Genomic DNA, 60,616 nt, shown 5'->3' with positions numbered 1-60,616 from the left:
AATTCATACCGCAAAACCAAAATAGCAATGAAAAGCTTGTAATGCGTTAAATCTTTGTTAAAGAGTAACTAAATGATAATGACAACTTAAAGGGAAAAAAGTTGCGACCCCAACATAAATGATGCGTCTAGGGCACAGGTACGTGGGGAAATGAAAACACATTTTATAACCAATTTTTGCTTTCACTCATAATAAAACAAACATACCTTAAGAAAATATACGAATCTATGAATGAATTAATTTAATTTAATTTGAGCCACAAAAGTCTCAACAGGGGGGAAAATAAATTAATGGTTAACATACACCATTAAAATAAATTTTAAGTCCCTCTAACTATCCTTTTTTCCCAACTATAGCTTTCCCTAGATATTCATTTATGCTTTTCTCATCCATACAGGAGATAGTGACCCCTGCTGACCAGATGACATAGTTCTGTCAGCCCGTTAACCTTCAAACTCAACTTTTCTTCACCAGGGCAGCGGTCAGGACTCTCGCCATCAGCTGTGTCTCCTACACACGTCCGCCACGAGGCAAGAGGCCGTTGTCATCTCAGGGAAGAAGTTAGCTTGCCAGATCCGAAAAGAGGTGCAGTCCAATGTGGACAATTGGATGGTGTCACCTCATCTACAAGCAACACATCATCACACCAGGAGGCGTGGGGGTGCCTAACGGTGGCCATGCTCATGAAAAACGGCATCAAAAGCCGCCAATGATGTCCTAATCTATTCTCCCGAAAGAATAGGTATCGCACTCCACAATGATATCTAGAAAACTGGTGGTAGTAAAAGTACCAAAATAAGACTCCTAAAAAACAGTGGGAAGAGAGGAGTTTAGGTTCAATTTCTGCTATTGTTTTGTTGAAAACTTTGGACTTTGCGGACTGCTTTGTTACATTGGTATCAGTTGCCACACATTACACAATTTACATGGACTTAGACAGCGTTGTCTAAAAGGACTTATCCCTACCAGCTAAAGAGAAAACCCCCCCATTGCACACACGAAGATCCGAAGATCGTCGTCGGCAGGCGACCTATGAGGTCACCCAGGCTCTGATTAGGCCTTGTGGAGACCAACACGCAGGCAGGGTTCTTTTTTTTTGTATTTATTTTTGTTTTTTGTTCGTTTTATCTGTGATTCTTATAGTTAACCATCGCTCATTACTACTACGTTTTCTAGTATAAAAATACACTCTCGACCTTGTGTCCCGACGGATCACCACCTTATCGTGGTGGGGCACTTTGCGTGTCTCCATGACCCCTAGAGCTATGTCGGCGGGAGTCTCGTACTCCTGGTAGGGTTACCCAAGCCGAACAGGTCGAAGGGTAGAGTCCAGACTAAGAGTGATCCCAAAAGCTGGTGGCGGCACGCTTTGAGGCGGTTTCCTACAGACCTGGATCCCGTTAGCCGCCTGCAGTTGTAGAAAGATGCCGGTCGTCTAGGGTCTCCCTTGCCACTGGAACCATCTTCTTTACAATCAAGATAGTGGCGTTGGGGAAAGCGCACCCCTTACGCCACTTTAAAAACCGTCATTGCGCAGGTATCCTCTTTTACCTGAGTCTCCGACCACAATCCAGGATCAGACTGTTCAAACATCAGCAGACTCACAAATAAAAGAAGATGGTCATCATCGAATCGATGGACAACCCCAACAACAACAACAACACTCTCGACCTCATGGAAACGAGGTGGGAGGAGGGGAATTTTTCCTTTACGAAGGTTTTTCGCCCCTCCACGAAGCTACCAACCTGTTGGATTTCTTAATGATGTACAAACTCGAAACCTCCAGTATTGTTTTCTTCGAAATTAATAACAGGGGGGAATGGTAGGTTGGTCATTTTGGTTGTAACATTTCTCAGAATTCACTGTGAATATAACTTGTTTTTATAGGAATATAAAAACAATCTTTCACACACACATGAAGTAACGTTTCAATAATCAGTCTAATTACATCTTTTGAACGTTTATTAGTCTTGTACTCTTTTATTTTGAAGTCGCATTTCCGGTGTATTTTTCTGTTTCCTGTGTGAATAAAGTTAACTAGACACACGGGGGTGGGCAGTGCTGCCGGGGCACTCGCCCAAGGTGGTGGCCCCGATGGGCCACCGGACAGTGCTATTAAATTTATTTACCTTAATGCTTGTTTTTTTTTTTTTGAGTAATTCTGCCAACGTAGAGGTTACATAAGTTTTAATGGTCAATCATATGCCTAAATAGTAAACTGATTCAACACCAAATAATAACTTTGGAGCAAATATACATTCCTGCATCATCGTTTCCTGGAATGAATGCAAAACCCACAAAAATAGAAACAAACTAATTTTTGTTCAAGCTCAGCTGTTTGTCAAAACTATTTTCAATGCATGTTGGTGATTAAAAACAATTTAAACCTCTTACAATAATAATAAAACAGCATACATCTGATTTTGACATAATGAGTACAGCCTAAAGAATGGAGCGGCTCTGAAAAAAAAATGACAATGTAAATAATAATGACACATTCAAGTTATTGATTTTGGCCAAATATGCCATATTTGACTGCAAAACATAAAAAGGAACACATTGTGTTCAGGCACTTACAGCAATTATAAAAGTTCTAAAAATCAACACAAACAAAAAAAATGGTCACTTTTTTGCGAATGCCGAGTAAAAACTAAGAATAAAACGATGGGCATTTCAGTGCAACCCGGTGGACCAAGATGCTCAATGAAGCATAAATGTTGATACTGGAGATGCAAAAAACCTACAAAGAAAATAGTTTAACATAAACTTTTAATGGATTTTTTTAACAGGGCAAATCGCAGTTGCATCTTACCTTTGTTTTTATTTGGGGATTCCTGCAACAACCTCAGACTCAATGCCGCAGTGATTTGATCCACGCAAAATTTTAAAGAATCCTTAAAAAAAATGCAAGCAAACAAAACAATGGAGTTAATTGATATGCTTGTAGAAGCTTAGTATTTGACACAAGTCTCTTTTTACTTGCAAAGTCCATGCATAAGTTCAGTGTGTCCTTGTTTATAGAAAGCATCGTTTAGTTATTGTTATGTATTACAAATGCAAAAACAAGCACCAAAGTGAAAGTTCTGCTTGAAATGCACCCTTTCACAAAAAGCAGTTTTTCCTCAGAAGTTCTCTTGTAAATAAGAATTTTCAAGAAACTTAACAATATTCAACCGTTTATTACTAAACTATGGTAAAAGTTAGGAACACACTTTTTACTAATGAAGGATGAAGCTTTCCTTTGATATGTCCTATGCTTAGTGTGGGGAATAACAGTTACCAATAACTCCGCTATGTGACTTATTTTTTTACGTAACGGTGTAATCCAATTCATTTTTTCCCTGCCGTTACAGTTATTGACAGTCAAATGAGGTGCGTTACCTTTAATAAATTAAGACAAGGGGTGTTGGCGTGGAAGGGTGTTTACTTTTGTGTCACTCCCAAGTTAAACATATAACCGTAAACACATTAGGGTACACACTGCGCATGTTTCGTAAAAATGTGGCATGGGTAATGTGGTTCTTATGTTATTAAGACCATCACATCACATGAAAAGAAGAATTGAATAGTCACTTTATGTTGTTTGACTGTTGACTTTTGTTGTGAACAAAATATTTTAAGTGCAGTTGCCCATTTCTACTTGACCTGTGTTTCAGGTTGTGAGAGTTGGATTTATTAATTTTACATTGCAGTGTTAAACACACTTTATTGTTAAACCGTTTACTTTTGCTGTGAAGAACAGCACACATCTACTTCAGTTGTATGACTAGAGATTGTGATTTATTCTATAGGGTATAACTCACTTTATTCTGCTTCATAGTTGACTTTTGTTGTAAACAAAATACTTGAAGTACAATAGCATACGTCTACTTGACCAGTTGTCTCAGTTTGTGAGTTAGATTTCATTTATTAAACTCACTTTATACTGTTGACTGCTGATTGATATTGTTTACGGTTCATTATTGTTGCACTTAAAGTGTAGGATAAAACTGTTGCTAGGTGCAATGAATATTACATGGTTTTATAACACAACTACCTGTCTGTTTTATTCTATTCAGCAGACTCAAATATGGCTCGGAAATTTTCAAATTCTTTTGACATAAAAGTTTTTTAGAGGAACAGAAATAGTCACTTTTCCTGGTAAATAGTTACTTTACACAGAGCATTTCAGTTACTGACTCAGTTACTTTTTGAAGCAAGTAGTGCATAACTATAGCTTATTCATTTTTCCAAATAACATGCACGATTAAATGCCTGCAAAAGAGTGTAGCATGGGCATCTTAGCTGGAAAACCGGTGAGCCAATAGTTTGAAGCCGTTCCTGGTACCTTCCCAAATTTGATCAAAATCTGAAATACTAAACATTTTTTCTTCACAAGCGGCCATTTAAGACTACCAGTTTACAACGACCAAACGTTTCCAAATGTGTATTTTACTTTGGCCAATATTGTGTGAAAGAGTTGAAACGTCTGAAATCTCTTTCCGCATCTATCACTAGTGTGCACACTTGTGTGTAAAAATTGATCACTAGTGGCATTACGCACACTTATTTCAGGGTCTAATTTGAATGCAATAGGGACATGTTCATATCGATTTAGTCAGAATTTAATTGGCTAAGCAATGTGTCAATCATCATTTGAATTGGTCACAACTGTCTCAAGTCATTCTTGTTTTTATGAATAAATGTCCATAGGCTAATGCAGGCAGTGGACCGTGAAACAAAGCCTGCAATTGGACGAAAAAGATATCTTAAGTTCAGAGGTTTACGACATGTAGAAAATAAGTTTGTTTATTTGTAAATAGGAATTAATGGGGCTAAACAGAGCTAGCAATGAGGAATGGCCATCAATGCAGAGATGCTTTTAGGCAGATATTTTTGATCTGTCGAAATTATCAAGTGTTTTGGAGCAAATATTTTGGACAGTTGGATTCACTAGACTCTCGCAGATGTATGGAGGCCTGGTTTGGTGACCTATGCCGGAATAAAAGTTTTCAGTTATCTTGTTTCAGACTGATGAGGATGTTACTGTGATGAGTACACTTTTAAATGGTCAGCATATATTGAGTCCCAAGAGTTTAAGCTTTCCAAGGGTATGTGGCATGACATATTTTAGTGACTGGTGACATCGTGGACACATCTACTTCGGACCAGTCCGATGGTAAGAGGTAATACATCAATAAAAAGTTTTCAATTTGTGGGTTTTGTTACCCTTTTGGAACATGACTGATGATAATAAAAACGAGGGATTACTGTACATAGCCAACATTTTTCTTAACCATTTTCACCTTCATCTATTTTGACAGTAGCCTCCCCCAGAAAGACTATGAATTTGCGTGATGAAAATGTATAATCTCTCACCATTGTCACCCCAGTCGGTGTTCCAAGAATTAGCACAGAGCCAGTATGGGACACCATCTTCCTCACCCCAGCCAAGGATCTTGATGGCGTGACCACCCAGCATAGAACCTGACACATGCTGGTACACACCTGCGTCCAAGTGTAAGAGGCAAAAGCATCACTCGTAGCCAGTGTTGGGCACGTTACTTTAAAAAAGTAGTTATTTTTACTCACTACTTCTTCCAAAAAGAAGTAACGGAATTACTTTATAATAAAAGTAAAGTTACCAGTGAAAGTAACCATTTCTGTTACTTTAAAAAAAAAAGCTCTATGTCAAAGAATTTGACATTTTCTGAGCAGATACAAAACACCATAGTGACCTCTTTAATTGGAGTTAACTTGTAGTGATGGGAATTCCTACTATTTTTGGATACCCATTTTTTTAGGTTCACTAAAAGGAGGCAGCTCTTTTTAGTGAGCCTAAAAAAAATTTTAACGGCTCTTCAAGGTTGTCGCCTCAAGGATGATAGTTTGAGCCCCATGGCCAGATACGAAATTTAAAGGGAAAAGAGAAAGTGCTGGATGTTACTGTATTATGCAGTGCCACGAAAACGCACAACGGAGGATAAAATACAGACACTAAAATTGACCAAAACACACTTTAATGAAGAAAAATTAGACAATAAAAAAAGGAAAATAAAAATAGCATTTTTCTTCATTTTTAATTGCTTATTTTATTTTCTCCATTTTCATTCCTTTACTTTATTTTCCCTACTTTTCTTTGTATTCCTATTCCCCTCTGCCCTTTTCTTATTTTTTCCACCCTAATGTAATTCCTTAAAAAAAAAAGAAAATAAAAAAAAAATCCCATATTTTTGTCTTTCTTTGAAAAAGGATGGGTAAAATTGGAAAAAAAGGCTTTTTTTGTTCACTTTCAGTCTCTAGTTTATAGTCTTCCTTGTTTTTTGGTTGAACAAAAGATTACAGTGATATCTATTGGACAAATATAAAACACTGCAATAGGAACAGCAAAATGTTTTCATCAGCACCGACTTTGTGGAAAAGCTCATTTTAAACAACGTCACCAGGATCCTGGTTTCAGTGGGCCCCAAACTCAAATGAGCTGCAGCTTTAATCCCCAAGTTACAGATAAAAATAATCAGGTGTGCAGGGACATGGCACCTTGAGTTCTGCAGCTTTTGAGCATCAGTAATATTAACGGCGTAAAAAAAAAAAAAAAAAAAGTTAGATTAACCTGTTACTGGAAAAAAGTCCCAACACTGAGGTGCCTGCTGACCTGTTCTGAAAATTGTGCTGGGTCAATGTGATTTTTTAGTAAAATTATTTTGTTGGTTGACCAAGTCTGTTTAACCCTTATTTTCAATAATTAGCCCGGTAATACTCTTGTAACAATATAGTAATAACATGAGAAGCTGTTATTTTAGGAAGTTAAATACATTCCAGTTCAGGCTTCATGGACAAAAAAAAAAATGTTATTCGAGTAGTGATAATTTTAAAAAACTTAATTTATCTAACAGGAAATAAGTCAAGTTATGTTTATTCGTATAGCCCTTAATCTCAAAGAGTCACAAAGGGCTGCACAGACCACAGATTATTGCAAACCACAGACTATTATGACACTATCACCTGATCTAAAACCTACATGAGGGCAAATAATACACAGATACACAGTTCTAGTTTGCTTTTGACATTATTTTTCTTGCATGCTATCAGGGTAACTATTTACCATTTTTGCTAATCATCAAGCTAAATTTTGGGCTCCTTTATATCTAGCTATCTAGCTTTGCTTTAAGCTTTCTATCCGACTATTCAGATGCTTTTTAGGCTTTTAATTAGCTATCTAACTCCCTTTATTTTGGTCAATTTCATAGGCTTGAAGCATTATTGCTGTCATGCACATTCAACATTTTTTTCATCTTAGATAGATAGATAGATAGATACTTTATTCATCCCCGAAGGGAAATTCACTTTTCCAGCAGCATCCCTAAGCTGAGAACAATCGAAAATAACTGAGAACAATCGAAAATAACACGGGAGCTGCTGGAGTCTTGCGTATGTTTTTCTTTTTGATGTTCACTAGGGTTTGTGTATCATTACCCAATGCAAAATTGTATTGCACCCTGGTCATTCTGGATGGGAGATTACCACTTGATAGGCCTGTTCTCAAGGTTTGTCATTTCCACATATTGAGGTTTTTAAGTTTTTCCATGACCGCTTGTTGGTTTAAGACCAGTGGATGATGCAATCCTTTGACACATTTTTTCATTAAGTGCTAAACAAATAAATGTGACTTGACTTTTAGTGTCTTACCTGTTTACCTTTCTGGCTAACTGTCAAGCTACCTATTCAGCTATTTAGCAAGCCTTCTAGCAAGGTTAATATTCTAGAAAGTCATATAAAACTGGGAGTACTTTTGCGTTGACTAGTAACAAAAAGTAGCTCTCAATTTAAAAAAGGTTTAGAGACCCCTGGTCCAGAGCGTTTAAACGCACTATTCACTTACCGGACTTGTATAGAACAAAGTCTGCATACACAGAGAAAGCGCCCTCTACCGGACCGTTCTTGTATATTTCCATTTGAATCTGCTCAACATCGGACAAAATACTGTAAGCTGTTTTACCTGAAAAAAATGGGGGAAAAAACAACCGTGAGTGGAACAAATCACAATTGTGATCTGAAAAGGTTTTTACCAAAATGCTTGTCTTGCTTGTAACCAGGCGAGTAGCCAGGTTCGCACTTCAACGCGCACTTGGGTGTTTCTCCACCTTCTCCACTGCAGGGCGGTCGGCTACCGTTGACATGGTGTTCGCACGGTGCAATGGTGTAAGGCCGACAGCCTACAGGAAAACGCTGCTAACTTTGAGCGGCTGAAGTCTTTTGCTTCGTTTGCATGCGCCACTCACCAATATGTGAGTTAAACAGCCCTCCAGAGACGAGTCCCTCACTGGTCCAAAATTCCCAGGCTGCTGAAGGGTACCCGCCATTACATCTAAAAGATAGACGTTTTCATGCTTATGAATGGATGAAAATATATTCATCTTTGAAGGTGGGGGCATTTAATGTCAAAACACAAGAGTATAAGCAGGGATTGGAAGAACAAATCAGAGCCGAAAATAAACATGCACAACACAATTCGTGATTTATTTTTCACGCACCATTATTACGCGCAAGTGTGCACAATCATTGATTGAAAGAGAAGTCAAACATTTACAACTATTTCATAATGTCTAAAAATAGCTAGAGTGAAATACACATTTGCAAAAGGTTTTAGTGTTGTAAACTGGTAGTCTCCAAATGGCCGCCTTTGGAAATGCCTTAACCTACTCTTGGAGATATCTGTAAAATACAATGTTTTGGTCTTTAGATTGTGGACAAATTTGACAAGGTACCAGTAAAGGCTCAACAATATTGTCTCACCAGTCTCCAGCCAAGATGTCTGTGCTACATTCCTCTGCAGGTATTTGATCACAAAAGAAAAAAAAAAAATCAGGCAAGAACAATGTTCCCTCTAAGCTGCGCGCGTGCGCAATTGCGCACTGTTTGCACATTCTCAGCGCACAGGAAAATCTAGCCAGCGCACAAAAATGAGGGCTCAAAATTACTAATTAAGAAGAGACTTACGTCAAAGTTACAGTGCATGAAGGTAAAAATACACGGGTTCCCCTGACGTTGTGTCCTAAGTGCGGTATTTTGAAGTCGAGTCGAAGTAGAACGAAGTTGAGTAAAGTTAGTAGAGTTTGTCGAGAACCGGCTTCTTCGGCTCGGCTCACTAAAAGGAATCGGCTGTTTAGGTTGATTTTGCTTCTTTAATGCCAACATGACCAAATATTATGTAAAATTATGCACAAAATGACTTAAAGGAATGGGGGAATAGAACAAAAAAGAAAAAAATACCAAAATAAAAAAGTAGCGAAAAGCTGAGAAAAAAAGAAAAAAAAGGAAGAGAAAAATAGAAGGAAAAACTTAAGAAAAAAAGCCAGAAAAAAGAAATGTAGGAAAAAAAGGAAGGAGAGAACAAAAAGAAAAAAGTAACAGCTCCATAAAAATAAACACAATGAGATTTTTTTAAAGAATTTTTTTAAAAAGTAGAAAAAAACCCACAGAAAAAAGAAGAAAAAGTTTGTGTTGCATTCAAATAATTTCCATTTCATTTCATTGGTAAATAGAATCTTCATTTTGGGGGAAGAAGCCTGAACTTTAATGCATAGTGGTGCCTGAATTGCAAGCATAATGTTCTGTTGCATAGTCTTATATTGGTTTTCTTTATTTAATGCTTGTCAACAGTTATAACTTTGTGACAAATGTAACCTATATGTGGTGCATTTGTCATTAAGTAGACGTACAGAGATGGGCTTTTCTGTAATGGAAGCCCATCCAATCATAATTGGAAATTATTTGAATAATAAGTGAATCTTGTTGCCAACATTGTACTTCCACTAAAAATGTGATTAAGTACAGTTCTGTATCTTACAACAGACTAAATAAGCCCCCCAAAATGTTAATATTATGCGACAAAATATGTCAGGAAATAAAAAGAAATGGATATCTTGTGAAAGAATTGTAAGAACAAACGACGTTTGTAGGCCGTACAACGTTTGCAATAGTACATGAGTCAATTCATTCAAAAGACAAAAATAATTTAGCATTGCCGGAAACTCAGCAAAATGTAACTTGATGTCAAGTTTTGGACATGTTTGATAATTAATTATCTTGCCACACCTGGGATTAGGTTGCTCACTGTTGTTTCAAACGTTGCTCACCAACTTTGTGTGAACGCTCAGACCCGTGGAAAATTAGAGGGAACATTGGGCAAGAATAAAACCCTTTTATTTATGTGTGTTCCAACTCAGATTACTCGATTTCAGTAGCACTCATAGCGATTATTTCAATTTCGGACAAAACTTCAAAACATCCATATTCCTTGAACGGTTCAAGAACAGCATTCAATTTACTTTGGGTACATCTTGGATTGGGATTTTAGGCCATTTTTACAGGAAAGTTAAGTGATTCATTGTAGAATAAAAGTAAATTATAATGCATATTTTAAGTATGAACGTAAATTATGTGCTATCGAGCACACCTGACTATAAACCGCAACCACCACTAATTATATGAATTAGCACTTTTTTACCAATTCAAGCAGGACCCATGTAAAAGCCACAGGCGCCTGCAGTATAACCTGTGACACAATCACAAGTTTGACCTGAGCCAAGTTATAAATTCTGCAATAGTGGGGTTTTGGGGTTTTTAAGGGTTATTGATCTATCTTCGTTATTCAATATCCATTATCTGTTATCGGTCAGTTCATAATACACTACAAAGCCTAGGAACCAGGACACTTACTCTCAGCCAAAAGGCCAAGCTAAGGTCCCAGCCCTAAAGCCTTGCTGCGATCATTGCGAATGCACCGTTCCCGGAGGTACTGCAATACCGGGCCGATGCATGGAGTTTTTTGTTTTGGTTTGAACAAATTTATTGACACTAAAAACAGAAAACAATCATGACAATCTCAACAGCAATTAAGCACATTCACAATATTATATTCCAATATTACGTTTTTAACAGCAAACACAAAGTGAGGTTTGAACAAACCTTCTCGAAAATCAAACATATTCACAATTTCATTATATAACATCTTTGTTATTGTCAATAGATTCGATGCATGGAGTGGGGTTTTTGGGGTTTTTAAGGGTTATTGATCTATCTTCGTTATTCATTATCCATTATCCGTTATCGGTCAGTTGGACAGAGCAAGCTAACACAAATTCAAATCTGCAGTTGATATTTCAAAGAGCAAATGATACCCGTAATTAAGGTATGATGCAGACTTCTAAAGTCGGGGTCCCGTTGAAAGTAATCCAAGGAAACAAAATGTATATTTCCAAAGTTAAGGGTGGGAAAAATATATATCCACTGTTGTCCGCTGCGACAACTGACAGATCTACCGGTTACTCAGCTTTACCACATTTCCCATCAGGCCGCGTTTTCTCCGCCCCTTATTTTTGATTTGTCCGTAGAACACATAACATAATAAATCTCTAAAATAAATAAATTACAAAAATATACAGTTGCAAATACATATTATACATGGTTACACATATTTATGAAGAAATATCATCCCAAACCGTGCCTTTGAAAGGTACCAACACGCTAGTAGGATCATGCTCGCAATGTATCGAACATACCAGTGAAAAGAGGCACCCCGTAAATGTGTAATTCACAATGAATCGTCTTGAATTTCCTTCTAACAACTATCGTCATCAAGGGCATCTTCCTCAATATCGGAATGTACCTTGACATTACATTAAATATATGCTAAAACCTAGAGTTTGCAGTCTTTCTTGGCGCACATGTTCAACTGGTCTTAATCTTACCTTTTAAATTCCTGCGCCATTGGTGGCCATTAGAAAAATTCCATAAATAAGCCGCTTCACTGAATAAGTCGCATGGCTGAACATTTGGAAAAAAAAAGTAGCGGCTTGTAGTCCGGAATTTACGGTACTTTAGTTTTTAATTCAAAAAATAAGTACATTTATAAATAAGACAGTACTAAACAATAGTACTAAAACTGTTCAAGAAGAATTACACCCCCAAAAAACCACCCAACCCTTTCAGTTGATAGTTACTTTGGCTTGTTTTAGGTATGTTTTTCTCTTCAAGTTTCTAAAATACAATTTAAAAAATTGAAATAGTGTTAGATAAAGTTGCACATTTTAAGCATGTTTCACATTTTTAATAATAGTCCAAATAAAGTAAAATTAGAAAAAAAGTGTATATATATATATATATATATATATATATATTTTTTTTTTTTTTAAACTCAGGCTGAAATATATCCCGATTTGAGAATGTAAATGTTAAAAAGGGGGTTTTTAAGGGTTATTGTTCTATCTTCGTTATTCATTATCCATTATCCGTTATCGGTCAGTTCATTATACGCTACAAAGCCTAGGAGCCGGGACACTTACTCTCAGCCAAAAGGCTAAGCTAAGGTCCTAGCCCTAAAGCCTTGTTGCGATCATTGCGAATGCACCGTTCCCGGAGGTACTGCAATACCGGGCCGATGCGTGGAGTGGACAGCGCAAGCTCTTATTCCATCTCCGGAATGCAAAAATCAAAAGGCCAAAAGGCCAAGCTAAGGACCTAGCATCAAAGCCTAAATTCCGGACTATAGAGCGCACCTGATTATAAGCCACTACACTTGATCTTAGCCAAAAGGCCGAGAAGCGAATGTTATCATAAATAAGTGTCCCATCACTCAAACAAGGTTGTAACAATGCTATAGAAGCTCCAATGATCTTTCATGTTCATGTTTCCAAGATGGTGGTCTCGTTAATGAATGAATGGCCTTTGTCATTATACAAGTATAACAAAACTGGAGAACCTCGTTTGCTGTAAGTAAAATCACATTTTAAAAAAAAGGTAAAAATGTGCAAAAGTATAAAGAAAATAAAAGAACAAAACAATATCTTATATTATATATCTTATATTCAGTGGGAGTTAAAGTCCTTCAACCTCTAAGTTGTCATAACTTCCCCTGTTTCAATTTTTTTTCCCCCACTTTCCCATCATCTTACCCCATGCCACAACCATCGCAGCAGGTCAGCAGGTCTTCTGCAGATACCTCAATGCTGACCTTGGCATTGCTGTGAATGCACACACGGTCTGACATGGCCTCTGCAGCACCAAATGCCTGAAAACAAAACAAAAGTTAAGTGACAGTCATACATTTTTCTTTAAAAATCAACATTGTAAATCAGGGGTAGGGAACCTTTTTGACCCTAAGAGCCATATAGAAAAATATTTTTGCATTTTGAGGTAGCCATAACATGTATTTTAAGAAGAATTTCAGCAATTTTCCTAACCCACTCTCCGGACATTATCCAATTTTTCAGCACATTTTATTCCACTGTCTGACCTTGGTTTTGATCAAATTGATAAAATAAGAATAATGCCACAGCCTGTGTCCCATATCAACAAATATACCAATTGTTGTAAACCCCTCTTGAAAATCATAAGATCAGGTTTTGGTGTCTTACCCAGCATGACCCACAAGAACCCTGGTCTCTGATCTCTTTCAGTGTTGGGCACTCAGGCCACTGTTCCCTAGAGTCAAAGTTCTTAGGCAAACGGAGACTGTCAACATACTGGAGCCTATAGATGAAGAGATACCTCAGTTCAATTTATTGGAAAAAGGACAAACTCATTGATATGTGAAACTCACATGACAGGCATTTTGGGTCCCTTGAGAAAGGTTCCGCACAATTGCTTAACGTGACTGTAGTCTACATTATGGAAGTTGTGACCAGCCTGCAGGAGAGGAACGCACAGTGGCACCCATCGGTTAAAAGAAGGAATAGAAGTAGCAAGAATGGAAACTAAAAAAATAAATGAATAAATAAAACTTACCTTCCAGGTAGTGTTGATCTTGTTGATGTAGTCAACCATCTCGTTGGACAACGGGTGGAGGTGGGGTTTAGCCAAGGTCAGAGATAAGATGGCACCCAATAAAAGGAGGCTTGTACCCCACATATCGCCTTAATATAACAAAACAAAAAACATGCATGTAATCCGTTTGATTCATATTATACCTAGTGAACAGTAAGATGGTGATAATTGAATTACAGTTGACTTTCCTTATCCTACTTCCAACACCAAGATTGGCTGACTTGCGCCGTAAAACCCATTAGAATGATTTCATTTCCTTAAGGACTGTCTGGATTTAAAGAAATGTCTCCAATTTGCCAGAAATGAATCGATCACTTCCTCATGAAAGCCATTTTCCGATAGCTTGAAAATAGAATGAAAAAAATTGGGGGGCAAGGGTAGTTGGAGAATACCTTAGCATCCTTGGCAAGTAAGTCAAGAATGAAAATACAATCAGTGGTAGGAATAACTATCGCCACAAAATGAAAACAAATTACCAATACTATTAATACAGATGTTTCCCTACTTACGAACATTCGAGATACGAACATTTTTTTTCGGGATTTCCCCAAAAATACTTGGACATTGCTGTAAGTTCGATTTTGTATTGTGTACCTTATTCAGAGTACAAGACAGTACTGTAGTGCTTCTTTCCGCCGCTACCGGCGTGTGGTGCTGTGAGAGCTCACCCAGCATCGACCCAAAGAAGAAATCCGGCTTCCTTTTCCTAGTTCGTGTGTAAACATGCTATACTGTATCTACAGCGCGCTAAGAACTTTGACATTTTTATTGTTAAAATCTCGTACGACCGGACCTGAGGCGCAAAGAAGAATATAAACTATGGAGATTGAAAGTGACCGAAAACACATTTTGCGTCCAATTTCTTTGCCCAGGCTTTCACAAAGTTTTTGGTTTTCAAGGTACCCATGTAGCATGATGTCGGATGAAGTTATCAGCTCCATCTAGTTCAGACTCACGTTATGTAAAATACATTTCTCGGCCTAGGAGTATTTTAAAAAATGCACATTCATCTGATGGTTCATGTATTTTTGCTTACTATTTAAATTGATCTTTTTTTATTTAAAATGGATGAAGTTTGTTTTCATAAGAGGTGCTAAATGAAACACTGTCCCATTAAAAACATTTATTTTGGGGAGTTTTTGCAATCTCAAAATGAAGGCAAACTTGTATGTTTTATGCAAAGCAACTCGGCAGTTAGGCAACTTATCACCAAAGTTTTACAAAAACTGAGCCTTGCTTGATTTGGTTAAATCAAAAAACAAAATAAACAATGGATGAATACATTTCAAATTTGTTTTCGCAACACACTTACTCTTCACCCTTGCATCTCCTGTCATGTCTGACAAAGTCCCCTTGAGTGGTCAAGCATATTGTCTCAACACACTCAAGCATGGCTCTACTGGATTTAATGAATTTATTTTGTGTATAAACTGCAAGCTCTGTGGCCTGGCTGTCGTTTTAACTCCAAGTGCTGAACAAATGAATTTCCTCCAGTGCAGTCCGGAGGGCACTTCAGTTTGTACTGAAGCTTAGAAACAAGCGCTAAGAACTTTGACATAGCTTTAGAGATGTGAAGGACTTGAAGACAGTCTTGTGTGTTGGTTTTAAAGGCTTCTCAAGTTCATTAGAAAAACACACACAAAAATTTAATAAGGATTTTAGATTCAAGCTTTACCCACAATTTATCTTTATAACCCATGCCTGGAAAAGAAAGTTTAAAAAAATAACAGCAGTGGGAACCTTTTTTGACCCTAAGAGCAATAAAAGGAAACTTACTGTATTTTTTTTTGACAGACCAAGCTACAGCATATATTTTAAGACAAAATTCAACAAAACACGTTTTGCAGAAAAAAAGCTAGTACTTCACCACGTTTATTTTCACTGTGTTTTTGATGATTTGATAAAATCTATATTAAGAAAAAAATAATCTGTAATCTCTGTATCCCCTATCATTATAGATATACTACTCAAAATTCACATTCCTCCTTCAGTTACTCAAGTGTTGAGGCTCATTTTTGTCCAAAGTTCTTTTGTAAAAATGTCACCAAAAACTGTAAATGAGGATAAACGTATTTAACTTCAGTGCAAACAGCGCTGGGTGAAGTGGAATGCGCGTGCCCTTTCCCACCGCTCACCTCATCAAATTGTTCTTGGTGCTGTGCTAGGGATTTGGAGAGTTTAAAGTTTGTTCTGTGGCTTTTCATCATAAAGTGTCTCAACAATGACCGTAGATCGTTCAATAAGCTTGTGTATAAAAGGAATATTTAGCGATTTACTGCCAAAACGGGGTATTGCTGTGACACCCTAACTGTAAAATGTAGTTAAAATTGTGTCCTAAATATAGGGGACCCAAACTCTTTTCAAAAATTTGAAATGTTTTTGCTTTTATGGGGCTTTGGGCCAAAAATGTTACCAACTCCTGCCTCATAGGATTCCATCCAATAACAAAAAGGCCCCATTCTGGATCACATTAATCGTGACTATTCTTTGCCTCCTTCCATTTTCACTTATCTGATGACTTCTAAATAGGTTGCTTTAGAGTAGAGGTTGAGTGTATTTGAATAAATACAACAATCATGGTGAAAGAGACATAACTTTTTGAAAGTGGTACTGGGCAAGGCCAACAGAAGAGCCATATAAATATATGCAGATTCTGCAGGCTCCATCTTGCCCCGACAAGACAACTCGCCGAACTAATTTGAAAGGAATCAATTTCTCATTCCTCAATAGCTGGCTGGGCACTTGATTACCCAAACACACCGACTAATCAAGGTATTGTTGCATTTCGGGAAAAAAAAAATCAATTTGGATTGTTTGATCGTCTGGCTTTCTGCGTTGGTTGGATGTCTGCATCAGAATGTGACGTGTCTTTCAAAAGAAAGAAATTATTATTATTGCGAAATAATTAATTAATCACATACAAATAAAGAGCAAACAACTATTTGAAAACACTCGGAGGTAGAAAATAAATTGATGGGGTTTTTATCAAACCAAAATGCGTATCAGCAGTCTTGTCCAATTTGTGGTTGAAGTGTGACTTGCTAAATTTAGCTAAATTAACTAGCGGCGTACTTAATCTTTGTCTCACTAGTTTAGTTGTTTGCGTAATGTAAGCTTAAAAGGATGGTTTAACAATGAACTAAATATTTACCTGCAGATAGTAGGTTGCCTGATGAGTTGAAGCTTGTTCTAATGGCCCAGTGTCAATGATAGTGACAAAACTCAGCCGCTATGTTTATGTGTCAATTCACGTGACCAGTCACATGAACGCTGCTCATGTGATCCTGACGCACATTAAAGGTACATGACGTACGTGTAGCAAGTTAAAATATGGACCACTTTTGAGACTGCATAAAACAACAAATGCACATTTTAGTTGATAAATACGAGACGCTGAAATGACGTAAAACCATTTCATACTGCTTTATATGGTTTATACTTTAGCATCAATGCAGTGTCCCAGGATAAGCACCCTATCAGTATAAAACAGGGGTGTCAAACTCATTTTAACTCGGGGGCCACACGATGGAACAAACATTCTGTCAGGGGTCGGACTAGTAGATTAAAGAGAAAGAAAAAGAGAGATAAAGAAATAAGAGAAAGGTGGAGGGAAAAGGAGAGAGGGCGGGACAAAGAAATAAAAAGAGAGAGAGGAAGAGAGTGTGAGAAACAAAAGATAAAAAGTCGAGAGGGAGGGGGGAAAGAAAGGGGGAGGAAGAAAGAAATCCAAAGAGAAATAGAAAGAAAGGAGAGGAAAAAAACGTGCAAAGGGTATGAAGAGATTAAGAGAAAAGGAAAAAAGGATGTTAGAGCAAAATAGGTTAAAAGACACAGAGAGAGAAAGAGCAACAAAGGAAGAGAAAAAGAGAGACACAGAGAGTGAAAGAGACAGAGACATATTGGGAGAAAAGGGGTGGAAAATAGAGAAAGAGAGAGAAAGAGAGAAATAAATACAAGTACAGTGTCTTTGTGAGAGGCAGCTGGTTTTGGCAACATCAAGTTATAACGAGAGCATATTTCAACCTGCAGCTTGTTTTTCTCTTGCGCTTCTCTGAGTGTTGCCTCGCGGGCTGGATTCAATCCCTTGGCGGGCCTGGTCTGGCCCCCGGGCCACCTGTTTTATAAACCGTGTAAGACCATGTGGACACATTCGTGGGCCTGAGAGGGATAGGTGCTACCAGGCTCTACTAGCCCAAATGGTGTCCCTATGGTATATATATATATATATATATATATATATATATATATATATATATATATATATATATATATATATATATATATATATAGGTGCAATATAGGTGCAGGGGGTAGCGCGTGAGACAGGGCATGAGATCGAACCTCCTGTGTGGAGTTTGCATGTTCTCCCCGTGCTTGTGTGTGGGTTTCCTCTGGGCACTCCAGTTTCCTCCTTTATTCCAAAAACATTCATGTAAGGTTAATTGGACGGTCTGAATTGTCCCTAGGCATGAATGAGTGAACAAATTGTCTGTCCCTGTGTGCCCTTCGACTGGCTGGCAACCAATTCAGGGTGTCCCCTGCCCACTGCCCGAAGATAGCTGGGATGGGCACCAGCACCCCGGCGACCCTACCGAGGAGGATAAACGGTGTAGCTAATGAGATGAGTATATATATATATATATATATATATATATATATATATATATATATATATATATATATATATATATATATATGATGCTACAATTAATCTTATTTACTAACAGCTTTTGTAGAATTCAGCAATCAAAAAATTGTACTTCTGTGATGCCAAACATCATTGATACTTTTTGCTTGTCTGCTTCCTAAATACAACCACAAAGTATATGACGATTCTTTTCATTTCCTCTCTAACTTTAAAAATGATGACTTATATAAAATATGTCTGCTGTGGTTTTTACCAGACATGTTAAGAAAGAACAATGCAAGACTAGCCTTTTATCAACTTGTTATAAAGCATCTTGCAGAACAATTTTCCATTGAAAGTTAATGACTTTATTTTTTGACAACAAAAGCACTACCAATAGTGTCGCAGCTCAGTCAACAGCAGCAGCAGTGGAAATCTCAGCAAAGATGAAGTGACACAGGAAATGTCTACTGATGATGACAAGAGGCAATCATATTGCAACATTTACACTACCGTCAAAAGTTTGGGATCACCAAAACAGATTTGCGTTTTCCATAAAAAGGTCACTCTTTTATTTATCACATAAGTTGTCCAATGACTTTATTCTTTTGCCCATGTTATGATCTTCTGTTTTTTGGCCAGGTATGGATTTTCTTTGTCAATCTGCCTTGAAGGCCAGCATCTCGTACTCACCTCATCACTGTAGATCAGGGGTTGGGAATCTATGGCTCGTGAGCCATATGGCTCGCAGATAAAATAAAACTTGTGCAATAACATAATGTAGAGTTACCAGCAGAGTCACTTGTCAGACGTATGAAATTGAGACATTACTGAAAGCTTCTTCTCAGCTTAGGTCCAGTATATATAGGACACGGTTTTCACTACAGTTTACAGTCAAGGTGTCACACCAACAAACCTTGTTTTGGCTGTAAATCGCTAAATAATCCTGTATATGGAAGCTCACTAAGTATTCTATGTTATTGTCGAGACACTTTATGATGAAGCAATTACACCAATTCTATTGGGTGAGCGGTGGGAATGGGCAGAGCTATAGACAGGGGTACATACATTCTTCCGGCCCAGTGCTGTCTGAAATGAAGGTAAAAACGTTGGCATCCTTATTTGCAGTATTTTGCACAATTTTTACAAAAGAACTGCCAGCACCTAGTTTTGAAACCATTATTTATGACAATAAATGACGGTCAAAATTAGCCTCAAGTGCAGGGGGAAGACACATTTCAAGGTTTCATCAAATGGCACTCAGTGAAATAAAACGTGCGGAAGAATTAGCTTTTGTCTGGAAAGCTGGGTTGACTGTTTTGTTGAATTGTTTATTCAAATGTATATTGTGGCTCTCTCAATGTTTGCTTCTTTTTTCGAAATATAATTTTGCTTTTATAGCTCTGAGGATCAAAAGGGTTCCCAACCCTTGCTGTAAAAGTTGTCACTGATGTAATGTAAATACTATTCAACCAAAGTGCTAGTTGAGGACCTTTAAATGAGAGAACGTAAAGTACTTATCCTCTTGCCATCACTTTGCAGTTATCTGAAGGGAGTACTACACACCGTTCAAGAATATCTGTTTCTTGGATATTTCTCCCATGGAGTAGCCTTCATTTGTTAAAAGAAGAATAGACTGTTAAGTTGTTTAATGGTATCCTTATTGGAAAAAACAGAGCAACCCTAAACTTCTTAAATGTAGTGTATGTCCACAAATCTAAATGTGTCCACAAATTAAAGTAGTGGTAGGCAATGCAAACACAAACTTCCAAAAACAATCACAGTAGTGGAAAAGCACCAATTCATGAAAATTGGGCTATGCAGTCTACAGCACATATATTTTTTGCATAAGGTTACATGACATTTATTGCCTTTGCTTCGGTTTTTGCATTTAAGCATGTGCAATGGCTACTACGGGATGTGCAGTAGTTGCTTGTTGTCCTCATGCAGCTTTTCTTTATAAAAAAGACTCTTTCTTTATATTTGACTAATTCAGCTACAATTTAATTATGACATCTTTTAAACGTGTGCAGATGATGAAAATAACTAGCGCTTATTCAAATATTTTTAGCAGGACTTCAATTTTTTTCTGTATGTTCAACATAGGGGAGCACGGCGGCGCAGTGGTTAAGCGCGTGTGCGGCGCAGTTCTGAGGTCATGAGAACGAAAACTTCTGTGTGGAGTTCGCATGTTCTCCCCGTGCTTGCGTGGGTTTCCTCTGGGCACTTCGGTTTCCTCCCATTTTCCCAAAACATGCATGTCAGGTTAATTGGCCGGTCTAAATTCTACCTAGGTGTGAATGAGCGAGCGAGTTGTCTGTCTCTGTGTGCCCTGCGACTGGCTGGCAAGCAGTTCAGGGTGTCCCCTGCCCACTGCTTGAAGATATCTGGAATGGGCACCAGCACCCCGCGACCCTACTGAGGATAAGCGGTGCAGCTAATGGATGGGTGGATGGATGTTCAACATATTCATATCTCAACATTATGCAACCTTGTGGTAGGCAAACATGTAGTAGCTTGAGAAAAGTAAAGAACATTTTTAGTGTTGCTAAGATAACTACTGTTTGGTTTGACTGTCATTTAACCGCATTCTCAGTGAATATTAACCTCCCTATTGATTGTTGTATTTAATGTCCAGTGTTGTAGATGGTTCTGTGGTCAAACTGGATCTAGTTTTAGTTTCTATTTAAAGGGAAATTCTGCGTAAAATAAAGAACTAAGGCCACCCACCACTATTTTTCAGTTCTCTCACAGGAGGCTAACTGGGTTCTGCTTAGGAAAAAGTGTTGTTTTGCAACTACTACTCCATTGACTAAAAATAACCTGTAACAATTAAAAGTTACAGTTGATAAGTTTATAATTTTACGAAGGTGATTTGTAAAAGTAGAAATTTACAAGAAAGAACCCAAAAGGTTAGAAAAGAGGCTGCACCATGAAAGACTGCATTTAATGTCAACTGATTCCTGGCTTTGTCAACAACAAAAAATCTTCTCAAAGATTTACATAAATCAAATTCTATTTTTCATTTAGAACATGGTTGAATATATTATTACTTCATGCCCAAAAGGGAGCTCTATCTTTTTTTACTTTTTCTGTGGAATAGCAATTGTTGGGGTCAGATTTTCCTTTTCAATATGAAACATACAGGTTGGGTGTTAATAAAGTTTTAAAAACAATATTTAAGCATATGCATTAAATAAGAATGAGTTAACCAGTTCAAATGTAATATTCAAGTGTCTATTTTTTATTACTACTCTACATATGTAATAAATATTGAGAAATACATTGACTAAATGAACTAAAAAGTATTTGGATTAACCACAGTATCAACGTCCAAGTCTATTTCAATTTTGTGGAGCTCGCCATAGTCGGTTATTTGTTGTTGTACTTTGATTTTAATCAAGTATGTTTTGGCCACCTCTGTTTAAGAATCATGCTAAGTGCCAAATAAGAATGAACAAAACAAATGAAGATTTCTTCAAATTTTTTCAAGGAATGGGCCGGTAATGTTATCAGGTATTGAATCGTCGCAGATAAGTTTCTTATGTATAAGTACTCATGAAAGAGGCCAATACCAGTATAGCAGCTGCTTATTTTAGAATTAGAAATTTTAAAAAAATGATGTTACTTTATTGTGTGGTTCAACTGAAAATGTTTGCAACAAAGCACAATAAAGAATACAAACTACGGAGACTTATAGTGACCTACCGTACAGTTTGTTTCACAGAAAAAATGTTGCCCGACATTTCACAAGGCCCTTAGCAGCAAGATGGTGAGAGATCATGTGGGCTCCATATAGATGAACATTAAACTTCGAATATTTTAAAAAATGCTTGTTCATATGATCTCATCTCATCTCATTAGCCATACCGCTTATCCTCATTAAGGTCGCGGGGGGGCTGGAGCCCATCCCAGCCATCTCCGGGCAGTGGGCAGGGGACACCCTGAACTGGTTGCCAGCCAATCGCAGGGCACACAGGGCCAGACAACTCATTCGCTCATTCACACCTAGGGACAATTTGGACCGGCCAATTCACCTGAAATGCATGTTTTTGGAACGTGGGAGGAAACCGGAGTGCCCGGAGGAAACCCACGCAAGCACGGGGAGAACATACAAACTCCGCATAGGAAGTCTGGAGCTGGATTTGAACCCACGACAGGTTCCCATGACATGAACTGTGCCGCACAAGCGCTAACCACTGCCCCGCCGTGCTGCCCTGTTGATATGATAGTTCCTGTATTTTTGCTTATTATTCAAATATTTTTTTCTTTTTTTTTAAGAAACAATCTTTTGTTATATCAGTAAGAGGAGCTAAAGGTGTGCTATGAGCCATTTTTTAAAATGTGGGGGCGGGGTATTTCATGTAATTATCGTATTATTGTTTTGTATTGTATCAATGTAAGCTTGGAAATGTTTTTTTATTTAATATTCCCAATCGCCTAACCACACCTTGTAATTGGGATAGTGACGAAATTATGACTTTAAAAAATATATATATTTTAATGTTGGATATATTCTTTGGAGTTGGCCCCTAATTTTGAGGTCATTGATCGATGTTGCTTTTAAGCATTCCTTAGACGGCCATCTCCCTGCTATCCACAAACTGGATTATCTGTTTGCGCGCGTGAGAGATGACTGGGGTGAGTGGAATTATCGGGGTGCTGGGTGTAGTGGCACTGGCAGGGGTCGTAGCACCAGGAGTGGAGGCTGTTGGTGTGGAAGCCGCAGGGGTAACGGAACTGGGGGTCCCACCTGGGGTCGCGCGTGGAGTCGTCCCTGGCGTAGCTGGAATGACAACAACAGGAGCTGAACCAGGACTCTCCGCCCCGGCTCTGGATTCTGGACGCTGGAGAGGCGTGATGAAACGAGCCTCCCTAATACGGTAGGGGCTTCTATAGGTAGAGATGGGTGACAGCTCGGACCCCCAGCCAAGGTAGCTCCCACTGGAGGGTGAAGGTGAGTCTACACTGAAATATAAGGCTGTGTTAGGATCCAAGGGTGTAGCTGTTTTCTTCTCTGGCGAGCTAATCAGGAGAGGGGAGCGACGTTCGGGAGACCAGCCGGGAGTCTTGATGTCCAAAGAAGCTGCTGAGGACGACTTCTCAGTCAAGGTGGCTGGATTACTGTCTACGTGGCGCAGGCTTCCCGGTTGGGCGGGTGAGGAAAGTGTAGGCGAGCCATAAATCGCACTCTGAAAATCTTCATCACCTTTGAAAAAGGACACATATTTACATATGGTGCAAGGATATAGGCACAACAGACTATAACATGAAAGTATTTTAAAACCGCAGCACTAACTGTAAGCAGAGAGCTGACAGTTAGTCACAGTTGATGTTAACATTTGCAACAATAGCATAAATGGTTCAGGTTGGGCAGCTAACAAGCGGTTACATGAGGCTGATTGAATAGTAGCTTGTGTGGCACACCAACCCATGTACGTTTAGCATTGGCGACCAGGGTTGGGAGTAACGTGTAAGAAGCTCAGCTATTCATTAAAAACAGTGCTCAATCTTTAATACTATATGATCGGCACCTGCTCCCCCCTCGCTTAGGACGGGTTATGAACCCTAAATCCACCGGCATCACACCGTTATACATGTTGTCAAGGCAGAGTCAGAATGTTTATAAGGCTCTACAAAATACAACTCAATACATTTATTGTGGCACTATCTCAAGCACACAGTACAATATTTTATCCCTACTGATATTTGCCTAAACATATAAACAAAGAGCCTTCACACTATGCGCTTCGGTTATCGCTGGTTTACTCCTTCGTGGATTTTGAATTGAATTGATTTTGTCATTTTTGTCAAATCATATAATTGTATCATGTGTTGTGGGGGGCAGATTACGGAGGGCGCTTGTTGTTGGGTGTGTGTGACTGTTTGCGCAACTGTGATAGGCTGGTAAATGCTGTCAGTCAAACAGTGGGCAGGCACCGCCTCGATAAACAGTGGCTTGTTACATTGAAAATAATTTCATCAATTAAATTGGACTCTGATAAAAGTCAGAAGTGTGCATAGAAATGGTGATCACCAGCGATAGCTCCATGGTTCCAAAAGCAACTGGGGCGGCGTGGGTGAGAAGGCAAGAGCGGTGCTGCTCGGCCAACTGCTAGCGGCTAGGCTAACAAATCTCCTAAGCCATTACTACGGACCCTGTATCTAGCCATCGACAGGTCCAGTAGTCATGAAACGGATGACCTGTAGCTACCATTCTTGGAAAACTGCTACATTTGCAACTATTTTATTTTAATCATTGCAGAGATATGGCTCAATTTGAGTGAACCGGACACTTGCTAGTGTGCAGTTAGCCGGCCATTCTCTAAATTATTTTCTTACACAGAAAAGAGAAGCCCTCCAGTTTTGTTTTACTTTGTACAACGACAATAAAACCATTCATTCAATTGCAATTATGTTCTGTGTGTTATTATTTGTAGATTTATCATCTTTATTTTGTCACAGTCATATAATTTCAGTCGTTAATAACATCATCTCAAGGTAAGTTTAACCCTGTGGGGGCTTTTATATAGGTGAGAAACTACATCGCGTATTTTTACTTTTCGTGGGTGATTTTGGCCTCCATTTACCGCAAAAACGGAGGGATCTTCGTATTCGCTTCAAAGTTGTGTTTACGACTATATAATAAAATATTGAAATGTGGGGCTCAGCCTAAATGCACAAGTTTGGTTGTATGTCACCAGTAGCACATGGCAGGGAGCATGAGAGGAGGGGCATGGCTTATACAAGAAAAACGTAATAAATGTGGCAAACATGAGAACATCATTTATGCTAAAAGTGTGCTGAATTTCTGGTCTTTTCATTTTCAAAAATTATTCCTGGAACAAACCATGCCTGGGATAATGTAAACCTATTGGTCAGTAGTCAGCAATGGAGAAGGAAATCTTTGAGTGGTTTCGAATAATGTTCAGTAGCAAGATGTCAAGAGTACACAAGAAATATAAAGGCTTCAACGTTTTCACGGGTTGGTATACATGTTTTACTTTTAAGCAGTATTAAATGGTTTGCTTTAATGTGAGTATATACTATAATTTATAACAAGAGATTTACTTTTAGCGTAACACGCTACTTTGGGGTGACAGTAATCCATAGGGTAATGGATTACTTTTTTAATTAAGTAACTAGTAACGGTAATTACTCACTTTTTTCAGTGATGCCCTCAGTACCGCAAAATACACCTTCTTATAAGCTTCATTATGATTATTAACTAAGTATGGTGATAAATGTATTATAGTCCACCATAACATTCCAACTAAAAGTGGGGAAGTTGGATACGTATAAAGGTGATATTTTTATTTTAATCCAAAGGGACATTTATTCAAATCCATGCCAGAATCATCTGTAATTGCATTTCCTCTACAATAGGTGGCAATAGTTCCTGTAAAGTTTTTCCTTGTGTATGGTAATAACATATTATTGAGAAGACTGAGTTAATACAGAAAGTTTTTTTGAGCGCTTGCTGGAACAAATTGCTAACAATAAACAAAAGTATTTAAAACTATTCCTCATGTTAGAGCAGTGGACAATAGATGCATAAAACATATTTCTGTTGTAGTAAACAAACCTCTGTCATCTGTAAGTGGAGGTGAAACGCTCAAGTCCTCTGTTATCTCTTCAAGAATGGCCTCATGGACAGGGATAATCTCTGGAACCAGCCTAATATTGTGAATTGTTGTGGGGGGAGCTTTTCTCACAGGTCTGGCTATGACATTGGTAAGATCTGGTTTGCGTGGCGGCGCCACATCCCTCTCCTGAAAAGGATGCATGCCCATTTTTAATAAAGTCTTATCTTTAGCGCTTCTGTATTCTTGTATTTGACCTTAGAATGAAAGTTCAGATTTACTTGATGAAGAGCTGAGTAAGTGTGAAATATGTAACCAACAATTACCTGTGGAGCTGGGCTTTCCTTGGGTGGAGGAGGCTGTGGAGCGGATTGTAGGACTTGAGCAACCTGTGGAGGGATTCGTGGAGCCTGGTGGTCAAAAAGTAGAGGAAAAAGAGATTGCATTCCAACATAATTTGTTTGTATGTAGATGGATTTTGCCCTTTTCGTATTGTGGCTGGAGGTTGGGTTCCATTGCAACATCCAGCTTTTATCTTGGAAACTACATCACAAAGATGCCTACAAGCTGAATGCCAAAACTACTTACTAATCTTACCTCTTGTGGTTGTTGTATGACCAACAACCAGCCATTGGAATGATGGAAAATTGAAATTGAGATTGTAAAATTGTAAAATACTAAAGTCACTATAAGGTATATCAGTCTATCTTTAAAATTATCTGAGATCCTTCATCTTGCAACAAAATAACTAGGGCTATCTACAGTTGGTATCAGTTGATAATTCTAGAGTTGAATAATTGTAATTGTATTACTCATTTTCAACAAACACAATAAAATGAAAGTGATAAAATTGTAATAAAAGTCAGACAATGAAGGCATTTCATTCTCGAAGAAAAGTAACAATTAGCCAGAGACATCATTTTATAAGACTAAGTCTGGAGGTTGCCAAGAAAAAGACAACAATATTTTAAAAGAAAAAAAGTTATGGCTTGACAAAAGTCCAGTCAGGATATTCCATACCTAAACCCTAAATGTTACAATTAGGAAGTCATACAATTACAAAAAGAGTTATGCAGTAGAAATTAACACATATGCCATTTCAGAAGGAAAAAAGTCACTAATTATCGGATACAAAGTTATTCAATAATAATCAAAAATGTTAGTTGTGCAAAGATTGAAAGAAAATAGATAATGAAATATTTTCTTTGAAGTGAGACGACATGAAAAATATTTCCTTTATACAGACGCTCCCCTACTTATTAACATTCGAGTTACGAACAGCAGTAGATACTAACATTTTTTCGGGATGTTGAAATATCGCCGACATTGCTGTAAGTTAGATTTTGTATTGTGCACCTTTTTCAGGACAGTACTGTAGTCCTTCATTCCGCCGCTACCGGCGTGTGGCGCTGTCAGAGCTCACCCAGCATCCACCAGCTTACTCTTCCCAGATCGTGTGTAAACATACTGAACTGTATTTCCAGCGCGCTAAGAACTTTGATATTTTTATTGTTTAATATCTCGTGCATCCATTCAATATGGTTGGTGTAAAGTGTAGAGAAGAGGCAACCTGTTTCATTTAAAATGAATAAGGAAGCTTGAACTGGTTGAAAGAATGGTTGGATCGCTTATTTTTGGCCACTTTTTACCACAGAGGAGGAAGTAGCCGAACTCTTGAAGCCCATCTTCGAAAAGTAAGTTAACCTTCACTTTATTTACTTTATAGAGCATATTATTTTATCAAATGTTTATTTTTCAGTATAAAACAAAGCAGGTTACTTACACAAGCCTTTAAAATACTTAAATAAACATACATTCCATACAAAATATAGCACTGAGCAATTTACGAACAAATTCAACTTATGAACGATCGTCCGGAACGTATCTTGTTCGTAAGCAGGGGAGCGTCTGTAGTTTTTAACCCCACCTTTTCTGCAAATTCTCATTTTGAGAGTTAATAAAGCCTGAACTGGACTTGAATACTCCATCCAGGCAATAAATTAACAAACCTGTGCCATGCGACGATGTTCATTGCCATAGTGAATCTCTTCACACAGACCCATGAGTCCAGCAAGACCCCCTTCTCCATAGAGCGACCAGATCTTGGGCACGTCTCCTGTCTTCAGAGCCAACCGTATCAGCAGCCAATGATGATGCCTCCATCCCTCCCACTGGAGTGGCAGGTCCATAAGGGTGCCGCCTCCTGATTTGGTTAACAACCATGTTCTTAAAAATCAGGCTGTACAGTCTGTAAACAATTGGTTAATTGGTTAAGAATTCAGGTAAAGCACAGACCTGACAGTGTTGCATGGCGATGGAAAGTGGGTGTGACTTTTTCCTCCAATGACAATATTGATCCACTCTCCATGCAGGCGCCACTGATCCCCCTACGACGAATACTCTGGAAGATCTCAAAAGATTTGGGATGGAGGAAGCGATAGTAGAGCACCAACGAGATCAGGCCTGCAAACGTGGATGTAAAAGATGTGAATTTAACTCATAAAAAAAATAAAAGAAACTTACAGGAACTTACAGTGCCATGAAAATGTATTAGGCCCATTCCTGATTTCTGTCTTTTTTGCAAATTTATCCCGGCGCAACTGTTTTAGATCATCAAACTAATTTTAATATCACATAGAGACAACCCAGGGAAAAAATTAAACGCTGGTTAGAAATGTTGATATATATAGAGGCACAAAAATTTAGGCCTATATGGCTCTATGTGAAAAACAAATAGCCCCCTGAACCTAAGGGAAGTTGGGCCACCTCTGGCAGCGAAAACAGACATATTTTTTGAGCCATTGAGTTTAAGTTTTGTTTATTTTAAAAGGGACAAGTATGCTCCATAAACTCATGTCACATACAATGTAAAGAGCAAGGGCCCAAGAATGGACCCTAGCGGTACTCCTGCTTTTGATTTTAGAAATGTTGATGCTTAATTGCCAATCACCACCCATTGTTTTCTCTCTTGTAAATATGATTTGAACCACTGTAACGTATTGGTTGAAAAATTCAAGCTGGATAGTTTGTGGATCAAGACATCTGGATTTAGTGTATCAAACGCCTTACTTAAGATCAGGAAACACTGCGCCAACTATTTCACCACAATCTACTGCCAGATTGAGTTTTTCCTCCCCAAAAAAACAATTTCCCGTTTTTGTGGAATATTGAGGACAGAAACCACATTGTAAAGGGTCTAAGACGTTATATGACTGTATGAAAGCCATAAGCTGATTCAACACTATTTTTTCCAACACTTTTGAGAACACAGGCAAGATAATGACAGGCGGATGGTTACATGCCTAGTCTGGTGTCCCCGACTTAAAAATTGGCGTAACTCTTGCCCGTTTCCAAAGTGTGGGGAATTGTCCGCTCTGGATTTACAGATTGATTAAGTGTGTCAGAGGTGAACTTGCTGGTGTTTTTTTAAATTGTTGTCCTACTGCATGATCCACGAGCGCTTGAGTTTGAGGGCACGAACTGATGGAGCTTCAGGTAAACACCAGAAGCCATTATTTTGTCAACCACAGCAAGATGACTTGGTACTGAGGCAACAAAGCAGCCCAGTTAAGGTCAGTGATCATGACTCCACTATAAGAAAGACACAGGCTAAAATGGCTTCCATGAAAGAGTTCCCAGGAGAAAATCACTGCCAAGACCAGAACAAATTGCTGTGGTTGACGGAATAATGAATCCTAGTGTTCATCAGAAGATCCTGAAGGAGAATGTACAGCCATCAATTCACACCCTCAAACTTAAGTGCTCTTAAATCATGTAGCAGGACAATAATCTGAAACACACCAACAGGTCCACCTCTAAAAAAATGATGTTCCTGGAATGGCCAAGTCAAAGGCTATGTCAAAAAAAAGGCCAAAATAACTCAACATTGGTGTTAAAGACGCATGACCAATTACCATAAACATTTGATTTCTGTTATAGCTGCCAAAGGTGGCCAAACTCGTTATTAAGTTCAGTGGGCAATTGCTTTTTGCACATAGGCTTTGACTATTTTGTGACTGAAGAAATTAAATCAACATTTTAAAACTTCCTCGGGTTGTCTTTGGGTGATGATACAATGTTTGATGGTCTGAACCCTTTGTGAGGGATAAATATGCGAAAAACACAGAAATCAGAAAGGGGGCAAATATTTTTTCACAGCACTGTAGCTGGGCTTACCAATAAGAAAGCTGCAGATGACAGCTGCTGGGATGGCTACTGTATCCCATGAGACCATGCTGAACAACCAGGATGAGGCCAACAGGAGAAAAATATTCTCTAAAAACATGACCTAAAGTTGAAGATGACCACAAATTGGTCATATTGAACATCTATCCACCATTTCCATGATGAAAATTATTATTATTATTTGCCTTTATAGAACCCATTATTAAGATTTTACTGACAAATCACAAATACTGTAATCCCTCGTTTATCGTTGTTAATGGGGACGAGAGTCTCCCCTACCAATCGCTATGTGAAAATCCACGAACTAGCCCTCCCGCCTGAATTTTTAAGATGCCCTCTGCCTGCCGACACCTGCCTGCACTAATAGTCGACCAAGGATTATGGGTAGCAGGCCAAAAGAAGAAAAAAGCCACCACCCATGACACTAATTTGCTCTCTTTAACCCCTACTCTCAGCAATAGTCAATAGAGATAATGGATCGCGACCAAAACAGAACAGTCCATTTTACGTGGGCCTCAAAGGCACTCTTCAGCAGCCCACACCAAAACTGCGCTCTGCGATTGTTTATCCAGTAAACAGGCTCTGACGGCCCCTGCTCTCAGCAATAGTGTAACAGGGATAACAGGTGCATTGCATGGAATGTAATAAAACAGCATCCACACACAACACAAATTTGCCCTCAAGGCCCCGCTCTCAGGGGACATTGGATTCATGCCACACAGTGCTGTTCATTTTACCTGGGGCACAATGGCATGCTTAAGCAGCGTGAGCTGGAAAAGAAAAAATCACTTTGCAATTTTGCATCGAGTACACATGCAAAAAGGCTTGATTTTGAATATTATTCTAATATTTTTGACATTTTGAAAGAATATTTTTCAACCAATATGCATTGATGCCGTGAAGTACAAAGAGTGAAGTAGCGAGGGATTACATTATTAACACTTGTATACACGAAGCAATGAGTCACATACCACATAGAAGCCAGCCATGCGGAAGCGTGATGGACCGTACTTGACGTTGAGGAAGAAAAAGATGTGAATGGCTCCAAGAATCAGATTGAAAACCCTCCATCGACTAGTTGAACGTATGATGTCGATCTGCTGAGAAACCATCCAAAATGTTGCCCCTAGCCAATGCACACCTAGAAACATTTTTGAATAAAGTTAAAGGGATTACAAAAGTCCATTTTCTTTTCGATTAGTCACAGAACTCACGCGCCATGGATCTTTAGAAATTATTTTTCAAAGTAGACAGTTTGACCTCATATCTCCTAGAGCTGTGACATCAGCAGATGACAAAGAGAACTCAAAACATCCTTTTAAGTATGTGATTGCGACTTTTTCTTTCGTGGTTTTAGCTGCATGTCTTGAAATTAATATAATATTATCCACATAGCTCCACATTAGCGTGTGGGCTCCAGAAGGCTTCCAGTTTTGTTTGCTCTAGGTTAGCCCCGTTAGCAGTCAGATAGCTGGCTTGCCTGTCTTGCTCAGTGTTTTTTTTCTCCCTGCCGGGTTCGTGTTTGTTGCCGTGGTAGTTTTTTGTTGTTGGCTCGTGGTGACTTATGTTTTCCGTTTGCCAACCTCATGTTTTTTTCCGCCTAACGGTCTCAGTTGTCTTTTATTTTCGCAGCCGGCTAGCTGCTGGTCCGGGCTGGGGTTTTTTTCCCAGTTGGCCCCATTATGGCTGCTCGCTATTTAGTGTACCATTGCTGCATCCACCCCTTAAGACACTCAAAACCTTTTTGACTAATTAACATGTAAACCAATATGCTGTCTGGTTTGTGATTGTGCTGGTGTTCTTCACATGACGTCACAGACGAGACAGACTGTGTTTAAATGCATTATCTCAGAAAAAAAATTGTGATATGTAATATGCCGTTGACATATACACACACACACACACACACACACACACACACACACACATATATATATATATATATATATATATATATATATATATATATATATATATATATATATATATATATATATATATATATATATATATGTAACGGGTTTCATAATAATTTTTGTTTTATTGAAATTCCTGGTGAAACATGTGTAGTTTTTGGTAAGTATCCTGCAAGGATGAGTCCAGCAGTGCCACCTGCTGGTATGGGGTGGGGCTTGGTTTTGGCTTCTGACATGTGACCGGGAGGCGGGGTTTGTTGGCAGTTTTCAGAGGGAACTGCTACTGGTAAGACACATCTTTTGGTGCTCCACAAAAGAAGTTAATTTTAAACATTATAAACCCAGCTGACAAATCTCTCAACATGCACAGTAATGTGATTGATATTGTCAAACTGTTTAGATTTATTTTCGTTTTGTTTCTGTTTTACTAAAATGTAATTCCCCTTGTAGAAATCAAGAGATCAAAGCCAGCAGAAAAGCTAATGTTGTGACTCATTCATTTGCAGGTAAATTGTACCAGTTTTTATACTCATTATTGTTCTTATTTCTATTTTCTCATACATATTAAAAAGGATGATGTTGGTTAAAATTCAGACTAAAGAAAAATATGTTGAATTCACTGTAAACGTTAAAAATCTACTATACAATCTCTTGTTAAAAGTATCTTGTTAAAATGGATGTACAAATGTATTGTGATATTCTAAAATGTATTTTATGTAAATTGAAAAGAAAGCTCTTTGATATGCTTTGTTGGGCATTTTTCAGAGGGAACTGCTACTGAGATCAAAGAGATCAAAGCCAGCAGAAAAGCTAATGTTGTGACTCATTCATTTGCAGTACAGTGGAACCTCGGTTCTCGACCATAATCCGTTCCATTTCTTTGTACGAAAACCGAAGCCGTTTTTTCCCATGAAAAGTAATGTAAAATTGTTTTAATCCGTTCCAACACCCTGAATGTTTATCTTGAATATTTACCATAAAGCTAACCCAGGCTAATCGTACGTTCGCGTTAGCGTAATCTTCCGTACGAAAGATTACGCTAACATGAACGTGTAAAAATAAAAAAATCAAGTCATTTACACGTCATTTAGCACCCGGGTCTCCACAACAAGTGGTGAGCGGTTAAAAGATAAAGAAAAGAATTATGAATAGGATTTCTTACCGGTCAGCAGAAGCCATGCTGTATTCCTGAAAGAAGGGAAACTCGCACACCTTATTCATATTTTGCTATTATTTCTTTCTTAAATGCAATAGTTGTATGCACTACTCCTCTTTTTTCACCTGTAGCAACCTTCTTCCGAGGCATAATTAGGGGTTAAAACACTCCTTTCACTGCTTTTGAAAAACGAAAACAGAAAAGGAGTGCGCGTTGCCGTGACAACAGTTCTTCACGAGGGGCGGGGGCAATCTACACTCATACCCGCTCAGCGTCGCCCCTAGCGTACCGGCGTTCGAACTCCGATTTTTTGAACGAAAGGCGAAATTTTTGGTTGAGAACCGATTTGTTCGAACTGATAGGCGTTCGAAAACCGAGGTTTTATATATATATATATATATATATATATATATATATATATATATATATATATATATATATATATATATATATATATATATATATATATATATATATATATATAGCGGCGACAGCCATGCAAGGCGCCTACCTGCTTCTTAAGAACATTAGGGGTTCACTTCGACATTTAACTCGGAGGAACCAGGAATCAAACCTGCGACCTTTCGCTCTACCTCCTGAGCTACTGTTGCCACAAATGTCCATTGTCTCTAGATTTTCATCACATTTCACAAATGTCTTTTTTTGTAACCATGAACCCACATCTGCTTTACTCACCAATAACGCCAAGAATCCACTGTTTGAAGACCCGCGTGAAAAGCATGAGGACGCCAAATCGAGATCCTAACATGCCGACCTGCAGACACACAATCATTCGTAGTACAACGTGCACACAGCTTTGCCAAGTGCTCCTAAAAGTGTTTACCCTCCACAGAAGACGACAGAAGATGGCTGCGGGGGTCATTTGCAGGTGGCCCGGTCGGATGAGATGACATGCTCGGGCATACAGGACCAATGCCCAGGCCAAAGATAACAAACACACCGCAAAACACACCGAGGCTTGGGGGCAAAAGGGACATTAACTTAATATTGTTTGTTGCTCCTGTTTTTGTTAGCAATAAGCACACCTGACACCATTTTCCTGTTGTGCTGTTTTTGGCTCTTCTCCAACTTATCTAGGTCACGTGTCTTCGGATCATGTAAATTCAATATAGCGACTACCGCAGACTCAGATGGCATTTACGAAGACGAGCACTGTATTTGTTGGGAATGATGCAGTTAAGAAAAAGACTGTTTAATATCTTTTAGTAACGGGATAATCTAACTAATTATTTTTTTCTGCAGTTACCATTACTAAAGGTCAAAGGGCTGCCTTTCATTGGCTGCAGAATGCCAACAATGGCGTGCTCCACTTGGTACACCTGACTCTGTTTGCGTATTTTCAGATCACGTCACCCTTAAAAATAGACTACCATAGAGTTAGATAGCCATTACAAATATAGTATTTACCAAAGTGCCCAAAGATAAAGCGAATGAGGGCTGATTCACAAAATACCAGGTGCAAATGTTTTACTGTTCTATTACGTTCCTCAAAAATTATAAAAAGTTTTTTTAGGGGACATTTTACGGCGGGGTGCATTTGAATGAATCCCAACAAAGTGTACCAGCTACAAAGAACAAATACGCATCCAGACTTTTATAAGCTTTTGGATCAGCATTTTGGTATGGGGAACTCCATTTACAATATAATGTACCGATGGTGTGGACTGAAGTCAGGCAGACTGGAGGATCCGGTTGGATGTGTGCATATGTCAGGAGAACAACTGTATAGGTCGGTAGCTAGCATTGCTAATGCTACCTTCAGTTTCTCTAAATAGCGCTCCTTGTGCTTTTCGACAAGGTGAGCTACCCCATTCGACAGCTGCACAATATAAGTTTGACTGGTCATTGCCGATTGCCAATGTTGAATAGTAGAGCTTTTGATGTTGTTGTCTACTGTTTACTGGCCTCGTCCACTGTTTACTATGGATTACTACTGTCCATTGTGGGGTTGTCACATGGTTAGGTCAATACTTTGTGTTCACACCTGTTGTGTGTGAAGTACGCATGCAAACGAAAACTATGCTCCATACGCACTTGGGTAAAGAGAGCGAAAAGTGCAATCCCACTTTAAAAAAATTAGGTCACTTGCAGCCCCTCTAGGATTTTTGGGCCAGGTTTGAGCATAAAAAGTCAATCATTAAGCCGGACCAGGCTACCCTCTGACGTTTTTGTCTGTTTGTTTTTTCTTTGTGGAGGATCTGCACAGCATGCTTACTTTTACACAAATAAGTATTTGGATGATTGCTTTTTACTTCTACTTAAATCACATTATTCTGAAGTAAAGGAACTTTAACTAAAGTAACACACTTTGGCTCTGCACCTTAGCGTGACGCGTACTTCGACGCTGGATTGCGCGCTTCGGGGCCAAAGTCTGCACGTTGGCGCTGCACCTCAGTGCCACGCGTATTTCCCCGCAAAAGTACAAACTTGATTTGAGGGACCGAACCCAAAGTAAACCGAAACTACCTCTGTGCTGCATTTCGGCGCCACTTGTGCTTCAGACGAAAAAGGTAATTCGGTGTCAAAGCGCACACTCTGCACGGAAGTAAGTACAGCACTGAAATGCAGCTTCAGGTTCACTTTCGGCCCGGTTTCTCAGATGAAATTAATTTGTCGGGTTCAAGCTGGTTCAGGCTTTTATACCCAGGGCTGGATCAGGTCAGGTTGGATTTTATAGGCCCGATCTTACCTCTAGTTTAAGTACATTCACGCACTTTGATTACCTGGTGATTTGATGCCTATGTCAGTGCAGATGAGTATGTAAGCGTGCAGCAGTGTTTCAGGGAGGGTGACCACCAAGGCCTCCAGCAGCCGTAACGCCGAAACGTCGGCCTGCTGCATAATTTCCCCGTACACGTCCATATCTGGAAGACGTATGCAGTCCCACAACCTGGAGAGACCCGCAGACACAAAAAAAGCGTTTTGACAATTTTTGCAATGTGTTACTGGCACCTTTTGCTCATAATGTACTTAGCAGAAACAGAGGTCAATGCACCTCTGTTGTAAATGCAGTGAACCCTTGCAATAACGTGGTTCAGTTTTAAGGTATTGTTACTTCACTGATTTGCATCGTGCATTGTCCTCTAGATTTTGATTGGCCAAACAGTCTCTTTCAGTTCACAATTAAAAAAATGGTTATACAGTACTTTTTGTTGAGGTTGTTTTTTGTTTCAGTGTATAATACAAACTTTATGTTTATTCTATCTAATATTTCTGATGCACTTGTGACATAGGCCAGTCTCATGTAAATATTTGCCTATTTAACACTCTTTTTTTAATCTTATTTTTCCATTTTAAGTCTTTTATTAGAAATTCATCCTCATGGATTCACACTTATAATATTGGTTCACAAACAAGCAAACAATGTTCACGACGTTATCAATGACAATAAAGACAGTTCTGTTATATTCTATCCTATTTAATTCTATTCTATTATATTTTGTTCTATTCATTGTAAAATAATTATAAGAAAATCAAAGGTTTCTACTTCATGGATTTTGCCTATCACAGGTCCTTATCGGAATGTAACCTGTGCGATAAAGGAAGATGGACAGTACAATTTTTTTCTCAGGTGGAAGAAAGACAAAAAAAGACAACCTTTTGAAAATACCCAAATGCAGAACATGTGTCCATGTGAGAGATTTCCTGCGGATCCTTCCATCTGACAGGTACCACAGGTAGCTGAGCAACTGTGGACCCCAACCTGGAGCATGGACAGTCCAAAAACTTCAATTGAGAATCATTTATATTTACTGTCTTGTCTCATCTAGTCCGTCTGTCTATCTCACCTGGTAGTAAGAAGAGGGCAGTGAATCCAGCCAGGTAGGCATAGCAGTAGTTATGACCAACCCATAGATAATAGACAAAACAGTAGATAACTAGAGGGGGGAGAGATGTAGTTAATATGCAATGGGCATCCACTGCAAAAACAGTTTATGTCAGTTGAGTTCCTTTATTATGGTGCATTTTCACACAGTAACTGTGTTCACTTTAAGAAAGAAGTCTTTTTTTTATATGCAATTTGTTTTATGTGCCCTGATTTACCAAGCTCACCGGCTAAAAATGTTAGGCTTTAGCTAAACTGTTGCCCTTCATGGTTAGCATGCAGTAAAGAATATAGACGGATGTTAAAAAAAATGTACATTTGATGCCAAAGAGCCATTAGAGCAAAAAATAATTTGCCTTTTTCTATTTTGAGAGAGAGCCACACCATATACATTAACACAAAATTTAACAAAACTGCCAAATCTGCTCTCCAGACAAAAGCCAATTCTTCAGCACATTTTATTTTATTATGTGACGTTTGATGGTTTCTCAAAATCTATAAAATAATAACGCCAAACCCTGTGTCCCATATCAATATAACTATACCAATCAAAATGTGTCTCTCTTCCGCAGTTACTTAAAGGTGGGGTTCATCTTTAAAAACTTAAGTCTGTGATCATGACTTTTGGCCAGGAGATGGCAGCAGTGTACCAAATGTTTTGCCTTTATTTCTTAGAGACACTCGAATAAACTCCCTAGCACCTACAGCTCACCCAATCAAATTGCTCAAGGTGCTTGGTTAGAGATTCTGGGTATTATATTTGTTTTGGGTATAAGATTGTTCTGTGTGTATTCATAATAAAATGTTCCAACTGTGAGCCTTGATTGTTTAAAGCGCTTCCATATAGCAATTTACAGCCAAAACAGGGTCTGCAGGTGTGACACTCTGTGACTGTAAACTGGAGTTTAAATTGTGTCCTATGTATACTGGACTGAACCACTTAAATAGCAAGCGTTGTCCTGGCTGAAAGTCAGTTTGTCTTGAAGTTTACCAAGGAAAATAGCGATTTACAGCCAAAACAGGATTTGCAGCTGACACCCTGACTGTAAACTGTGGTTAAAATTTTGATCTATATATACTTATCCTAGCTTTGCATGTCTGACAGTCAGTTTATCATAAGTGACTATCAAGGATAAATGCAGAGCACCTTTTCACCTCCTACCCTATCTTAAAAAAAGAGCCATTGTGGCTTGTGAGCCATAGCTTCTTAAGCCTGATGTCAGCATTTCTATTGTTGGCATTCTGATACATAGTGTCTGAAACGTTTGGGTCAGATGAGAAAATATTTCATTTGGTTTGACTCCGTAGGATTACAATTCCATTAGATGCGACATTTTTCTAATTATTTTTGTCATGTTACAAAATTTTCATCTGAATGGATTCACCAATACTGGAAATGTGCTATTGCTCTCTGAAATCTTGTTTTCAAGTAAAATAACATTTGATATGTATATGATATGGATATATTGCTAAGTGAAAATATTTGATTTGTGCCAATTTTATGTATTTGCCTCTTTTGATATATAAAAGAAAGTCAAGAGTATGGAATGGCTGTCTAAAAGCTGTCCAGAGTTGCATCCAATGATGACTGCATACCTGTAAACTTATACATTTCCCCACATGTCCTACGTTTTTCTGTCATTTAAATTGTGTTGGTCGAATAACATTTTTTGTAAATGATTATTATTATTAATCTTTTTTCACACGTTTTTTTTTAAATATATTCTTTTTTTCTTTTCTTTTGTTTATTTTCCCCAAGTTTTTTGCTTATTCGTTCCGCTTTTTTTCATCTTTTGTTCTTTGTTTTTCCTTTATCTTTGTTTTCCTCTGGTTACTGTATTAATCCAGAGTCTTTTTAGCTACACAAGTTAAAATAAAAAAAATGCATTTGGGCAAGAGAGCATTTTTTTAATGAAAGAGATTTACAATGTTCAGCTCTGCCATCCACACTCTAATGCTGACAATGGCAGAGTTTTCAGCCATGTGAGGAAAGCACATATAGAGTATAGGACGACAATGTGTACTGATATTCTGACATATTTGTTGCAAATCAAACCTAATTGTGACAGTTTCAGTAAAGTGTCTGTACAACAGAAGGAGTCTGTGAAATCCTGCGCTGCTACATATAACAAGCAACACAAAATTTACAAGCAAGAGGGGAAAGAACTAAGAAAGATGCTGGAAGAAGTGTTTTTGTTGTTCATTTGGTAAATAAAATAAACGTGCATACATGAATTATTGGGTTAATTCTATTTAAGCCTACATAGTCCGTCTTGCTGGGAGACAATAGGTGCTTCGTTGTGTTTGTAAGGTTTATTATTGCTTCATACGGGGAATTGAAACCATGAAGGAGCTGAACAGAAATTTGAACTTTGTTACTCTTTGTCACCACCCCCTTGCTTAGGTCATCATTGCAGCCTCAGTCAGCTTGTTCATGATGTGCGTGAAAGTGTGTGCATTTCTTAGACTCTTCCGAATGAACCCCTCGTTTTTTATCTTTTTGGGGGTTTTAAGGTTGGGTTGGGACTTCTGTAAGCTGGTCTTTTTTACTTTTACTTTCACCATTTTTATGCTGCACTAACAAATAAAAAACAACGCCCCTGGTGGGCCTAGTGTCCATAGTTGGCCACTGCCGCCTCTGCATCACTCGAATACCCACACAATGCCCCCCCCCCCCAAATAATAATAATAATAATCGGGTGATCTTGTCGCTGCAGTCTCAATGTTATTGTTAAAGTCCTTTTGCGACAGTGCAGAAGGAATTCGACGATAGCATGAGGCATGAATCAGCACTTTTGCTCTGATGGCAAGCATGCGTGCAGGGTGTAGCATCATGCACTGCTGCAGTCCGTGACGTCACAGAAAAAAATGCCTAACTTTCACTAATACTGTAGTTGAACCATTACTTGCATGTCCTGGTCTGACATAATTTGTCGTGGTTGGTCCAGATTGTGTTTCTGCAGGTGAGCGCAAACGCATCATGCATGGATACATATCTGTGTGTATGTGTGTGTTGTCCCAGGTAGGACTCACGCGCCGTTCTCTCTGCGACAATGAGGACTGCAGTGAAGAAGAAGACACAAACTTGGCAGCATGCCATGCAGGATCCTTCGTGGCGCGTCGGAGCCGAGTAGTCCCTCATGGCAGAGCCCTAGGATGCGCAAAAACTCGTCTCTAGAACAGCCAGAACCAGGTAGCGGGTTGACGACCCGGCCCGTTCTGGTCCTGGAGAAGAGAGAGAGAAAGAGAGAAAAAGAGAGAAAGAGAGAGAGAGGAATGGATGGAGGGAGGGAGGAAGGTAGGCAGGGTTGTGCTGGCTGGGATAGATGCAGCAGAACCTGCGTTCACTGCCTGCTTACACATGCCCTGTTAAAAGAGGCTGCAGCCATTCAAATGACAAGTTCACTATTTTGTTTTAACATATGTTTAAAGGGACAGTGTGGAACATTTAGTGCCTCCTAGTGCTACAGAAAACACATTGATTTGAATACATGAACCAGGGCTGTTTACAGACATAAATATTGAAGGATGGGGGTGTGACAGGGTCTTGGTGTTGTGGTGGGGGCGGGCATTTCAAATGCTTAAGGGGCCAACTTTTAATAGCCCCCACCCCCAATTTTTTTTCGCACCGCACGATCAGCTTTCCTAATGTATTTTGTTGTTTATTTGTTGATGCACTGAAAAATCAATATTTTTAATAGGCATTTTGTTGTCATTCAGGGTTTCCAGTTTTAAGTTGCTTAATATAAAAGTCAAGTCAAGTCATGTTTATTTGTATAGCCCTTAATCACAAAGAGTATCAAAGGGCTGCACAGATCAAAGACTATTGCAAACTATTATGACGCCATCAAAATGTTTAAATGAGTTAAAAGTTCAAGGCAGAGCTCTATTATGATTTAGTAGGGTTATAGATGTTTAAAAAACACTTTTGTCTTTATTTCTTAGAGACGCTCGAATAAATTCTTAATTGCCTATTGCTCACCCAAACAAATTTGCTCTAGGTGCTTGGTTAGGGCTTCTGGGGATTACATTTGTTTTGGGTTTAGGATTATTCTGTGTTTTTTCATTATAAAATGTCTCGACAGCGAAACTTGATTGTTAAATGAACTTGAATATAAAGGACTATTTGGCAATTTACAGCCAAAACAGGGTCTTCAGGTGTGACAGTCTGTGACTGTAAACTGTAGTTTAAATTGTGTTCTATATATACTGGACTGAACAATTTGAACAGTAAGCGTTGTCCTGGCTGACAGTCAGTTCTTCCTAAAGTTTACCAAGAAAAATTGCGAAGGAATCTATCTGACCTCCCATCCAAATCTTTTAAATTTATTTTTTGTAGAATATTACGTTGTTATTAGTAATATATTGAACAAGGGCAGCATGGCGGCGCAGTGGTTAGGGCGTGAGGTCCTGAGATCGAACCTCCTGTGTGGAGTTTGGATGTTCTCCTCGTTCTTGCGTGGGTTTCCTCCGGGCACTCCGGTTTCCTCCCACATTCCAAAAACATCTCATCTCAACATATCAGGTTGATTGGCTGGTCCAAATTGCCCTGGCAACCAGTTCAGGATGTCCCTGCCCACTGCCCAAAAATAGCTGGGTTGGGCTCCAGCACCCCCTCGACCCTTCTGAGGACAAGCGGTGCAGATAATGGATGGATGGATGGATATATTGAACAAGGGACCCTCCAAAATATTTTTTCCTGTTTTTAATATTTTTCATTTCTCTTTTCCTTTTTCTTTTCTTCTTTTTTTGTCACGCCCTAGCTTTTTACTCCTTTTTTTCCAGCTTTTTTCTTATTTTTTTCGCTATTTCCTTTTCTATTTTTTGTCTTCTTCATTTGTTTATTTTTTTCTGAGCCTTTCAATTCTTCTTTTATTATTTTTCCATCTCTTTCTAATTTTGTATGTTTTTTTTCTATTTTTCTCTTCTTCCCTTTTCTTTCATTCCTCCATCCGTTATCTGCACGGCTTATGCTCAGTCAGGGGTGCCCAGCTATCATAGGGCAGTGGGCAGGGGACACCCTGAACTGGTTGCCAGTCAGTCGCTGGGCACACAGACACAGTCAACTCACTCGCTCGCTCCTTTACACCTAGATACACCTGCCAATTAACTTGAAATGCATGTTTTTGGAATGTTGGAGGAAACCGGAGTGCCCGGACAAAACCCACGCAAGCACAAGGAGAACATGCAAACTCCACACAGGAAGGCTGGTAGCTGGATTTGAACCCATAACCTCAGAACTCTGTTGCGGGAGCGCTAACCACTTATCTGCCGTGCCACCCCCTTTTTTTCAATTTTGTTTATTTTTTTCCGTAGCATTTCACTTCTTTTATTGCATTATTTTTTTTTCCCACTCCTTTTTTCCCATTTGTTCTTTTGTATCTATTCCTGCAATTTTTTCTATTTTCTTGCATTTTCCCCTTATCCTTATTTTTTTACTACTTCTTTTTATTATTTTCCTTTTTCTCTTATCATTTTGTCTCCCTCCACCGCAGATTTTTGCTTCTTTTTTTCCTGCTTTCTAATTTTCTTCTTATTTTTCTCTCTTTTTTTCCTTTTTTATTTTATTTTTTACTTTTGTTTGTCTCTTTTTCATTTTTCACACTGCCCTCTTCACTACATCCAGTTTTCTTTGGGCAGGCAGAGCGTGTCCATGGGTGGGCACTGTTGGGCCTATTTGTCCTTACAATTTTTATTTTCTTTAAATCTTATTGCTCTCTTTCTCGCGGTTGTTTACATCCCACCACGCGCCGATGCGGAAGTAGCGTGTGACATCATCCATGACCACCTCCACTCGTTCTCACGCCAGAGTACCGCAGCTGTCCCTCCCCCTCTCGACACCAGCATGGAGGAGGACATCCCCCAACTCAAGATCACTGCAGCCCAGTTGTGTTGAGAGCTGAGGAGGCTGCTTCAGCGACAGACTGCTGTCACAGTCTTGTTCCACGGACAAACTGAGGGGATAATTTCTTCCTCATGCCATGGGGCTTTTTAACTCCACCTGGGGGAGTAAAAGCCCACATTAAACCCCACCCTGACATTTGCATATTACCCTATTTTTAATACAGTGTGTATTTTAAGTAGCACTATTTAAATACTCTATATCAGCACGTTATGTTGGGTATTTATGTATTCTATTTCTTTTCTTTTATTATTTTATTTTTCAACACAAGGATACTGCTGGAAGTGTGAATTTCCCTACGGGGATGAATAAAGTATAGATAGATAGATAGATAGATAGATAGATAGATAGATAGATAGATAGATAGATAGATAGATAGATAGATAGATAGATAGATAGATAGATAGATAGATAGATAGATAGATAGATAGATAGATAGATAGAGAGAGAGAGAGAGAGAGAGAGAGAGAGAGAGAGAGAGAGAGAGAGAGAGAGAGAGAGAGATAGATAGATAGATAGATAGATAGATAGATAGATAGATAGATAGATAGATAGATATCTATCTTAATCTATCAAGGGTTAGAAATCACAACAGCAAAAATAGGAAATAGGAAAATGGTGCTTCAAAGCAATTCGGTTAGCTTGACTATAAAAAGGAAAAACCCATGTTCAGCTTGTGAGGTCATTTCGGCACAATTTATGTTACTGAGTTCGGAGGCATGCAATAGCAGTGTTAACCTCATGATGACGCTACAATTTAAAGCATGAGCTCAGAGGGACAACCACATTTCTGGGGGATAATGCTGCCGCCAGTAGTGTACTATATTGCCAGTTATGAAGTTATACAATGCTCAAGTAAACTGTATTCCGGCCTAGGGCTGCTGAACTTTAAAACCCCGTTTTGTTTTCTCCTTAATCAAGATTAATGTGGCTGTGATTTAGGGTAAACAAAAGTTGATTTTACTTGACTTAGAACACACCCATAACTAAAAAGAATGGGCATGCAGGTGACAAACAAATTTTAACTGAGAACACAATAAGATATGCAGGTAATAAGGCAAATGTTAGGTTCAAGCAGTGCTTTATAATTATTTTCTGTCATGCACCCCCCTCAGAAGATGAAATCATCCCACAAGCCCAGCCCCCCAGAAGTCTGTCGCCTTATCCGGCCCAATAATTTTCTTCATGGGGTCTGCTCCACTTCGTATCTACACTTCATACTGAATGCCTATCTCATCTCATCAGCCGTACCGCTTATACTCATTAGGGTCGCGGGGGGGTGGGCCAGAGCCCATCCCAGCCATCTCCCGGCAGTGGGCAGGGAACACCCTGAACTGGTTGCCAGCCAATCGCAGGGCTGTGCGATATGCATGGCATGGAGGTTAAATGTAAACAAAACACTGCCAATGAGAGCGAGACTGCTTCCTAGTGTAGTGGGGGTGCAATTGCACTTGATTCTTTTGAAAGTTTAAATGAAAAGTAAAAAGGTCCCCTTGGTTAAACGCTCCCGCACCCTCCTTGACAGAGCCTCACACGACCCCACTATTTTACAGTGTATAATATTTAGTGCCTCCTAGTGGTAAAGTTAAAAAAACAACAACATTTACATACCAACGCAGATTTTTTTATATTTAGAAAAAAAAAACAGGTCGAGAAGTCTTTATTTATTTTACATAGTTGAAAACGTACATAAAGTCATTGCCATGTTTGTCAGGCATCGTGTATGAAGTATGAAATTTGACCAAGATGACTGAAAAGGCTCCCAAAATGACCAGGAAACGACCAAAAATTACAAAAAACAAACCTAAACAAAAAATAGACCAAAAAACAACAGAAAAAAATGACACATAAAAAAGGGTATGAAACAGTCCAAAAAAAAAGACAGAAAAATGACCCAAACCACGTTTATAATACTACTACTATTACTCATGCTACTACTAATAATAATAATACTAATTTATTTATTAGTTTGTTTTTATTTATAGGTGGAGTGCGTACTTTGGGATGTCATTAAAAATGTAAAAAGTATGTGTTAACAATACCCAACTGATTTCAAAGAGCCTTTATATTTATTTATTTTTTGGTGCCTTATCTGCTTTAATCTTACTTTGAGCATTGATATTCTGGCCACCTAGCGCCCAAAAAAGGTAAAAAAAAAGGAAAGTTTATTCGAGTGCATCTAAGAGAGACACTTAACAGAAGCAGCTTGACAGAGGCTCCAATGATGATTTCAGCTTGAAGATAGCACCAGCAAGTAGAATATTTTGAATTTACATACCCGACCTTCATGACAGGGGCCATGAACTATCATCCCATGGTCTGCAAATACATCGCTGACGTGACTGAAACTAGACAGAGTAATAAATGAACAGCAGCAGTACAAACGACATGTACTGTCTTCACTTCAGGCAGTGTCTGTGAGTTGTATTTTGGCACATGCGCGATTCATTTGAAATCTGAATGCCGAGCGATTAGCATCCCCCTGCTGGGAGGCTCTGCTTCCTTTGTGTGTGCCGTAGGACACCGGAGAGTCCATGTAATGTCAGCTGACATAATGCAATGTTACAGTGGTACTTCTCTTTCGTTCTGGGAGTAGCTTTATAACCTGAAACATTTGCAAGTAGAAATGCCTTTTGAGTGTAAATGCGCTAATCTGTTCCAAGCCCTGCAAAAGTAAGACTTTTTTTTAATAAATAGAAAAAGATCATCAGAACATGCACGACGGCGCAGTGGTTGGCGCGTCCACAGCACAGTTCTAAGGTCATGAGATCAAACCTTCCTGTGTGGAGTTTGCATGTTCTCCCCATGCTTGCGTCGGTTTTCTTCCGGGCACTCTGCTTTCCTCCCATATTCCAAAAACATGCAGGTCAGGTTAATTGGCCGGTCCAAATTGTCCCTAGGTGTAAATGAGTGAGTGAGTTGTCTTTCAGATCTCAACACAACTGGGCTGCAGTGATCTTGAGTTGGGGGATGTCCTCCTCCCTGCGACTGGCTGGAAACTAGTTCAGGGTTTCCCCTGCCCACTGCCCGAAGATGGCTTGGATGGGCTCCAGAACCCCTACAACTCTATCGAAGATAAGCGGTGCAGATAATGGATGGATATCAGAGCATAAAACAAATACGGGTTAAAATTTAATTACCACATACCAAACACAAAACCAGTGTCACTTAATATAATAAAAATATTAATTCATTTTGTGGCACGGTGGATGGGTAGTTAGTGCAGCCCCACGGTGTGACTGGGGCAGCGTCGGAGAAAAGGCAAAAACAGTACCGCTGTTCCGGCCTAATGCTACGGTTAGGCTAGCAACTCCCCTAAGCCACTGCTGTGGACCCTGTTTCTTGCCAACGCCAACCAGGTCCTTTAGCCATGGGTGACCTGGAGATAAAACTAGTGGTAATCCGCTACATTCAGGACAGTCTAGTTTAATGTGAAGAATTGCTTTCTTACACTGAAATGAGAAGCCCTTCAATATTGTTGGACTTTTGTATTGTGACAATAAAAACATCCCTTTAAGTGCAATTTATGTGTTGTGTGTTACTATTCGGAGATCTATAATTTGTATTGGTTGCAGTCATATACTCTCAGTCCATAATGATGTAATCTCGAAGGAAGTGTAACCCTTGGGGGCTTTTATGAAGGTGTGACGCTACTTCGTGGATTTTTATTCTTTGCGGGTGGTTGTGGTCCACAATAACAAAAAAAAGTGAGGGATCTCTGTATCATATATTGAAACCAAATTTCATATATCAGTTGAACAACAGCGAATGTTCTGAATATCTGCTTCAATTCAATCTCGAATAAAAACTGGGTCTGCAATCTCTTTCTTTTTGCATGCACTTTATTTAAACAACTAGGGCTGTAACAACTAATCGATAAAATTAATTTTTAAATCTTATAAAAAGCGTTGGGTACTAGATTATTGAGTTGTTGTATCATGGATTTATGAGCCACTAGGTACGTAAAATGCCAATAAGACCATTCATTCTGTTGGCTCAAAATTTGGGGTTAGAAATACCTTTATCGAAGATGATATTAGCGGATCTTAGCTTAGAGTAATAGATGTTTCTTTTATTTTGATAACTTACGTAGATTGTTTTTTCCGATGTTTTTTCTTTGATCATATAGAAAGCAAAACCATTAAAAAGACAAAATATGTAAAAATACCTCCCAAGTGTTAAAAATTATGCTGACACTGCTTACTATCTGTCCAAAACTTCAATTTTTGAATAAAGAGGAGGAAATAAAAAATGTCTTTTAGAAATCCGATCCATTGATTATTCTAAAAAATAATCGACAATTTATCAATTTTGAAAAAAATTGTCAGTTGGAGCCCCACAAGAAATACATCAAACAACAACAGTAAAAGCACCAGGATTAATCCCATCAATCACACATTTGGTCCCTTGTTTTCATCTTCTATTTTTAGTTTGCAAAACATTGAAAAGATAAAATAAGGGAAACGTGCCCCCCATACACAGAAACACAATCACATTCCTCACATACACAAAAGCACCAATTCAGTTGTGAAACAGTAAAAAATATGTTTTGAGCACATGTGTGGACTTTGACCATTAATGATCACGGGTTATTGCATAATCATTTTCTTTTTCTTCAGATTTCTTCTACTGTCGTCAATAATATCTGTTGAGGCTCTGAGTGACCGTGCTGATGTCTGGCTGTCTGTTCATCCAGATTTCTCTCAGGATCCTTTCCCGTTCTTCAAGCTGCTGGGCCCGATCTAGTTCTGAGCACACACAAACACAAAACTATCAACTAACATTAGCGTCAAATTATCTTTGAACAAAGAATTATTTTTTAGACTGATCCAGTGGCGTCACCAGACAGGAGTCTCAGTGGAGGCATATTGAATGCATGTCAAGTCAAGTCATTAAATTTGTGTAGCCCTTAATCATAAGATGTCTCAAAAGACTGCACTGGTTACGGTTGCACCCTCCCCTGAACTTAAACCAACATGAGGGCAAGGAAAAACTCAAAACCTCGGCACGAGGAAAATAAGACATTTTTCTTAGCCCCCCAAAAACATCTTTGCACAGCAATGATGCATGATAAACATAAGCAACAGACTTTATCATTCAAAACATGCTTTTTTTCCACGTGTGATCGGTCAATATGCATTTTTCATGGATTCTGTGTCATGTCTTGCGCGGTTGCCATGGCGCCCAGTTGGCCCCCCCCATGGACACCGGCTGACTAGCATTGACTAATTGTTTTGTCACAATCACCCGGATCGGGAACACCTGTGTTCAGGATTTGGCGCCAACAGCCAGGACAGCTGATTGGCGCACCCTGTACATTTAAATCCCCAGCTTCCGGTAACACTTTATCCGATTGTACTATGCGATCTGTTGCCATCTGCTCAGAAACCCCGTACCTCCGACTCTTTGCCTGCCTCCTGTTTTTCTACCTGATCTCCATTGCCGACCCGTTTCTGAATTTGCCTATGACCTGCCCTGCCCGCCTGACTCCTGATCTCTCTTCCGAACACAACGACGCCCTTCTTCTCCAGCCCCAACCAACAACACGACGACTACGCCTGTCCGCGACCATTCCCGCCAAGCCTTCACCCGCCTGTCAAGTCTCGAAAATCCGTCAAACAACGGATCGGAGATTCACGTCTTGTCATTCCTTCCTTCCAATAAAAACCAAGAAACGAGTGCAAGTGATCTCAGTTTTCCTTCCGTCCTGCCTGACATGTTTCTGTGGGTCCTTCTAACTGTGCTTAGCTGGAACGTTTGTTATACCTGGTTAAACTCTGTGAGACTTATGTGAGACTTATGTTAAATCCTGTTAAATGCCTAGTTCCGTGAATTTGCCCGTCTTTGATCCTGTTTTGTTTTTGGAAATTCTTATCTTTTGAGTGGATTTCTAATCCACTCCTGCGACCATCGATTCCCGGATCGATTGTGCACCCTCCTCCTCTTCCCCCAATAAATTGTGACTACGTCTACGCGAATGGGTCCTTTTCTGTTTCCTGCTCCTGCTGCGTGACAGAAGGTTCCAGCCAGTTTTGGACCCAGCGGATGCTCACACCAGCGCAAATTGGGGAAAGCTAGACACTCCCTACGCTCTACGGCAATTGAATCGGACGGAGGGCGCTGTCTGGCGATCACCCAGTGATGTCACTGCCCTTCAACTGCAGGTTGAGCAAACTCAACGGAGAATACGACGCCAGATGGAGCAATTAGCTCAGCGGACTGCGTTCATGTTGCGTCAGCTGAGTGAACTCCTGTCGGCATCAGCCCCGCCTCCCGGGGTTTTCTTCTCCGGCCGGGCCGTCACCTTTCCTGCCCATTCGAACCATAGCCCCGCCCGCCGTGGCCATTGCTGTGCCTCGAATGGGGTTTCCGGGAAGCTTTGGCGCCTCAACGCCGCGCCTGTCGGCCTCAACGCTGTGCCTGTTGGCCGACCTTCCATACTCATCTGTCGGTCTGACTTCCCTGCTCGCCTGTCTGACTCTCCTGCTCGCCAGTCCGACTCCGCTGATCGCCAGTCCGACTCCGCTGATCGCCAGTCCGACTCCGCTGATCGCCAGTCCGACTTCGCTGATCGCCAGTCCGACACATAATAATTGGTAATACTGTATTTGTATTAAATCAACAAAAACAATCTGAAGAGTCGCTTAAGAGCCGAAAGAGCCGGCTGTTTTTAGTCAGCCGGGCAAAAATGAACCCCTCCTTAGTTTACCAAAAAGAGGCGCTAAGTCAGAGGCCTCCAACATTTTCAAGCTGAGAGCTACTTTTTGTTACCAATTAGCTGTCATAATTGCCTATTTGGAACACCTGTGGCAGCTTGATTGGCGCCAACAGCCCGGACAGGCTGATTGGTGGCCACACCCTTCTTAAGCCCCCGACTTCAGTTCAAACTTTGTCAGATCGTTGTTAAAACCTGTTTCCTGCCTGATTCCCGTTTTTCGACCCGTTTCCGAACCTGACTACGCCTGTTTTGCCTGCCGCCTGCCTACGACTACTATTACGAACTTGACATTGCCTCTGATCTCCAGCCCTGGTCACTCTCTTTCAATAAAATCTGAGAAACGCATACAATTGAGTCCTGCGTCCGTTCTGGTCTGTGACGTTAGCACAAAAGGGCACTCAGTTTTATATGCATTTCTAAAATAGAACTGTTATTACTATGTTGCTATTTCGTAATTACCAGGTTTGTTAATGGAAGTAAGATTAAACCGACTCAGTCAACCACTAAAATAATAGTTTTTCTATAAAATCATAATGACCCATCACTTGTGGGCTATTTAAAGGACATATCCACCGGCTGTCCTTAGTGGCCCCCCGTTGCAGACCCCTGCGCTAAAAAATGCACAATGGTCCTTCATGGAAAAGTCACGGGTGGAACATGTTTTTGTGAACCAGTAGTATATTAAGATACCTTCGGCTGATGTAAACATGCTAGTGTGCAGTAGCGCCCTCTCAAATCGTTGGCCTCTCCAGGATGACATATCTGCTGTCTCCTCTTCTGATTCGCTATCCCCAGCTGGCCTGGCCGCCATCTCCGTTGGGACAACGGCCATTCGGTCTGGGTTGGCGGGCTGCTGGTAGTGCTGACCGATGTGGCGTTGGCAATGGTGGGGATGTTTGTGGTGATGGCGATGGTGATGGCGATGGCGAGGCTGTTTACTCCTGCCGTAGTGACAGTCGGCGCGACAGTGGATTTGAAAGACGACAGCGCAGAGCGTGACCAGGAGACCGACGGAAACGCCTCCCAGAAACACCAGCGCCGCCCTCTCGGGTTGGTCTAAAAAGAGAGATAAAACAGACAACAGAACTTATACAGGTCCGAGGTCACGGTCAGCAGCGGCCCATCTCAACTATACACAGTGTTGATGGCGTACCACTCCTGTTTAAAGATGAGGATTTTAATAGACAAGCTGTGATGAGCACATAGGTCCAATAATGAAACACCACTTCAGTTTAGATCACGCTGCCATTGCTTACATGAGCATTGAAGTCCCTCAGCAGTACGGGGGGGGGTGCTGGAGCCCATCCCAGCAATTATCGGGCAGTGGGCAGGGGACACCCTGAACTGGTTGCCAGCCAATCACAGGGCACACAGGGACAGCCAACTCACTCGCTCATTCACACCTAGGGACAATTTGGACCGGCCAATTCACCTGAAATGCATGTCTTTGGAATGTGGGAGGAAACCGGAGTGCCCGGAGGAAACCCACGCAAGCACGGGGAGAACATACAAACTCCGCACAGTAAGGCCGGGAGCTGGATTTGAACCCACGCAGGAGGTTCCCACGACCACAGAACTGTGCCGCACACGCGCTATATATATATATATATATATATATATATATATATATATATATATATATATATATATATATCCCCCTCGGATGGGTCTGGCCTTGATGCGGCGAGGGGGCTTGCGTGTTCCAGTGACCCTGGAGAGCGATACCGTCGGGAGCTTGCTCCTGGTAGGGTCACCCATGGCGGGCCGGTCTCCGGGGTAGGTTCCAGACAAACAAAGACCCCAGCGTGTCGGTACGCTGTGAGGTGGCAGCCCCACCAACCGACTATCCTGCGGAGGGCTAACAACTCACCCAGGAGAAACACACTTTGTTACGAAACTGACCAGAGAAAGAAGCCGGACTGACCAACACGGTAACGGACCCCAGCCTGCCCCCGACCAACGAGTACGGATCGATCTTCGTCATAAGACCCGTGTCGCCACCTGGAATGTCCAGACACTCCTTCGCCCCGGAGCTGCCACCCTGCTGTCCCGAGAGCTCTGTCGCTATAACATCACCATGGCAGGGCTCTGTGAAGTACGATGGCAAGGCAATGGTGAAACAACAGCTGGCAACCATTGCTACATCTGGAGTGGCCCCGAGAGTCGGACCGGCCTTTACGGTGTGGCTCTTGCCATTCCAAAAGCCCTCCGGAGGTCCCTCATCAGCTGGACACCAATAAGTGACAGACTACTGTCTGCTCGATTCCTCCACCATCACGGCAAGATGACAGTGATCGTCGCCTACGCCCCCACCGATGTCGCTGATGAGGATGCAAAGGACGCGTTCTTTGACCAACTCCACCAGGCTGTCAACCAAGCCCCACCACACGACGTCACCATCATCCTCACTGATGCCAACGCCACTCTATCCAGCATTGATCGGTCCCCCGGCTCACCTGTCGGCACCACCTTCGTTGACAGCACAACAAACGACAATGGCAACCGCCTCCTCCTCCTCTGCCACCAAAACAACCTTTGTGTTGCTGACACCTGGTTTCCCCGGAAATGCATCCATCACTGGACGTGGTACAGCCCAGATGGCAGAACCAGGAAGGGATTGGACCACATCCTGATATCACGACGCTGGAAGTCGTTTGTAACCAACTGCCGGGTGTTCAGAGGAGCACAGCTTGGCAACACAGACCATCGTCTGCTGGTGGCCCAGCTCAAGCTAAAGCTCCGAGCCAACCAGCACAAGACTCTGCCTCGCCCCGACTCCTCCCGACTCAGCGACCCCAACATCGCCAGAGACTTCAGTTGCTCCATCCGCCGCTCTCTTGATACCCTGGCTCCTGACAAGCTGACAGACTGGGCGGCCTTCAAGGAAAGTGTCCTCCAGTCTGCTCACAATGTCCTCGGACGCCCGCGATCCTCCCCGAGAAAGCCCTGGATATCAGAGAGGACACTAAACATCATAGACCAGCGGCGTGAGGCCCGACTCCGAGGCGACCTCACAGAGTATCGGAGACTGAATCGCCTGCGCAATGTGGCCATTGCTGAAGATAGGGAGAGGTTTTGGCAGGCAGAAGCCCAACAGCTTGAGTCCGCGGCCAATAACAACAACATGAGCCGCGTATTCAGTCTACTACGCCAAGCCCGTAGCGGCCCACACATAAAGACAGCCCTGGTAAAGGACTCAGACGGCAACCTCATCATGACAGAAGCCAACTGCCTCGAGCGCTGGAAGGAGCACTTTAGCCTCCTCTTGCAGCACAGCACCATCCCGGCTGATCCCACCCTCCTACGGGCTGCGAGCACAGCACCTCCTAACGACACCTGCTGCACAGACCCCGTAACACCCGAGGAAGTGAGAGCTGCTCTGAAGAAGCTGAACACCAAGAAAGCCCCCGGCATCTGTGCCATTACCGGCGAGATGCTCAAGGCCGGCGGTGATGGCATGGTGGAGTGGCTAACCCGCCTATTCAACCAGGTGTGGGAATCGGAGCAGCTGCCCACCGACTGGACCAGAGGAGTCATCTTGCCCTTCTGGAAATGCAAGGGCGACAGGCTTGTCTGTGGAAACCACAGAGGCATAACCTTACTCTCCATCCCGGGCAAGGTCTTTACCAGGATCTTGCTCAGCCGTGCCCTTCCAGCAATCAGAAGCTGCCGCCGTCCCCAGCAGGCTGGCTTTATGCCCAACCGCTCCACAACGGACCACATCTCTGCCGTCCGTTTGCTGATAGAAAAGACCCGTGAATTCCGTAAAGATCGCCATCTATATATCGGATTCATTGATCTGAAGGCCGCCTTTGACACCGTCTGCCACTCTTCACTGTGGAACATCCTCCAAGCTCTCAGAGCACCACCCAAGATCATAGCCCTGTTCAAGCTGCTCTACAGCAACACAGAGAGCTGTGTCCGTATCAACGGCATTGACTCCGACTGGTTTGCTATCTCCAGCGGCGTTCGCCAAGGCTGTGTGGCTGCTCCCGACCTTTTTAATTGCATCATCGACCATCTGATGTTCAGGGTTAGTGAGCGCATCCCCGGAGTGTCTTTCGGCAACTACCACCTGACTGACCTGGAGTATGCTGACGACACCATCATTCTCAGCACTTCCTACAGCCAGCTGAGAGACGCTCTGGGCATTTACAGCGAAGAGGCAGCGCGGCTTGGCCTGCAAGTGAGTTGGACGAAAACCAAGTTCATGTATGTCGGTGATGGACCAGATCCACCTCCCATCCAAATTGGTAGCGACATCGTAGAGCCTGTCAAGAGCTTTGTATATCTGGGGTCCATGGTGACAGACAATGGGGACCTAAAACCAGAGATTCTCCGCAGAAGAGCCCTGGCAGCATCTGCTCTGCAGTCTCTCTGGAAACCACTCTGGCGGCACCAGACCATCGCACGCAAGACGAAGCTCCGCATTTACAACCTCGCCGTACTCCCTATCCTGCTTTATGGCTCAGAAACATGGCCCCTGAACGACACCCTGGCCACAAGAATCGATGGTTTTGATAGCAGGGCTCTCAGAACCATCGAGAACATCAGGTGGCCCCAGCGAGTCTCCAATAAAGAGCTCAGAGCCCGCACGTGCCAGCCCCAAGCATCTTCCTTGGTCGCACAACGCCGCACCCGCTGGTTTGGCCATGTCCTTCGTCTACCACCAGACCATCCGACACGAGCCATTCTCCAGTTTGACCCAAAGGCCGCAGGCTGGAGACGACCACGAGGGAAACCCCGCACTCGATGGCTCGACGTCGTTGCGGGCGACCTCCAACAACACGGAGTTGCCGTAGAGGATGCAGAACAGCTGGCACAAGACCGCCAGCATTGGAAAAACCTGGTTCATCTGGTCGGCTCAACGCACAGGGACGGGACCCCCCGACCTTCGCTGGAGCAATAAGTAAGTAAGTAAGTAAGTAATATATATATATATATATATATATATATATATATATATATATATATATATATATATTTATACACCGTATTTTCCGCACTATAAGGCGCACCCAAAAGTCTTAATTTTTTTCAAAAGCTGTCCATGCGCCTTTTAATACAGTGCGCCTTAAATATGGCTCAATATTAAATCGCAAGGTCTCGCAACTTACGCAACAGCCGCCGACTCGATTTTCCCCCTGAACGTGGAGTAGTCCGCTGGGATTTATATACCAGCGTTTCATTGGCTAACCAATGTGTCAATCATCGTTTGAATCGATCGCTATTGGCTAAAGTTATTCGGAGCCTCGGATAGGCCAGAGGGCCGAAACAAACCCTGCAATTGGCCGAAAAAGATGTGTCAATCATGCGTTAAATCGATCGCTATTGGCTGAAGTTATTCGGAGCCTCGGATCAGCTAGAGGGCCAAAACAAACCCTGCAATTGGCCGAAAGAGATGACTGAATAGCAAGCCTGCTAAACTACGCCATAAAGAAACATATTTCATTAGTCTGTATTTGTAAATATTTTACTCTCCTGGATTTACTACACTCACGGTTGTAAGAAGACCATGATTGCGTATCATTATTGAACGTGAGAACTTAGGTGAGCTATGCGGATTTATATTTTCCCGGTATCTTGTTTTAGAACGATCTTGATGTTGCTGTGATGAGTTGAGTGAATTAAACTCAATTCCAAGTGTTTATTGTCATATACAAAGTAAAGTTGCGAGTGAAAAAGAAAATAGAAACTAAGGAATGGTTGGCATTTCTTGAATCCCAAGACTTTAACCTTCCGAATGATATTTGAAACGATGCATTTGAGTGACATCGTACGGACACCGCATCCGCACGTGTCTACGACACGTATTTGCTTCTTTGCAAGCTTTGGGAATGTTAAGGTGGTAATCAGTTTGACTGAATCATCTGACTGTTTTGTCGACGTTCCCATTGTAGCGCCTTATAATCCGGTGCGCCTTATCTATGGAAGATATAGGACCAAAAACAATTTTTGGGGGTATATATATATATATATATATATATATATATATATATATATATATATATATATATATATATATATATATATATATATATATATATATATATATATATATAAAATTCTGGACTGCTGTATGGTGTGGAAACACAAACAACAGTCAGGACCTGCCGCCCTACCTGAAGGCAGAGATGAACCTTAACATAAAGGTGCCAATCTGTGGAACAACTAATATGCCCACACCAGCTCTGTGCCTCCAGACTGGAAGATAGTCAAACCTCTCTTGTGAGGTCCGGTACCAGAGCCCAAACTGTGTGTAGGTAAGTGTGACTATATGTAGTCAAACCTCAAACACCAGCTTGTGCTCCTTTCCCGCCAGAGAGGTGACATTCCATGTACAAAGAGCCAGCTTCTGTAGCCAAGGATCGTACCGCTGAGGTCTCTTTCTGTGGCTATCTGACATTCACTTTTACCATTTGAGGATGAAACCAGGAGTTACCAAGTCATATAATTTTCCACCATCCTCAAACAAGAATGTCCTTACTTTTGATGATTCCTGAAGCAAAAACTAATTCTTAAAATGCTAACGCTTTCTGATGATTAACTATAAAACATTAACCTGAATGAAGTATTGTCATTTAAGTTTATTTTATCTTTATTATTTCGTAACAGTTCTTTTGTTAACTACAAGACACCATTTTTTATCTTTATTTTTACTAGTTTTGTTGCTGCAAAAAGAATCCCAGAATTTATTTCCTACTCAAAGACGTAACCTACCTACTACTCTAACTGTATCTTTTTCTCCTCTTTCACATGGTTGCACTGGTAACAAAAAATCAGTCTAGCAATATAACGCTCACACTGCACTTGTTAGACTACATTTAAAATGACAGAAAAGAGGGATTCAATCTCATAAATTTTTGCATTAATGTACCAAAAAATATGTATCGTACCTGTGATAAAGGCATAGGCTACCAGTATGTTACTAAGCAATGCCATCTCCTTGGAGACCAGCTTCACATCCGCGTCGGGGCTCTCGATGGTCTGAGTACTCATGACTTCACAGGGAGACGATCTTATTGGAATCTTCTTTACCCCTCATCAGAGCTCTCATAATCATCTTTCCATAACAAAGACAGATAACAGACACAAGATGAGGTACACCCAAGTGCTTTATACACCAAATACTATTATCAATTTATTGTTGTGGAGCATATTAAGAGGCACTATGCAAGGGAAAAGACAGACACCAACATCAATAAAACAATTATAAGGGCAGGAATCCTTATCCGAATCTATAGCCTATTTTAAACGATATTTTCACTCGTGTATGTCTGTAAAAAGAAGTAACTGATGTATGAAATTAAAGTACAATTGTACACTAAACCTTGAAGTGAATATTTTGAACTTTTAGAACATGTATTCCGTATTTTTTTTTGTCATGAGTTGTCATAAATAAACAAAAAAGCTTGTATTGGTTCAAGCGTTTCATTTTAAATTATGGTATTTTAATTTGTTTAAATTTTTTCATTACAATTTTTTGGGACAGACACCAGTGCTCTTTACACCTTCATTTTGCCAAGGTTACTTTTATCATATTTCTGGAGGTGAAACAATTCATTTATTGATTGACAACTTATCAATCATCGATTTAATCAACATGTTATAATGAATATATAATTAAGAAATCTGCTCCGAAAGTTTTGCAAATTTTTTTTTCAAATGTCTTGAACGTACTTGTGGTTGTTAGTCTGCAGAGATTATTCACCAAAAGTTCACCGAAAGATACAATACTAATGTTGGTTCCGGAGTCTCCAAAAAGTTGCTTTTTTTGGAGGTAGGAAATGTTTAGCAGCACGAAACGTTCCCCTGCCAGCACATGTCAAGACCCGTCTTAAGTTTTCATACGACCATTTCGATGATACAGAGGAGTTATGGTACGACCATTTCGATGATACAGAGGAGTCATGGGAGAAGGTTTTGTGGTCAGATGAGACCAAAATAGATCTTTTCAGTCATAATTACACTAAGCGCGTTAGAAGGAAGAAGAACAAGAGTACAAGCCGAAGAACACCATCCCTACTGTGAAGCATGGGTTGGTAGCATCATGCTTTGTGGGTGTTTTTCTACACATGGGACAGGACGAGTGCACTGCATTAAAGAGAGGATGACTGGGGCTGTGTATTGTGAGAACCTCCTTCCCTCAGTCAGCATTGAAGATGGGTCGTTCCTGGGTCTTCCAACAGTCGACACGAAGCAAACAGCCAGGAAAACCAAGGAGTGGCTCCGAAAGAAGCATATCAAGCTTCTAGCATGGCTCAGCCAGTCTCTAGACCTTAACCCAAGCGAAAATCTTTGGAAGGAGTTTAAACGCCGTGTTTTCTCAGCGACAGCCCAGAAACCTGACTGATCTACAGTAGAGAAGATCTCTCTCTCTCTCTCTCTCTCTCTCTCTCTCTCTCTCTCTCTCTCTCTCTCTCTCTCTCTCTCTCTCTCTATATATATATATATATATATATATATATATATATATATATATATATATATATATGGACCAGCGTGGAAGCATGAGTGTATGGATATATCTGTTATATTTTATCACAGATTCTAAGTCTCACAGAAATGTGTTTTGTGTTGTGGTTATGGTGGAAGTGTGCAAGACCCTCTCCAATCCACAGCATATGTCTGCCAACCTCTTTTTTAGCAAAATAGTGTCTTCACTCAGTTCCATTAACTAGTATGAAGGTCGTCCATCACACAACAGTGCAGAACAATGCAAATGCACTTTCTTATATCTCCTACAGTCTGGCAAATGACCAAAAGAAAGAAAACTTCACCTTTGAGTACAGACTGTGCTTTGGGCTAGACTTGCTCTGAGCACGTAAATCGGCCCCTATGACCAAGACCAGGGGTTCTAAACTGATCTGATTACAGGAACCAACATCCCATCCTATTTACAAGCCGCAACCTAAAATAAAAACATTTTTTCCTCTCAAATTCATTGAATGAAAAGATTGTGCAGTTTAAACCAGAAAAAATAGAACCGTTTTACAGTTTTCTTAAAATATATAGACCAGCAGAACCAAAACAACTTAAAGTAATAATATTTCCTTTAAAAGACAGTGTATATATTTTGGCACCTTCTAGTGGTAAAAAAATCTTAAAAATATTGATTTAAATAATAAGCATACATATAAACATGCATTTTTAAAAGCACTCGTTGGTTGAGACATTTGCATTTACCGTAAATTCCGGACTATAGAGCGCACCTGATTATAAGCAAAGCCGCATCCACCACATTTTAAGAGGAAAACCGATTTTGTACTTACACAAGCCGCACCTGTATATAAGCCGCATGTGCCAACATTAATAAAATGTAACACAAACACCAAATTAACCCAAACCCGACTTTAAGTCCCGCGATTAAAATTGAACATCCGTCATTAAAGTACACAGTCCAAAAATCACAGCCGCCAAAATGAACGGAATTATACCCGTTGAAATTAATCCAAGGAAAAAAGTGTATATTTCCAAAGGTAAGGGTGGGAAAAATATATATCCACTATTGTCCGCCGCGTCCACAAACAGGTGTCACCTTAACCCCACTTCCCGTCACCCCGCTTTTGTTCTGCCCCTTCTTTTTCATTCGCCCGTGCAAAACATATCAGAATAAATGTCTTAAATAAATACATTAAAAAAATATACGGATGCAAATACATATTATACATGGTTACACATATTTACAAAGTAAGACGGTACACCGAGGGAGTTCTCAAAGCTTAAAATAATAATATAACTTCAGATTCAGATTCAGATTTACTTTATTGTCCTTCGTGTACACGTATATACAGAACGAAATGTCGATACATCTGACCCGCACAGTTTCTTAGAACGTCAGCCGGGATAGATAAGATTAACCATGTCTTCGTCAGAATTTTAGCGCAGCAGTTCGTCATCTCGCGGTTCGATGCCTCTTCCAGTTGTTAAATGGTCCAGTTTATTGTCCAGAGAGCGAACATTGGAGAGCAAAATGGATGTTAGAGGGTTTAGCCTTTAGCCTAGCTGTTAGCCCGGCCCGCTTCGTCGAGGGGTTAGCCTTTAGCCTAGCTGTTAGCCCGGCCCGCTTCTTCATCATGCCGCTGTCTTGCCACTCTGCTTCGCTGCTTTGTAGGCCGCTGGTCTTGTAGGTCTTGTTGACATAGCAGTCCGTGGCTAATAAACACTCCCGAGTGGTCGTAGCACCGAGCGCTTGATGTCGAGTGGTCGTAGCACCGAGCGCTTGATGTCCTCGTTCGGCGGTCACGCCGCTGTCTTGCCACTCTGCTTCGGTGCCTTGTAGGCCGCTGGGTCTTGTTGACATAGCAGTCCGTGGCTAATAAACATCGAGCGCTTGATGTCTGGATGAAAAAAACTTCCATCCAAAACGGTGCCTGTGACAGGGCAGGTCAAGGTAGCAACACGCTAGCAACACGCTTGCAAGACAGTAAACAGGTCTGTTAAAAAAACATACCATACTTGTAAAAATCACGGTAAACCGTCCTCATCTTCCTCCTTAGAACTGAAGCCATCAAAGTCGTCTTCCTCAATGTTGGAAGGAAACTTTGTCATATAGACGTCGTCCCACTCTCCCGCAGCCTCACTCGTGCTGTCACTGTCGCTGGAAGTCTCATCCACTGCTGATTCTGTGCCCTCCTCCCCGTCACGCAGCAGACCGGCTTTTCGGAACCCGTTGGTGATGGTGGCCGTTAGAAAAATTTGATAAATTGGCCGCATCAATAAATAAGCCGCAGGGTTGTACGTTTGGGAAAGTAGCGGCTTTTAGTCCGGAATTTACGGTAGTTTACATAAGATGAGCCTAACCTAGAGAGAGCTGACATCCAAGAATGTTGAATGTTCTCTGACACTTCGGCCATCTTTCTGTAACAGGTACCCG

The 60,616-nt window shown here is 40.4% G+C and overlaps 3 protein-coding genes and 1 pseudogene across 12 annotated transcripts in view; all 4 read right to left on the bottom strand.

The window, feature by feature from the left end:
* Positions 1-1,944: 1,944 nt before the first annotated feature.
* Positions 1,945-17,106, bottom strand: ctsba (cathepsin Ba). Of its 2 annotated transcripts, XM_088334819.1 has the most exons (12): positions 16,957-17,079; positions 14,199-14,214; positions 13,768-13,895; positions 13,583-13,668; positions 13,398-13,512; positions 12,936-13,051; positions 8,262-8,347; positions 8,049-8,195; positions 7,862-7,978; positions 5,359-5,487; positions 2,813-2,894; positions 1,945-2,740 (listed from the first exon to the last, which is right to left on the bottom strand). In XM_088334819.1, exons 3-11 carry the CDS (start codon positions 13,888-13,890, stop codon positions 2,821-2,823), a joined length of 993 nt encoding a protein of 330 aa, XP_088190945.1. In that variant the 5' UTR covers positions 13,891-13,895; positions 14,199-14,214; positions 16,957-17,079; the 3' UTR covers positions 1,945-2,740; positions 2,813-2,820. The 2 variants fall into 2 exon arrangements, with proteins under 2 accessions (XP_088190945.1, XP_088190944.1); XM_088334818.1 differs by lacking the exon at positions 14,199-14,214 and having other exon boundaries at positions 16,958-17,106.
* LOC148368095 (U2 spliceosomal RNA) lies at positions 12,381-12,589 on the bottom strand (annotated as a pseudogene).
* Positions 17,107-22,509: 5,403 nt separating the features above from the next.
* xkr5b (XK related 5b) lies at positions 22,510-40,473 on the bottom strand. 3 transcript variants are annotated; one of them, XM_088334817.1, is made up of 13 exons: positions 40,154-40,462; positions 37,083-37,172; positions 36,892-36,997; positions 36,018-36,184; positions 34,118-34,251; positions 33,970-34,048; positions 31,173-31,342; positions 30,193-30,304; positions 28,312-28,479; positions 28,026-28,219; positions 26,343-26,426; positions 26,019-26,205; positions 22,511-23,642 (listed from the first exon to the last, which is right to left on the bottom strand). In XM_088334817.1, exons 1-13 carry the CDS (start codon positions 40,260-40,262, stop codon positions 23,008-23,010), a joined length of 2,235 nt encoding a protein of 744 aa, XP_088190943.1. In that variant the 5' UTR covers positions 40,263-40,462; the 3' UTR covers positions 22,511-23,007. The 3 variants fall into 3 exon arrangements, with proteins under 3 accessions (XP_088190942.1, XP_088190941.1, XP_088190943.1); XM_088334816.1 differs by having other exon boundaries at positions 22,510-23,642; positions 26,343-26,405; positions 33,970-34,251; positions 40,154-40,473; XM_088334815.1 differs by having other exon boundaries at positions 22,510-23,642; positions 33,970-34,251; positions 40,154-40,466.
* A 4,193-nt stretch (positions 40,474-44,666) lies between these two features.
* Positions 44,667-60,616, bottom strand: part of eva1ab (eva-1 homolog A, regulator of programmed cell death b) — a 39,781-nt gene continuing 23,831 nt past the window's right edge. For 5 of the 7 annotated variants that reach the window (XM_088334810.1, XM_088334811.1, XM_088334809.1 and 2 more), the window contains 3 exons: positions 56,637-56,803; positions 50,431-50,796; positions 44,667-47,770 (listed from right to left, as the gene is read on the bottom strand). In XM_088334810.1, the coding sequence (XP_088190936.1) occupies positions 47,658-47,770; positions 50,431-50,796; positions 56,637-56,739 (582 nt within the window). In that variant the 5' untranslated portion in view covers positions 56,740-56,803 and the 3' untranslated portion in view covers positions 44,667-47,657. The remainder of the gene's footprint in view (positions 47,771-50,430; positions 50,797-56,636; positions 56,804-60,616) is intronic. The other 2 variants (XM_088334813.1, XM_088334812.1) reach the window with 1 other exon arrangement.

The sequence above is a fragment of the Urocampus carinirostris genome, chromosome 4 (genome assembly GCF_059441175.1).
Source record: "Urocampus carinirostris isolate Australia breed hairy pipefish chromosome 4, RoL_Ucar_1.0, whole genome shotgun sequence".
NCBI classification, from domain to species: Eukaryota; Metazoa; Chordata; class Actinopteri; order Syngnathiformes; family Syngnathidae; genus Urocampus; species Urocampus carinirostris.
This window is presented reverse-complemented; position numbering and strand designations above follow the sequence as displayed.

Coding starts and splice junctions, on each gene's coding strand:
- xkr5b (XM_088334815.1), bottom strand. CDS start 40,262: ATGAGGGACTACTCGGCTCCGACGCGCCACGAAGGATCCTGCATGGCA. Junction 36,998..37,082: donor TGCCCTCTTCTTACTACCAG/GTGAGATAGACA, acceptor TCCATGCTCCAG/GTTGGGGTCCACAGTTGCTC. Junction 28,480..30,192: donor CATCTGCAGCTTTCTTATTG/GTAAGCCCAGCT, acceptor CCACGTTTGCAG/GCCTGATCTCGTTGGTGCTC.
- ctsba (XM_088334818.1), bottom strand. CDS start 13,890: ATGTGGGGTACAAGCCTCCTTTTATTGGGTGCCATCTTATCTCTGACC. Junction 13,513..13,582: donor GGACCCAAAATGCCTGTCAT/GTGAGTTTCACA, acceptor CTTCATCTATAG/GCTCCAGTATGTTGACAGTC. Junction 7,979..8,048: donor CAAGCAAGACAAGCATTTTG/GTAAAAACCTTT, acceptor CATTTTTTTCAG/GTAAAACAGCTTACAGTATT.